The sequence below is a fragment of the Sardina pilchardus genome, chromosome 6 (genome assembly GCF_963854185.1).
Source record: "Sardina pilchardus chromosome 6, fSarPil1.1, whole genome shotgun sequence".
In the NCBI taxonomy this organism is placed as follows: domain Eukaryota; kingdom Metazoa; phylum Chordata; class Actinopteri; order Clupeiformes; family Clupeidae; genus Sardina; species Sardina pilchardus.
This window is the reverse complement of record NC_084999.1, coordinates 30,618,876-30,690,964: the sequence shown is the minus strand read 5'-3', so window position 1 is coordinate 30,690,964 and position 72,089 is coordinate 30,618,876. Positions and strand designations below refer to the sequence as shown.

Genomic DNA, 72,089 nt, shown 5'->3' with positions numbered 1-72,089 from the left:
TTAAGTTGTTTTACTGACGTGCGGGAACAACGAAGTGCAGTTGTCGAAATGCCGTTTACCTGCTGTGTTATAAAATTCAATAGAGTAACATGAAGCTTATCTTTTATAGTTTTCCAGCGTAGAAAAATAATAGTATACGTCATGTTTCAGAGGTGACAAAAAGGCGAGGAATGGCTTGGATAGCAGCACTAAGGAAGCGCGAGATTATAACTGTTTTTCACACAATTTTTTCACGCTTAGTTTTCATTATTATCATGCCAGATCATAGACCCAGACCCACTAGTTTACATGGGCTGGCATCAGGCGAGCCAAACCTACCCATAATTCTTTGTGTTTTGATGACTTTAGTCACATGTCTTAGCGATCTCTATAGAGCTCCCCAGTCCCGCCCCTCCTCCGAGAGAGGTGCTTGTCCGGAAGTAAAATTCTCATTCATTTCTCCCATTGACTTCTGGAAAAATTCGGATATAAAGAGTTTTAGACCATGCCTTAGGCTAACCAGCTACGATGTGACTCATAAGCATATAACTTATAATTTCGAGTGAAAAAATGAACAGAAAATGTAAAAAAAGCGAAAGGTACAAGACTGTGTACATATCTTAAATTCCGAGATAGAGAACTCAAATCCCAGGATGCTTTGCAAACGTACACACATTTCCAACATTTGCAGCCTAAAGATAGTTTAACATGGTTCCATATTAATCTGAGAAAAGAAGATGATTACTTCCTACCGTTTCCATTGAGTAAATTCAACCTTCAAGATGAGAAAACCGTTATTTTTCGGAAGACCACACATCGGTCCTGATCAGCCCTGCAGCCATTTTAAGTTTTGAAGTTCCAGCGAGACGAAGCTGGACGATAGGCGCGGGAAAAGCTGAGTACAGTTTGTTTGGCATTGCCATGGCAACGGCGATCTCTACCAATCAAAGGCTCTGCTTTCACCAGTTTTACACGTTAGGGTGTCGGGTAGTGTAGTACTCTCTCGTTAAATCGTGAATAAAGCATTGTTTTCTCAAAACAAGGTTGATGCCCCCATTAACTTTTGACATCTATATGAGCAGGTATAATCGCTTAGTCACATCGTAGCTGGTTTTAAGTCTACCATGGACGGTTACGATGTTATGGCTTATTCTCCAATTGTCAATGGAGAAATTGTATTGGATTTTTACTTCCGGACTAGGCTGTGGGCGGGACTGGGGAGCTCTATTGCACGATGGAAATAATTTGAGGGAATCTAGCAGCAGTCTTGTAAATAGTGACCCACAGTCTTTGCAAAATCCTAATCTGAGACTGGCCTGTGACTAAAAACTCAATGAATTGTCTTTAGATGTGAGAGGGTCTGAGACTGTAGTCTTTCAAAAATCTTTTCCAAATCTTTGCAAAGTCTGGCAATGTAAGGTAGGCTTTACCCCGCATTCACACTGTCTCCGTCCGTCAACGGATCACGGAGGTTGGATCTGCCGTATGTGTATTTGCATACACGTGATCTGATTGGCTGACGGATCCGTCGCTGCCTGAAAAGTTGAACATTTCTCAACTTTCTTGACGGAGGCAACGGAGCTGAAGCGACGGACGGACCCACAATGCATTTCGAGTCTGCCCCATGCAAAGTGAATGAGATCCGTTGACGGACGGAGACAGTGTGAATGCGGGGTCAGTCTGCTACTTAGTTATGTCCCACCTGCCACACTTGCATACAAGTTGGTCTGATCCACAATATGTTGGAGCAGCTCGTCAGTAAGAAAGAGCTCCAGGAAGTCAGCTGGCAGGTGGCTATCCAGCTCTGCAGTAGCCTTCCGGGGTCCAGGGGTTGCAGGGAAGGGGAAATGATAGCTTCAGCTATAGGCTGGCTTACATTGTACGATTTTGGTGTGTTTAACAGTCGGTGACTAAATTTCCAAAATCGAGTTGTACTGGAATCGCGGCACGCTCCCGTCAACTAAATTGCTTAGTGTAAGGTGCCAATCTTAGCGGTTTTAAGTCCGTCGGAGTCAGTCTTTTTCTAGTTTTGCCGTTACGACAATATCAAACATGTTTGATTTTATCGTAAGTCTTTTCAGTCGTGGCTCATGCAAATAGTGACGTGAACATTAAAAACAATTATGCAGTGCTGGAAAGTTTGATCAGATATGGGATGGCAGCCTGGTATGGCTCTCTCACAGTGCAGAGCAAAACTAAATTAGAGAAAGTAGTCAAGACCGCAATGAAAGTGGTAGGTAAACATCACTACCCCTCCCTTCAATTCATATTTGATAAAGTAGTAGTAAACCGGGCACACAGTATTCTTGATGATCCTTCCCATATTCTCTACTCTGAATATGAATTACTACCATCTGGGAGACGTTTTAGAGTCAGTGGATTCAAAAGCAACCGTTACAAGCTCTCTTTTATCCCAACCTCAATAAAACTATTAAATGAATTCATGAAACAAGAACAAAAACAAACGAACAAAAACAAACGCACTATACGTGCATAGTTCATTGTGCACCTGATTGTCATGCACCTAAAATATTATATTCCTGAGTATACAGTAGGGGCGTTCTATGAGTTTTTGGGAATGTGCAATACCAAGGGAAATGTGCAATATCAGTATAGGGAGATGTGCAATATTAAGATTAAAGTAGAAGAAGGGGCTGTGCAATATAATAGTAGTAAGAGTATAGGGAATGATGACAAATGAAGGTTTTTGCTGTGAACAATTCATTTATTCAGGCTCTGTATGCATATTTATTGTATTTTTAAGTATAGGGGGTTCTATGAATTTCAAAGGGAAATTGTGCAATGCCGAGGGAAATGTGCAATACCAATACCATATGTTGATAAGGTGCAATGCCTAGGAAAATGTGCAATATTAACCACTACAGAAAGATGTGCAATATCAATACTATGTGTTCTTGAGAATGTGCAATACCAAGGGATTTGTGCAATAGGCCTATATCAGGGCAAAAAGAGGGACTGTGCAATATAATGGAGAAAAGGGGAATTATAACAAGTGATAGTTTTATAATGCAAAGAGACGTTTTAAATGCTGATCATTTATTTATTATTGTGATGAACTCAAAATGTCTTGTATCTTTGAGGTCTTAGCATAGGGGTAGGCCCATCTATGAACTTTTTGGGAAATGTGCAATATCATTGGTTAGGAGTGTTTCTCTGTTAAGTTGGAGTTATTGATTACTATGTCTGATGTGCCCACTGTAACTCCACTCTGCTGTCTTTGTTGTCTGTGTGGTATGCGTGAATTGGTGTTTTGTTTTTATGACAAGCAGTTGTATGCAGCACTGTAAATGCCCAAGACAAATTTCCCTTCTGGGACAATAAAGTTCATCTTAATAGTGACCTCGCTCCAACACAAAACAGAAAGGGGCAAAATAGGCGACAGCTGTAGTTTATATGATTATTTGTTATTTCATTTCTTATAAATTATTAGTCTAATCATTCTACGAGACAGAACAGCTCTATATCTGTTAGGGATGTCAAACATGAAACAATGCTGCAGAAACGAGAAAAAATTTCTTTGATATGAGTAGGCTATCTGTTCCTGTTCATGATGACGTGTAGCCTAGTGCACGATGGAAATAATTTGAAAGAATCTAGTAGCAGTCTTGTAAAGTGATCCACAGTGTTTGCAAAATTCTAATCTGAGACTGGCCTGTGACTGGAAACTCAATGAATTGTCTTTAGATGTGAGAGGGTCTGAGACTGTAGTCTTTCAAAAATCTTTTCCAAATCTTTGCAAAGTCTGTCAATGTAAGGTAGGCTTAAAGTTCTACTAGGGAGACTCGTAGTGTATCTTTCTTACTCTACCCATTCATTCATGAATCATAGCCTTGTTTAAATTTTCGGGGAACACCCCCAATCTACAACATTCAATCAATCAGTGGTAGCCTATAGGAATTCAGCGGGTGTTTTAAAACTGTTCTCTCTAACACCAAGCACCAGCACAGGTTTTTCAGTGGCTAAGCCAACTGCAGTTCTAGCTGGCACTCCAGTCTCGCCAGCTTTCTCTCTGGCAACAGTTCTCCCCGCTCCTTCACTGGGCAGGCGCATCGTTTGTTTCCTCCACTGTCTCCATCTCTCCACAACTCAGGCAAAACATTCTCCAAGGTAAAGACATAAACCTTGCTTCCTTGCTGTTGCCATCTCCCACAATCGATCGTCAACTAGTCGACTGCGGTGACGTTTCAGTTTTGTTTTACATTCTGATCCAAAGCTTTTAAAAAACCTGCCCTTTTGCGATTTCGACTGCGACTGGACACCTACCTTGCCATGGCCGATTTTAACCAAAGGTACGGAGGTACACTTTTCTACCAATATCATAATGCATTTTCTGCAAAGTCCGCTTCTTACATTTCCCTTTATAATTCACGCCTGGACTGGTCTGTCGTCAACAATTGACTTTTAGTTAGGCATTTCAGCGGCCAGAGAATCGCTCAGCTGCAACATTTGCGGCTCCCACGGCCACACGGCAATTTTGTGTTCTCAAACTGCCTTCAACCAAATATCCGGTTGCTGTCCAAGGTTCTGACTCTGTAAGGTCTAGCATTGATCGACAAGGGCATCCTGTTACCTATTTTAACGGGTACGCCATCTGCAATAACTTTAATGAGGGTGTGTTCTCATTCTAACAGTTTGTTTTCCCTTGTATGTAGCCATTGCAAGGATCCACATCCAAAGTCTGTCTGTCCCCGTCGCTTGCGACCCCAAACAGGAGGAAAGGCTTCCTCCAAGAAATTCTAGCTTCTAATCCATCTACACCAATCAATGTCTCCACTCTGTCATTCTATCTCTCTGCCCATCCTGATCCTGTGTTTGTTGATTATCTGCTCACCGGTCTCTCTCAGGGGTTTAGGGTTGGTGTTCTGTCCCCCCTCTCAAACTTGATCATGGCTAAGAGCCTACAGTCGGCGTTAGCCGAACCCTCTATAGTGTCTGAACTTCTTTCTAAATAATTTAATGAAGTTTATGTTTTTGGCCCCTTCTCTTCGTAGCTACCAGCAAATACTCTGGCAAGAAAAGGCTGATTTTCTACATGTCTTCACCTCACCAAAATCTGGTCCAGCGTCAATGAAATGATTCCTCTTGAGCCCTTTTCTCTCCACTATGCCTCCATGGATAATGCTATTCATCTCATTAAAATCGCTAGTCAGGGCTCTATTCTCGCTAAAGCCGACATTACCGACGCATGCAAGGTTATGCCAATTCACCCCGCCAACTGGCCTCTGTTTGGCGTAAAATGGCACTGTGCTGGATCTTGTTAAATGTCTGTCATTTACCGTTCGTTTAGCACCTCCTAGAAAATGGTTACATGCTGCCACTCAGACATGCCACCACTACGACATGCTTCCATTTAGACATGCCTTTATTTCAACATGCTGCTATTTAGACATGCTCCTAATCCGACACATTTTAGTACCCCCTTTCCGACAGTCTAGAAATCCGATTTTTCAAAGTCAATTTAATGCCAACAACACCTTGAGATGAACTTTGTAACCTAACAAATGCATCAAAATGTATTTCCAAATAAAATACAAAATACACACCTTAAAAATGTATCAAAATAAGCTACACAACACTAGCCTGGCAAGCCAAACTACACAGAAATGTATAGTCTGGGGTCGGACCATTCACAGAGTTGAAGCCTGTGGGTGGGATGAACAGTTGTCTTTCAAACTGCCTCTGCACGTAATAGGCCAGCATTTGTGACCAATCGTAGCCGGTCGGCAAAACGGCAAATACATCCTTCTTTAAAACGAATGACTTGAGTGCTTCTTTCTGCTCAAACTTCAGAGAAAAGCCCAAGTCTAACTCTTCCAAAGCCGATTCAAACGAGCGCGCTTCGTTAGCCTCATCCATCTTTTGTTTTTGGCGACATTTATTTAGACTGTCACACTCAAGTGTGAACTTATCAAGAAAGAGGCAAATAAATGTTACACAGCTCTGCAACAGGTATAGGACAATGATAGACTTAGCAGCCTTAACGTTAACTTGGAAAATCAAGGAGAAACAGCAAATCAACAGTGAACAAAAACTAGCATGTAGAACGTTTAAAATCTAATTGTCGGAGTCAGCGCTGTTGTGTTTGAAAGTTAGAGCCGCCAAGACCCGCCTTACGTTGCTTACGTTGCGTCTGATTTGTTTATATTGCGTGATGCCTTCTATTGTTGGTGAGATTTAGGCACAAAGGACTGATGGATTGTTATTGCTGTCAGTCAATCAGAGCTCGAACTACGGCAAGGCAATGACCAAAGTTTATCATCATGAAAAAAGATATATAGTGCACTGAATGGGGAAATATTTTGAGTGAGAAATGACTTGGCAGCCCTGGTTGTGCGATACGGTCTCAAACCCAACTCGTCGAACGAGGACGCATGGTCCAGCCCCCTGGCTTCTTATCGGAAGCCGAAGGTGAGGGCTCAAGGACTCCGTACACAGATAGAGCGTTCTGATTGGCTCGGCTGAACTCGATCCTGGCGCAGGCTTGTCCTCAACGGTGCGACCCTAGACCATCCCGCCAGGCAAAAATATTTTTGGCCGCTAGGGTGCGTCTAGATTTCTAGGCTAACACAACACATCATCCAAAAAAATTTACTAATAAAATACTGTATTTTTGTATTTTCAAAATACTACAAAATACTTCTTTCTAAAAGGCTTTTTCGTCTATCCCTTATATGAAAGCAAGAGACTCCTTCCATAATCAGTCAACAGATTAGACATGCTGACAACTCATGTTAGACATCCCAAACTTCTGCCCTTACCCCGCGTACACACTGTCTCCGTCCGTCAACGGATCACGGAGGTTGGATCTGCCGTATGTGTATTTGCATACACGTGATCTGATTGGCTGACGGATCCGTCGTTGCCTGAAAAGTTGAACATTTCTCAACTTTCTTGACGGAGGCAACGGAGCTGAAGCGACGGACTGACCCACAATGCATTTCGAGTCCGCCCCATGCAAAGTGAATGAGATCTGTTGTGAATGCGGGGTAACTCTATTGTTGTAACAGATTGCCCACTATGAATCAGTGACAATAACTCAAAGACAATCAATCCAAATGGATGATTTATTTTGAAATTTAAACTACAGTAAGAAGCTCCAATCGAGGCCAGCCAGGTCTGGGGGGACTTTGATGAACAGGTGTCGGGGCTTGTGAGTCACATCAGTGCTCACACAGAAGCGACCCTCGAGATCCGGTCCTTCCTCCAGGAGGCCCTGATCCCTAGGTCCTGCAACCCCCTGATCTGGTGGAAGAACAGGGCACTGGTATTCCCACGGCTGACTCCACGGCTTGTCGCGACCTCTGTGCCATCTGAACGAGTGTTTAGCAAAATGGGGCAGATCATCTCAGAGAGGCGCAGCCGGCTCACTCGGTCAAAGGCACACAACTTCGTGTTCCAGAATGCCAACCTTGAGTAAGCCATCAGGATGCTCCTGCTCCAGATCGAGGTTCCTGGGTTCTCCTCTGTGGCTCAATCACTGTGGTCACAGAACAAAATGTTAACTTCTGTTTAAATTTAAAATGTTTATTAAATTTTTTTTTTTACTTGAAATCTATTTGATCTCAGAATTATTCCATACTAAAGGAGATGTTAATCTGTTTTGGAATAATGGCTTTGGGCAGAGTATTACATACTGTTACCAGAGTCTGGAATGGCATTCCTCAACATATTAGAGAATCCATCACACAATTCAAAAAACACTATAAACAATTACTCCTCAATACATACACCTGCAAACCACGACATTTAAACCACTGTCTTTGCTTAAGTCTGATGTCTATGTTTGCCTTCTGTTTGTATGTAAATGCTGATGTATGATGTGTCTTGTCCCTGTTACTCGTTATATGTGCTGCAGAACAGGAACCTGCTGTAAATCAGCTTTTCACTGAGTCAGGCCCGTTTTACACTGTAACTGTTACTTTTAATACTTTCCTGTATAATAAATATGAAATGAAATGAAATGAAATGGAAATAGGCCTAATGTAGCCTAAGGTTAAAGGAAAACTAAAATGTGTCGTATTGGCTTTGGTAAGTAGCCTAATCAAATTACACCACTATTACATTAATATGATAACTTATAACATTATCGAATTACATGTCCAAAGTAACCTTTCCATAGCCTACTGTAGCTGACGGCACAGAGACTTTTCACGGTCGGTTTTTTGTTGTTGTCGTTGTCATTTTGCTCTAGGCAAATGTTGCCGTCCGCCACAGCTGCTATGTGTGAATCCAATCGCGAAAATTCACAATCGCATCCAATCCAATCCAATCGCGAAAATTCACTATTTTATTCACAATTCGCTTGTGAATACAAGTGCGAAAAAGTAATAATCGAAGGGTATTTTTCATATATTATAAACTGTCAGGTATTGACTCACCCTTCAGGATTGTCAGCTGACGTCCGGGCTACAGCTGAGCTGCTGAACACCAAGCGCTCCTCAGCTGAAAGGAAAGAGTAGGGTCCGAGCTGATTGAGGCTGAGTTTCTGCTGACGACAGTCGCATGACGCTGTCGCATGCATGTAGGATTTCGTTCATTGCTCGCTAGCTCCCCACATTGGTTTGACTGACTCCTCTTCTCGTTCATTTATTAAATAAATTCGCGGATCTAGCCATAGTATATTAAACTTCTATATTTACATTTGATGTCAAGGTAAATACAATACATTAGTTGCCTAATAAGCTGTTGTGTTTTTTAAAAGTAGGCTACACATAACCAAGTTGCAGATGTATTTGACCTTAACTTTGTTGACCATTCGCATGATCGTTTGTGAATGAGGAGCTTATGATTCACGCTGAACTACGTTATACCGGAAATACCAAACGTACGAACGAACTGTAAGAACGAATCATCTTGGCAAACTGAACGATGCGAACTGTGTCATGGCCTCGAACGATAAAATCCATCACTAATAGGCAGTGATTAAGTCATCAACTTTTTTCTGAGAGATCGGAGCATTTCTGGGAGAACGCTCTGTAAACAACTTTGTCTGCTTGTGTGTTGTAGGTACCGATGGCCCTTTTCTTTCCACTGCTGAAATCCTGCTTGTGCTCAAACTCTGGAAGTACTTCACCATGCAACCTCTTCAGGTGAGTTTTGAAATTTGTAGTGGCTTGAACAGAACCAGATATGATGGTTTTCTTCTTTGTACATAATTTGCACTCAGCTTGAACTTGCCCTGATTCTGTTTGTTTCACAATTTGAAAATAAGTCCCATCTAATATCGCTGATCTCACTGTACACTGAGCAGTACTACTGCTTGGCGTAGGATTCTATTTTTTACCCATTTCACATGTAGTAAATCTCAATGGCAAAATGCATTGGAAATTGCTACCTTTGACCTTGAATAAAAGTATGTTCCACTAAATATAAATGGGTAGATTTTTAATATGTGATGCAGGAGGGTTTAAGGATCAATAAAAAGTATGAACCATTACTATTGCAATTAGTTACAGGTTTGGCCCTTTTTTGAGCTAGATTGACTGGCCTAATACGCAAAGTTAATAATTCCTGAAGCTTGATATTCAGAATCAGCATCCATAAATGCTTTATTTCTGTAAAACCATTAAATGCTGCACAGCTGTAAATGTGTCAAGAATACAGCATGGGCTTCCACCAGTTCAACTCCCTTACCTGATCTCCTCATTGTCTCCTCATTGTCTCCCATTCTATCACTCATTCTCACAAATTTCTCCTCACAGGTCCCTGCTACTGTACCTCCAATCACGTTCTGAACCTAAATCTGAGGGAGAGCAAATTTGTATGATTGTTTCTTACTTTAGCCTACATATTGTGTAGGCTACACACAGTCAACAGCAGAACATTATTTAGGTACATTTCTAAGAAAAAGCACATTAAAATGGCCAACAGTAGCCTATCAGCCAAAACCTACTAAAAGTGGCGGAGAAGGTTAGTCACCAGTGGTGCTGCAGCAGCTCAGACATTGATAAGTGCAAAACTCCTATGTAGGTATGCTACATGAAACAAACGGAAACAGTGTAACAACAATAACTTAACTAAAAACGTGAATGTTCACTGGCGAAATCAAAGAAAGTGAAACTAACACAACGAGTTAGTTAGCAGCTAACATTCAAAAGAGAAATAGCTAAAGCCTTCAAAAGAACACCTAACATTACACTGAATAGGAACATGCCGTACAAACAGGGCTGTACACTGCGAGCACAAATGCGAGGAAATATATATTTGTGCTACTTGAAAATATTAAATGGGAGCACAGGTGCGAGTACTGAATTCAACCCTTTTATTCGCATTTTGCTCCTAAAAATCCACACCAAGTGGATCAAAGTATAGGCTAGTACAATTTTCGCGCATCTGTATACAAATTTCATAGTTGACAACTCTAACGCTCCAGGCTTGAAACTCACGCTTCCAGCATCAACCTCGCTGTCTCTCACACACGCAAGAAATGTCACTCCAAAACCATTCTTCTTTTTCTTCAATCTGTTCGTTATCAGTTGGTGACTTTGTAGCGATTAGCCTACCGTTGAAACGGCAAACCATGATAAGAATGTTGACTATATAGCCTACAATTACCGTGTTCATTTCAAATATTATTATTATCACGGTTGATAAACACGGTGTGGAAACCGTGTTAGCTTCACCCCAGCCATTTGACATAGGCCTGGTTGACTTCTATGAGAGAAATCCGACTGATTCTGTTGTCTAAATGATGGATTTAACCACGATTTGGTGTAGGCTACACCTGCTTTAAAAAGGCGGAACATTTTCATTGCAAATGTGCGCATTATATAGCCACTCTGCGTCTTTGTATGGAGGTTACATTCACATTAATTCCATTCCACTAACGTTATGAGGAGAATACCGTAACATTTTATTTTGAGCTCTGGTTGTCACTCATTGGATATAACAGATATAGCCTACCAAACTCCAAGACGAGTCATGGTAGAGTAAGTTAAGCACCCAGCCAATTAAACATGACCAAGGAAAAAGTGACAACTCACGATGACATGCCATGGTAGGCTACCTAAATCATAGAAGTTAACGTTACTGGACAGTGGACACTCATCTTTTCTATTACACTAGAAATATTTGTCTTTACCTTTGTTCGTTTTTTGAACATTTAAGTTATTTAATGAAAACATGATGTATCCTTGAACTATGCTTGACACTTTTCCTAAAACCGAATGAAACCTAATTATGTTCACGTACATCTTAAAGTGACAGGCACTCAATTAGACCTACACACCACCCCTGTAATATCATTACAGTGTAATCAATATGAAGTATTCAGTTTACTGAATATTTTAAGCTATAAGTAATTATGCAGATCCTAAAATGCTATAAATTGATAACAAAATGTATACAAATTCTGAATTCAAAATATGAAATAGAAACAAGACAAGCCATTTTCTGTGTGTGTAGGGTTTGAGCAGAGACTATGATTGCCACTGCTGTGAATGATCTGTATCCTGCTTAAGGCAAGAAAATTTTCAAGGAAATTTCATAGTGCTCCTAAATTTCTTTCTGTGCTCCTAATCTTTTTCATTTAGGAGCACCTGTGCTCCTAGTGAAAAAGCTCAGCGTACAGCCCTGCGTACAAATATGATTCATGGCTGAGAATAAATGTGTTACTAAAATAAACTAGGTAAATTTGGTTGCTTACCTTACTTTGAAACAACTTCTGACAGGTCCGGACACGGTACGTTTTGTGTTGCGAGTGCAATCAATGTTCATGCCCATAGCACTGTGAAACAGCGCCAAACCTCCCCAGTGGCCGAGAGTGGCATCACAGGGGATTAACTATGCGAAGGGCTCACAAACAGAGATTTCGTGAGAAATGAAACATGCCGGAGATACGGGACAGAACCGCAAATGTATATGATTGGTCGGTAGAACGCTGGTTGTTCCCATTGGCTGGCAATCCGGAAGCTGTACCTTACGTTTGCTTTCAAGATGGCGGAGAATACAGGTATAGGTCAGGCATTTGTTATGATTTATATTAATGTGACCGTTTTGTTTAACTCTGAAACCCCAGAATTTGCTTAAGAGGTGTTTATGAATCGTGTGCACCAACACAATCGCTGGCATATCGCCAAACAAAACAAAACGACAACTAAGTTAACGACTCCACAGGTTAATATGTAGGCTAATACGGACTAGTAGGCTATTAGCTACGATATATTGATGAAAACTGTTATCGTACAAATACAAGCATTTCATTATTATGAGAGAGCATTAATCTTGATAATTTTTAAGAGGCCTACCAAATGGGTTATGTTTCTCAATTGCTTAGCAGGCGATTTATTTGTTATTGTCTGTTATCCTACATGTGAACCATTAACCTAACATGCACGGGCACTGCGTTGAAAAATGCTACTAGGTTTTAACTGGAAGGCTAATTAGGTTATTTGATTAGTGAGTTTAGATTAGCCTACTCAACACAATGAACAACGCCAGGGGACATCCATGAACCCTATGATCCCGACGGACGCAAAGTGCGTCAAAAAACACACCCATTCTTCTCTGTTACATTGCTCCGCGATTATTTGTCACAGCGAGATGAGACGAATACTGCACGAAAGAGCAGAACAGGGGCTTTCCAAGGAGACTAGACACTTGTCTGTATGATCAAGTATGAAAATAAAATAAAATCATGAAGTTAAATAAAAGTGTATCATATTTACAGTCTATTTATAGCTCTGCGTTCACCCAGGCATCCAGCACTCTCGCTTGAATTACTCACGCACCCGACACAACAAGCATATCAAATGAAAGAGGAGAAACAGAGCTTTCCATTGATACCAAAGGCATCGATCCTTTTGTGTTATGAAAACAGACGAAGTGACAAACAAATCATAATGTCATATAGCTTCGGCTACCATGACTCTCGTTTGATTTACTCATGAAACTGCTATCAGAACGATATGACACGCATGTCAGATGAAAGAGGATAGTTAGAGCTATCCACAGATACCAAATACAACCTTCTAGGCCATAAAACAGACGAAGTGACAGCAAAATAATAACTTCATTTAGCTCCATACCCCATGTTTTTGTGTGGCATAATAGCCTACCGGTATGTTCATAATCCAACGTTATCATGTGTTTCTCTATGGCAAGTCACGTTCATAATACGGTTTTGAGATCCTAGCAAACTCCTGTATGGTATCCAATTCAAGATTCATATTGCATCCATATTTGTTTGACAAATAAACACTTTTTTGGCTTTACTTTGTTCATTCCAATGCAGTAAAAAAATATTATAGAGAATCATCATCTGTGCACGTCATGTGCGCTACCACGCAAACAAGTCAGGTCAGATCAGCTAGTGTCACAAATATGGAGCGTAAAAAGTGTCAAAAAGTCATTTCTCATCACTAAACAGAAATGGCCATTTATTTCTGCAAGGCACACACCACATATTTCTGTAAAATGTCAAGCTGTCAGCTGTGGTGAGATCGTCAAAATGTAAGAATTTGTATAGTATGCTTTTTAAATTTGTATTTAAAAATCTAAATCAAATCAATGCAAGTATTTATACATGATATTGTGGCGGTTACATGTCGGCAGTCCGACATCCTGCCAGTCCGACATCCCTTTCGTCCGACATGCCGCTATTCAGACATGGTGTTATTCCGACATGCTGCCAATCCGACACATTTTAGTACCCCCATTCCGACAGTTTACAAATCCTATTTTTTTCCACGTCAATTTAACGGACCCTATGAGCCCGACGGACGCAAAGTGCGTCAAAAGACACACCCATTCTTCTCTGTTAGGCCTACATTGCTCCGCGATTATTAGTCACAGCGAGATGAGACCTATATTGCATGAAAGAGCTCAGAACCGGGGCTTTCCAACGAGACTAAACACGTGTCTGTACGATGAAGTAGGCTATGAAAATAAAAATAAAATCATGAATTTAAATGAAAGTATATCATATAGTCTATATTGCTCTGCGTTCACCCACGCAGCCACTGCTCTCGCTTGAATTACTCCGGGACCAGGCATCGCACAGACATAACACGCATATCAAATGAAAGAGGTGAAACAGAGCTTTCCATTGATACCAAACACATCGATCCTTTGGTATTATAGAAACAGACGAAGTGACAAACAAATACGAATCATATAGCTTCGGCTACCGCAACTTTCGTTTGATTTACTCGTGAAACCGTGGTTAAAAAGATACGGCTTGCATGTCAGATAAAAGAGGAGAGCTAGAGCTATCCACAGATACCAAAAACAACATTCTAGGCCATAAAACAGACGAAGTGACAGCAAAATAATAACTTAATTTAGCTCCACTTAGTCCGCGAATAATGAGACAGAGAAGAAAACTTGCCATGTCTAACTGCTTTCACTTCCCCGAGTCGTGCACGCAACAGACACATAACCATATCAAGAAGTCTTCACAACATTTTAAATGTGAATCTTTATTATTTTACACAATTGGATATAGTTATGACATTAATAGCCTATTAATGACCTCATATCGGAATGGCACGTTGTTTGAAAAAAAAGATAAATACCGCCACTGCGACCATGAAAAAAAAAAATGTCGGAGTGGTGGGACTTTCTCCCATAAAGCGACATGCCTCCACTACGACAATTGGACGTCAATGTCGGAGTGCTGGTATGTCGGAATGAACGGCGGTAGCCATTGTGGCAGATCTGGGTAGCCTAGACTGTGCTGAAAAAAACCCCAATATGTAACATGTGTGAATGGCACTTACAGTGACCAGGATAAATGCTTCTAACTAGAGGTAGTGAAAATGCCCTTAAAACAGCTTAGGGCTCATAGGGTTTATGGATATTGAATAGTAAACTCCTAACCTTAAATAATGACAAAAGGTCCTACAATAACTAATTTTTATTTACCATTGTATTGTCAAACTAGCTTTATAACTTTTAGTTTATTTTAATAAAATACACGGGAGAAAATAAGAGAAAAAATGGTGTCACTACTTAGAAGTATGAGCACGGTGAATCAGCTGATTAGCAATCACTGATTGATTCGCACCAGCTGAACATGACGTTGGGTGCGCGCGGTAGCTGGAAAGTTGAGGGTTGATTAGACCAAGCCGTGAGTGAGCAGGTAACACGTTACAAGCGAAGCACTGCTGTATTGTTGTAAACCTTGGATTACTGTGCAATCGTGAATCTGAAATACTGGAGAGGCAGCCGGTGAGCATTTTGTGGTTCTTCGTTTGCTGAGCTAGGAATTAGCGTTTGACCTGTTGTGATATTAACTATTGTTTGGTTACGGCTTCGTAAGTGCCTGCGGTGTTTGGTGTAAATGTTTGCTGCTTTGTTTAGCAAATGTGACGGGAAAGTCTCGTCATTGCTGTTGAAGTATTTGAAACTTTAAAGTATAGGCCTGAGCACGGATTGCTTTAAATTCATTCATTTGTTGATAATTGCATTATGTGGTAGTTGCAGTGAGTCATGTGGGCTATCTTAAAACTATATATTGCCAATGAGTGCAAGTTGGGCTACTAGCCTATTTGTAGCATATTCTCTTGGATTGTTAAATTTCTAAATTAATGTGTAAGCTTAATTCATATCTACAGTCCTATTTAAATTTAAACTGGTTTATAATGTCATTGCATTTTAAGTATATTTATTAACTGCAGTAAATTTATATGTAATGCGTATTTGCACACAGCATATTTGCACATGCATTTTGCACAAGAGCTTTGCATTTTGCACATATTTAAATCTGTTAGTAATTACTGTTTCTTTTCTATTCTTTTCTTTAAGGTTTTTTACCTAACTGATCTACCACTAACTGCCGACTGATCTAATTGATCTGTCCCCCCCAGCACACGACGTCATTTCAACGTTGATATTTGGGCTAAATCCCGTCGGTCCGTCATGGCCCTGATTTCAACCAAAATTAGACGTAGAATAATGGTCTTGTTTTGGCCGGCCCATTTTGGTCTAAGGAAAGACGTCTTTAGCACGTCCTTTTTCAGACCACATATCAACTAATTAAATCCTGATGTAAATTATCAGTTATAGTCTACCTAGGACTACATTATTGTTCCTGTCGACCATCTTTCCCCCCCGGGGATTGCCCAAATCCGCCGCGAACTCTACGGGCGCCCGGCGCCGCCATCTTGGCTGCCGTTAACTGCGTGTGTGACTTTTGTTTGTTTACTCATGGCAACAGTTGATATGGACGGACAACTCTGTTTTTAGCCTTCTCCCCTCTGAAAAAAAAATCAGAGGAAAAATTCAGATGGAAAAAAATCAGTCATTGAAATAATGAGTAATTAAAATTCTGATAAAAAAAAAAAATCACATAAATGTTCACGTAAAGGAGACAGGAGTGAACTCTGCGCATGTACAAGAGGAACGGAGGCGGGAAGCCGTAGCCGAGCCCATTTCGAACTTTGTTTGAAACACACAGTCAGTTGAAGCCGTTGAAGAACAGCGTGAAGATGGAACCTGCTACTGAGGTAAGTGAGTTTATGCCTATGATTTAGGAAGTAGAAATGTAACATTTTGATCGAGAGTCAGTTTTGCCAAAACGAGACGAATGCTCTGAACACCATCAACAGTGCTATCAGAGATGATTATGCGGACAGCGGAGTAATCGAGGATCTGTATGTTACCATGCTAACTTAACCTGTCCTGGGCTAGTTTTACTTGAGTGGAGAAATTCTTCTGTGTTAATTCACTCTACCGCTGATAATGTAGTCGGACTTGAAACCCGTTTGTAATTGCTGTTAGGTCCCGTTATCTCTATGAAAGGAAAGTATTTTCTGTCTGATCTATATTCAACACAATTTAGTTCCGTTTGTGGTAACGTAGGAAGTTAGGAACCTGATTGCAACACGCATGATTTCGTGGACCTGCTTAGAACGTTCACAAAGGTAGCGCGAAAATTTGAATTTTTTTCGCGGCTAGATCTACCCGTCCCGAAGAGTCCTTTGTAACCATGGATATCTCTCCACCGTCCTGCTAGATACACTAGACTAGAGTAGACAAGCAGCGCGCTGTTATCCACTTCATTTTTGTTGTAGCATTTTGGTAGCAACAACTTGTACTTGTTGCCAACAGGACTATTTTAAATACCAGAATCGCTATTAGGGCCACTCTCCCATTTATTGTTTATGGTTCATAGCAAGCAGTCATCATTACCAGACGTGGAGAACCTGTTGACCAGTTGTGCAGCATGTTAATAGTGTTATTGTTGTTGTTGTTATTATTATTATGAATAATAATGATAGTAATATCTATCTATTTATTGACTGTCATTTGGCACAGAGTAGTAACAGAGTGGTCAACATTGTCGAGGCTCAGATGCCCAGGTTGTGCAATATGTTGGTATTTTAAAGTGAAAGGTAGGGGAAACTAGTTGTGTGTTTATGTGATTGTATTGTAGCGCCGAAGCTATGTACCCCCTTGTTGGACTAATCCCCTGTGGTCCCTTGTGTCCCCTGGTTTCCTGGTCTGTGTGTGTGTCTCCCTCTTCCTCCTGTGTTATAGACTGTGTCAATAAGTTCTGATGGGTTTGTGTTTAATGATTATTTTTGGAAATTGGTTATGTAAGAAGTGAAACTTCCAGCGTGTTTTTACTAGACGCTGCTTTTGAGGTCTGGGATTCCTGTCATTTTTCTGTGTAACTGTTGCTTTTTCTAAAGCCTTTGCTCATTTGTCTTCTCAGCACATCAACTCTTAAGTGTGTCCCTGGAAGATCTACCATCAACTTCCAGAACTGCAACTGCTAGTACTGTCAGATGGTGAATGCTACTCAGGGTAAAAAAAAAAACTTTACGTAAAACCATTTTCATCTATTATTTCAAGTTCTGCCTCAAAATGTGTTTGAAGCCATTATTCTAAGCTAAAGTAACTGCTGGATGACTTTGAAGAATCTGAACAGTGTACGGTTCACTATGTACTGAATTTTATTATTTCTAAGTGTTGTAGCAAGCAAAGTTGTTTTATTCTAACTTTGCTTTTTTGTCTTTTTTTTTTTTGAAACAGCAAACACCATTGTTACACCACTTTGAAGGAGAGCCTGGTCATTTGGTCCCCTCAGCTTCTCCCTTTCTCAGTGATATGTTCATTGTGGCTGGGATAATTGTGGGGCACTCTTTCCTTCATGGAGGACCCTGCTTGTCTGGACTCTGTGATGTGGTTGTCCATACTGCTTCGTGGGAGCCCAGACACGGCTACAGTAAACCTGGAGGACTGTGCAGACCTGGACATTAGAGAAACAATCAGGCTTGTATGTTTACATAGAAAATACTAATGTTTGATGTTATGTTGTGTTTTTATTTTGTTTTGTTGTTGTTTGTGTGTTGCCCCCCAAAGACTGTGGGTCTTTGATTTTATAATGATTTTAGAAAAACTGAGGAGTCAACTGGTGGACCCACTATTATGATTCTATAAACTTTTAACACACTGTCTAACCATTATGTATCTCTTTCATGCTCTCCATCTTCAAGCTGGAGGTGGAATCAAACCTATCAGCTGAAGAAATGGGAAGGGTACAGAACGTGGCCTCTTCCTGGGACCTCCCTCCGCTAACCACAACCAACAGGGCCCTTAATGCTGTGAGTGAAATACATTTATATTTCCCTATGCTTTAGTGTGCTATACATTTTCCTTCCCCCCCCCGCATTTGGTAATTTAGTCAATCAGCAGACGCTTCTATCCAAAACAACCTAAAACTACACTTTGGAGGTGTGTTTTTTTTATGTCGGTCTGGTTTGACTTGATGTAGCCGTTTTAAGACGACTGCAGACGTGATTATTTCTGAGATTCTGATAAGTTTTCAACCATGACGTATGCACAATAAATTCCAGTTTTGAAAACATATCAGAATCTCAGAAATAATCACGTCGTGACGCCTTCTAAATGCGGCCGCGCTGTCAGCTGTTCATTCACGACAGCGGAAGAGAAAAGTACCTGTTAGCATGCTAAATTCGACATCCAAACGTAACGAGGAGACTCGCGCGAGCTAAACTGCTATTAATTCTGCTTAACATGCGGCGCAAATGTGTTCAAAACGGCTGCTGTACGGTCCTAAAATGTACACCGTACTGCTGCATTCAAGTTAACTCTGCTAACGTCTCACAACGTAGCCTACATTAGGGAGACTAAACTAAGTTATGCATTCGAGCTGTATCTCCAAGCGTTAGAATAGTGTCAACGAAGAGACTCTTGTGTGGGGGCGGATCTGTGGGGGAAATCAATGTGAATTGGAATTGTACATTGTAATTGATAACACCTGCGTGTTCAGGGCTGCCCGCGGTGAAGCCAGAGAGGGTTAGGAGACGCTAGCTAAGGCCGGGGATGTAGGAGTGAGGACTGATTGTCGCTTCCCAGTCAGGGGGTTTTCCTCGTAAGCTGCTGTGGAGGCAGCGTTGGATCGCGGGTACTTCACCGGCCAGCGGGCCGGTCAGCGGTTGAGACCACACAAGAGTCTCTTCGTTACACTATTCTAACGCTTAGAGATACGGCTCGAATGCATAACTTAGTTTAGTCTCCCTAATGTGGGCTACGTTGTGAGACGTTAGCAAAAGTTCACTTGAATGCCGCCGTTTTGAACACATTTGCGCCGCATGTTAAGCAGAATTAATAGCAGTTTAGCTCGCCGTATGTGGCAACAACAATCCTTCAACAATCGTTAATGTTTTGTTAAATGCACATGCAGAGGCAGTGGTTTCATTCGGGCAAAGAAAAAGCTGCGTGCGCGCAGCTCAATGAAAGTGATTCAATTGATAACATGATTTAAAAATAATTTCAATCGTACAACATAGAACATTATTTCGTGGCGGCCCGCCACAGATTACTCAATGTATGGGAAACACTGTTAATGAAAATGTTTCCTGTCATTTCAGCTGCGGTGAAAAAAGGAGCAACAAGGCTGACCGTGACATCGGGAGAGCTGAGGCAGATCATCTTAAACATGATGCACCTGGACGGTCCGGTGGCGGAGACTTCAAGAATTAAATAAAATTACAATGAAATGGATAACGTTTGTTTGACTGTTTGTTTACGCCTAGCTTGCTATTGTAATGTAGGCCTATTAGATTATGTATTTATCATCTAGATGGTTAAGTTGGTATATGAAAATGCTTAATGCACATTTTAAAAGCCTATAATAGGATAATATAGGCTTATTTTAACAGCAATAGTATGGGTAATGGTAAAGTTAGCAAGTGCTTAATGCACATTATTTAAAAGCCTATAATAGGATAATATAGGCTTATAAATTAATATATAACAGCAAAATTCTGGTTGAAAATAGGTCCATGGCAGCACCTAAACAAGACGTGGTTTCAACCAAATTTAAACGTTGAAAAGGCGTCTTTCCATAGACGTCTTTTCAACGACCATGAAAAGACGTCATCTAACCTTTCACTTTTAAACCAAACTGGGCCGTTGTTTCGACGACTTGACAAGACGTCTTTTCAACGACTTTTCAACGTGATTTTGCTGGGGGGGGTTACTGCTAATTGATCTGAGCTGCTATTTGAGCTATCTGCTTGAACTATTTGATCCGCTGCTGTTAAAACTGCTAAAGCTAAAAGGACTGAGCCACGCCTATTTGCCACTGCTATTTGCCACTGCAACCCAAGGATTCGTGCTCTTAACTTTAATAAAAGAGAAAAAAAAAGGCAAAAGGAAACAAAGTCGTCTTGTCAGATCTTTTGAGTGGAATCCAGTTACCCCAACCTCCATCAGATATCACATTCCTCTTTTCAAGTTGGGGAAATATTGCACAAGTAAAAAAAAAAAAAAATTAACCAAACAAAAACTGGGACAACTTGACAGTAAAAAACCGGGAGTCCAGGAACTGGAACCGGAAAGAAAACAGCCCAGACAACACAGTTCAGAGGCAGACCAGACCAGACGACCAAGGACACGTGGCAAACCACCACAACCAGATCGCTGGAGATGTCAAAGACCGCCGAAGAACTGAAGAAGGACCGGACCGTGGCGAAGAGAGCATTTTCCCGCCTAGCCAACTGCATGCTGAGGACCTATAAGGACAAGTCTGTGTCAGACCTGGAAAATGGATTCAGCGCCCCCATCAAAGCAGCAGAAAAGGTTTTTGAAGCCAACGATGATTTGGAAGCCAAACTCCTTGCAGATAAAGAGGATGAGCTAGACACTGATGAAGAGGTGTTATCCGGACATCATAAGGCTGACCTTGCGAAGACTGCTGGTGAGTGCGAGGAAACATTAAAAGAAATCAGAGCCCTTGTCCAACATGAACTGTGGTCCAACACTGGGGAACATGAGGTGTTCACAGCACTCAAAGTGGCAGAAGCAGAGTGTGGGCGCACAACTGCAGTGGACCTCAGCAGTAGGCTAGAGGCCTATGAATTCATGCTCAATCACCTTCAAAAACTGGCAAAAGCAGCAAAAGAATCCTTTGAGCGGTGGAGAAGATGGGCCCCATCTGAACAGAGGCAAGACATCCAAGACCGTTTGAAGGACATCGATCAGAAAATCCCTGTGTGCATATCCAGGAAAGCAGACTTCATCGGAGAGAAGCTGAAAGACGACCAACGTCGAGGCCCTGTCCCGCAAAACCCTGTCGTGCCTGCCATTAGGCTGAAGCCAACTTCCCTTCCTAAATTCTCTGGGAATAAGCGTGACTTCTACAGGTGGAGAAAGGACTGGGAGGCCCTGCAAAGACAAGGTGAACCCTCAGGCTCCAAGGAAGTAAAGAAATTCCAGCTGCTGGATAGCCTAGAGGAGAGGATCAGCCGGGACCTGAGACTAGGGGTGTCACGATACCAAAAAATCAGTAGTCGGTGCCAATACCAGTGAAATTACACGATTCTCGATGCCAAATTCGATACTATCGTTAAAAAAAGGATTTTCTAAAATCCCACGTACTTAGGCTAATGAATTTCTTTATTGAAATATTTGCAATATACTGAAATATAATTTCTATAACATACAGAGCATAACAGAATACAGTATCCAATTGCGAGCATATCACATAGGCTTAGCCTACACATAATTAATTAAATCACTTTTCTAATGGATTGTATAAAAACCAACAACTTGCATCGCCTTTTTATCGCTCTGCTTTCATATAATGTGAATGATTTTTTTTTTACAAGATGTCAAGTCTTTATTTGAAACACACACACATTCTACTATTTATACATTATATATGAAATTTCTGATCTTCATTAGCAGCAAACTTTATGCAGATTATAGACCACTATTCATATTACAACTCCACCTCTTAAATTCAGCTGTCTGGTTGAAGCCTCAACATTTTGTAAACAAAGTAGCAGGCTAAGCTTATCATACTGGTTGGACTGTTCAGTTTCCCCACATGTGTTTAAGTTTCAAGGTAAGCTACTTTTTCTCCTTGGGACAGAACCTTTTAAGTCTTGGAGTTGAAAAACATTGGTATTGAGATGGTCAGTCAACTTGAATGCAAGAGGTTTAATGTCTGCAGCATAGACTAGCTAATGATGCTAACCGGATTTTAAACAGTAATTTAGCTAGTCGTCTTCTTTGCGTCATTGCGTTCACGATTGTGAATGTTTTATTTGGATTAAATGTGCATGTCGTGGGCGGGTGTCCATTGAGCACGTACGAGAGCGGGCCAAGGAGAACAAGTTAACTTTTACTTTACTTTTACTGTTTGGTAAAGTTGCACGTAGGCCTATAATCTACAAAAGTTGCGGAAGAACTATGCTTCCACCCGGGCAGCGTCAGGTGCATCAGTACGACCATGCTTCCAGGAATGATCTGGTTGGTTTTCATGGAGACAGACGCTGTGTGCACGGAGGGGAGAGGCTGTGTGTGTGCATATGTGTGTGCATGAGAGACAGACGCGTGAGTGACAGAGAGGGAGAGCAGGGAAAGGAAATTCAGCTTAACGAATGTTGCGTGTTTTTCAATACCGTTAAAACATAGATAAATACATTTTAAAAAGTAACGAAACAATATGTGGCGGCCGGTGCTGAATCTGTGGCGCATCGCCACAAATGAGTCTATGTGTGGGAAACACTGTAGCCTATTGCCCCCATCAGTTCCGGAAGAGTCCAGCACCGATGCTTATGCTGGCGTCGGTGCCTACGGTGCTTCAAAAAAATAGGCATCGCCGGTGTTTTTTCATTTTAGAATCGAGAGGTATCGCAAGTATCGGTTCTCGTGACATCCCTACCTGAGACTCACAAGCTACCAAGAAGCCGATGATATCCTGCGCGTCCTGGAAAACCGCTTCGGAAATCGAACCGCCATTGCCATCGAGATCGTGGAGGAGATACAGAAAATACCAGCTGTTAAGAGCCACCAACCTCGGAGGATAGTGGAGCTAATTCAAACCGTTGAGAAGGCACTGAAGGACTTAAGCGACCTTGGAGACACGGGTGCAATTAAAAATCCACTGGTCACCAAGTCTATTGAAAGTAAGCTCCCTGACATCTTGAAAAAGGAGTGGCTCGTGTATGCAGCAAATGGTCAGAATGCTGTGGCCCCTGGGAACAGATTTGATAGCTTACTAGCTTTTCTTAAGGAGCATTTATGAGCAGCTTGAACACTTGAAGGAAGAGGAGCCAAAGAGGGAAATGAGGTCTGAACCAAGGCATGCAAGGACCAGGGCCACCAAGTCCAATGATGCAGCCGCCGGATGTGTCGTTTGTGGCGACGGAAAACATCGACGGAAGTTATACTTTTGTAAGCAGTTCCGGGCCCTGGAGCCAGCAGAGAAGAATGCAGCCGTCAAGAAGCTAGGGGCATGTGAGAGATGTCTTGAACTCCATGATGGCCAAAAATTCTGCAAACCAACTTACCTCTGCAAGCACCCCGACTGCAAGGATGGAAGCCGCCCTGAGCACCACTACTACCTGTGCCTCAATGCCACCGTGAGAAGTACTGTTCAGAGGAGAAGCGACCACCCCAAGACAGGAAGGAGGGGATACACCACTGACCAGGAGGGCTTCATCAGCAAGCTCCCTGCAGAACTGGCAAAGCAATGCCGAGAGGTGTTCTCCAACTCTACCTCAAAAACGCTCAGCACACTGACAACACCATCAAGCCTCCTCATGCAATACGGTCTGCGAGAGCTTCCAGTTATTATGATGCTCCTCAAAGTAACTGCTAATGACGCTGTAAAGTAGGCCAAATATACGACAATATATTTGCCCACTTTTATACGTGTTCTGTCTACGTCCGGCGCTTCGATGAGGTTGAATTGGACTGTAAAAATATCTGAGAAGTTAGATGGCAATTGTATTAGGAATTTCACCAAGAATCTGACTCCATAGATATATTGTACCTCTAATAAATTACCAAATAACTAATTTGTTTAACTATGGCAGAGAATGGAATGGCACACTAAACTTTTAGAGATATGCAAACTGAGCGAGGAGAATTAACCATTTATTAGGCCTTAAGCCTTAGGTAAGAGTAAAAGTATCAGTAATTGTCCTTGAACAAAGGAACAAAGGAGAAAATGAACTTAACCTCAAAACAAACAATAAACTTGGACTTAAACCTTAACAAGTTACCAAGTTACAATGCTACATACACCAGATAAAACAATATATCAAATAATGAAAATAACAAACCCCATAAAGAAATCAAAAGATAGAGAGAGAGAGAGAAAGGCAAGGCAGGGAGAGAGAGAGAGAGAGAGAGGGGCAGAGAGGTCAGTGTGACCTCTTGCCTAGACCAGAACAGAGCAGGAAGAGAAGAGAAGAGAGGGACCAGAGATCAGAGTGACCTCTTGCCCACAGCCGAGATAGAGAGAAGAGAGAGCCAAGAGAGAGAGTCACTGCAAGTGTTTCTCTTTTCATTCCTCCAGCCACCCCCAGCTCAGCAGGGCTTCTTTACCTGAAAGTGGGTGTGGCGTCTAAAACTCTATAGTGTATTTCTTAGTCTATAACTATGTACAAATACATTAGATTGCAATGAAACTGTGATTAGGCTGTTGCCCACATTACAAGTATTAATTCAAGACCAAACATGGATGTATTATCATTTGTCATGAAACAGATACATTTTGGTTTCCAACATGAGTTTTCCAGGGAAAAACTGGAGGTGTGTCCGCCTTGGCTCGAGCCTCCCTGGCCAAATGGTGGTCCACACAATGGGGTACTTTAAATGCAACCAAGTCACCTGAATACAAAGGAGTCTAGCTGTGAGGTCGTCTCCCCCGTTCTGAACTTTAGTGGATGGAAAATTACCAGCTTACAGTCGCCCGATTGACACTGTGAAGTCATTATCTCATAAGTGTCAAAAAATGAAAGCTGGCCATCCATATTCACATATTTGTCCATAGCGTCCAAAGGAATCTCTCAGAGTAGTTTTGACATTAGTTGACCGAGCTTCTCCGGTCTGAAACAAGTTCTCAGGATCAGGTGAGCATTGCTGCAGCGTGGAATATTCTTCTTTGTGTAAAAGCAATCTGGAGTTGAGCAGAATCGTGAGAGTATCGTCTGTCTGCTGTAACATTAGAATATCAACAGTCTTTTGCTTTTCGATGAGTTGGGCATGTGTATAGGGAAAAGACAGGAAAGAGAGAAAGAGCAAAACAAACAAACCAATATACAAATTTCAAAATAAATGGAATTAAACACATTCTGGTGTATCTCAAATTGAAAAAAATGTTTCATAAGATAAATCATCTTTGTCACTGGCATTATTTGCATACTGAATACAAATCTATCAAGAAAATCAAATCAAATAATCAAAGAATGTATATAAAATGATAGTGGTTGAAAGGAATGCAAATTAGTTCATCCCAGCAGTTACAATTCTTCAATTTAAATCATTAATCGAAATTTCACTTGTGTGTGACTGTGTGTATATGTGCTTTATCACTTCTTAACACTGTAAGAAGTCAATATTTTAGCTATAAGAATAATTGTACCACCAACATCTGTCTATGTGCTTTGAAGCAAAACATTTACCGAATCTATGCCCTTTTATATAAGCATACAACAAAGTCAGTATATAACATTTATCTTATACTTAAATGTGTAAATTATTTTTAGAGTGAGCATGAATGTTAGTACAACTGTCTACGTCCCCTTGGCAGAATTAATTTGGAAAAATGAAGTAAGCATGAGTCATCCCTGACTGTTAAGCTTCACAGCACAGAAGAGCTAGGCGAGCTCAACCCAGCACCCCGCCCTATAAGGCCACAATCAAGGAGGACAAACATGACAAGATTTATCAGATTTCATTAATGAGTTCAAAATTGAGTTAGTATCTCAAATGTCGGTACAATGTATTTGCTACGCAGTCAACTGCACATGGGCGTCCCCTTAGCAAACACATGGGTACAGGCATTCAAAATCCAACTCAATAGGGCTAAGTGTTAGTCAATCATCTGTAACATGCACACCTAAGGAATTATCTCTCTATCAGGGGCTTATCTGTAGTCATAAAAGATTTTACCTCATATCCATAACTCTTTGGCTCATGGACCGTTTAACGACAACAATTTGTTTATATCAGACTAGGCCTAGTTTTTCACGCAGAGGCTCTTTTGGCTTGGTGATAACAACACTGGTATAAGGCAGGGATTATTTCGTTTGGCTAGCCCTTAAAATGAGTACATATCAAAAAAATGTAAAGAATAAGCATACTACTGGCATTGGTAGGTGCTTTCAAGCAGAAACACTTAACGGTCTATCCCTCTACAGGGGCATACAACAAAGCCAGTACATATCGTATCATCTTCAAATTAAATAAACAAAAACTCATTGTCTGGATATGTGACTAACAAATTTCTCATCAGAGAAAACAACCTCGAGAGGGCACTGTTACAGGTTATCATTAGCTGGCTATGTATTAAAAGGTGTTAAGACCCGGCTGAACAGTCTAATTATCCGTGATGTCTCATTTTTAACTGCAGATTTGATCATAGTGAGAAGTTCATCTTGCAAACCGTTTTGTTGTTTGTGAGGCGGCTTGTTGTTTCGCTCGCGGCGCTTCAGGTAATATGGCGGAGGTTTCCCCAATCCGAGGGTCCAGCATTGTTGCTCGTCATGGCCCACTTTATGGCACGAATTGCAGAATCTGCTCGCTTTGGGTCCGCGTTTGTGGCCTTGTCGTTTCTTGCTTAGGTCTTGACTTTTGGTGTCCATGCGTTGGACGGCCGCCATTGCGTATTCATCAGGTCCAGGAGAGACAGACCTCCTGGTGTTTGGATTGTCTTGCAAAACAACAATGTCTGCAGGGACCTCATTAGAAACATCAGCATCTCTCACATCAGAACAAGATTGCAAAACATGATCAGAAACAGCATCGGTGTTCACAACATCTTTTGCATCAGTCATTTGCATTGAATTGCGAAGTGTTTCAAGTTCCTTCACTTTCTTTTGTAATAATAAAGACGCAAGGCCTTCCGCCATGTCCCCCTCATTGATCGTCCAGAAACGATATATTTCAAACTCGGTAGAGTGAATTGTGATCCCTCTACGTGCTAATTTGTCTAGTGTGAATTTTAATGTTGTTGTCCATGCAGATAATATCATCTTTTCAAGTTTTCCGTCCTTTATGAGGACCATAGCTGAGTGAGTTAGTTTTTCTGAATATTATGGTGAAATGTTAACATCAATAATGCGTGCGCTTTTGTCACACGTCTTCAAGAATGTTAAATTTACTCACCAAATTTCAGAGATCAAATCACTCACGATGACGATTCGCTGCTGTTGAGTAGAGACGTTTACATCTATTGTTTAAGGCGCGGACCGACGTAACTGGAATGCTTGTTTTAAAAAGCAGTTTCAGATCACAAAAGGGGTCACCAACTGTAAAGTAGGCCAAATATACGACAATATATTTGCCCACTTTTATACGTGTTCTGTCTACGTCCGGCGCTTCGATGAGGTTGAATTGGACTGTAAAAATATCTGAGAAGTTAGATGGCAATTGTATTAGGAATTTCACCAAGAATCTGACTCCATAGATATATTGTACCTCTAATAAATTACCAAATAACTAATTTGTTTAACTATGGCAGAGAATGGAATGGCACACTAAACTTTTAGAGATATGCAAACTGAGCGAGGAGAATTAACCATTTATTAGGCCTTAAGCCTTAGGTAAGAGTAAAAGTATCAGTAATTGTCCTTGAACAAAGGAACAAAGGAGAAAATGAACTTAACCTCAAAACAAACAATAAACTTGGACTTAAACCTTAACAAGTTACCAAGTTACAATGCTACATACACCAGATAAAACAATATATCAAATAATGAAAATAACAAACCCCATAAAGAAATCAAAAGATAGAGAGAGAGAGAGAAAGGCAAGGCAGGGAGAGAGAGAGAGAGAGAGAGGGGCAGAGAGGTCAGTGTGACCTCTTGCCTAGACCAGAACAGAGCAGGAAGAGAAGAGAAGAGAGGGACCAGAGATCAGAGTGACCTCTTGCCCACAGCCGAGATAGAGAGAAGAGAGAGCCAAGAGAGAGAGTCACTGCAAGTGTTTCTCTTTTCATTCCTCCAGCCACCCCCAGCTCAGCAGGGCTTCTTTACCTGAAAGTGGGTGTGGCGTCTAAAACTCTATAGTGTATTTCTTAGTCTATAACTATGTACAAATACATTAGATTGCAATGAAACTGTGATTAGGCTGTTGCCCACATTACAAGTATTAATTCAAGACCAAACATGGATGTATTATCATTTGTCATGAAACAGATACATTTTGGTTTCCAACATGAGTTTTCCAGGGAAAAACTGGAGGTGTGTCCGCCTTGGCTCGAGCCTCCCTGGCCAAATGGTGGTCCACACAATGGGGTACTTTAAATGCAACCAAGTCACCTGAATACAAAGGAGTCTAGCTGTGAGGTCGTCTCCCCCGTTCTGAACTTTAGTGGATGGAAAATTACCAGCTTACACGGGCAAAGGATTGGAACTCTGATTGACCTAGCATCGGACACGAATTACATCACGCACAAGGCGGCGGGGAGACTGAACCTTCGAGGTGAAGCGATGACCCTCGTCGTCCATGGTGTAGGAGGAATGAAGTTCCATGTGGAGACTAGGAGGTACCTGTTGAAGATTCGAGTGAAGACACCAAAGGGTGCCCTGCTTTCCCACCAGCTTGTCTGCTATGGACTTGACAGCATAGCAGACATCCATAAAGGTGTAACAGCATGCCAGCTGCAGCGGTTCTTCCCTGATGTTCCCATCGGAGAGCTTGAAAGGCCCAAGGAGATTGACCTTCTGATAAGCCATAGGGAGGGCAAGCTGGCACCACAGCGAATCAGAGTCGATGGAGACCTTGTGCTCTGGGACGGGCCTTTGGGAAAGACCGTTGGAGGCGCACATCCAGACCTGTTTGAAGATGTTGCAGTGTCAGCCCATACATCAAGCACGCACTTTGCCAGGTCAATGAGGACTGCTGCCACAAAGTATGAGGAATTCCCGGCCAGACTTCCCAAGCAACAGCCACCAATCGCCCAGTCCCACCTGAATATCCAAGAGTCCACAACTTTGACCTCATGCCGAGACTTCCTGGAGTGGTGGAAGTGGGATAGCATTGGTGCCGCCTGCCAGCCAAGATGTGGAGGCTGCCGGTGCGGAAGTTGCCAGCCAGGTGGCAAAGAAATGACCCTTGCTGAGGAGCGGGAACTGGAAGTGGTGAGAGGGGGGCTAACATACATCACTAGTGACGACCACAGCAAGGACCCATACTGGCATGCCAAGTACCCCTGGCTAGAAGACCCAGCTTCACTCCCGAACAACAGGGGAGCTGTTGAGGCAACATTCCTCAGAACAGAACGGCATCTTGCCAAGGAGCCCAAATGGAAAGCTGCCTACGCTTCCCAAGTGCACGATATGGTCTCCCGAGGAGCAGCAATCAAATTGTCCAAGGACATCATTTCTAGTTGGACCGGACCAGTTTGGTATATCAGCCACCTTATAGCACCAAATCCCCACTCCATCACAACCCCAGTGAGGCTTGTCTGGAATAGCAGCCAGAAGTTCAGAGGGGTGAGCTTGAACGACATGCTGATGAAGGGACCAGACGTCCTCAACCCCATCCGTGCTGTACTCCTGAGGTTTCGAAGTGGAGTTTTTGCTGCTCTAGGTGACATAAAGAAAATGTATAATTCTGTCTGGCTTGAAGACTGTGAAATGCACCTACACAGGTTCCTGTGGCGTGACTCTGAAGATGAGGAGCTGGGAGTGTATGCCATCACGAGGGTGAATATCGGGGACAAGCCAGCGGGATGCATTGCGCAGCTTGCTATGCGGGAGACCTCTAACCTTCCTCAGTTCATGCACCTGGAAGAAGAGCGACGGGTACTCCAACAAGACAGCTATGTCGATGACCTCCTGACCTCAGACAATGACTTCAGTCGGCTGAAAACTACTGCTGCCAACGTGGAACTCATTCTTCACGCTGGAGGGTTTCAGCTCAAGCCATGGGTGTTCTCGGGGCAAAGTGGGAGGAAAGCATCTCAGGGTGAGACAGATGACCGAGCAAAAGCCGAAGCTGGTATCTTGGTCCTTTCCAATCAGATGGGTGATGATGATAGCAAAGCGCTTGGCCTAGGCTACATCGTTGAAGAAGACCAGCTTCATGTCATGACTTCTATCAACTTCTCCAAAAGAAAGAAGAAGATGCGACTTGGTCAGAACCTCTTTCAAATGGAAGTAAGATCTCACACTCCAGATCCCCTAACGAGAAGAGAGTTGCTTAGTCAAGTGGCTGGTCTGTATGATCCTGGTGGCCTTGTGACTCCTGCAAAGCAGAAAGGAGCCATCCTGGTGCGCAGGGCATTCCAGGAAGCTAAGAGGAAAAGTTCTCCCGCCAAAGACACCAAGGATTCGTGCTCTGAACTTTAATAAAAGAGAAAAAAAAAAGGCAAAAGGAAACAAAGTCGTCTTGTCAGATCTTTTGAGTGGAATCCAGTTACCCCAACCTCCATCAGATATCACATTCCTTTATTCAAGTTGGGGAAATATTGCACAAGTAAAAAAAAAAAAAAATAAAAAAAAAAAATAAAATTAACCAAACAAAAACTGGGACAACTTGACAACCATAATGCAGGTTTGCAGGTTGCCCAGGTTGCCCAGGTTTTTTTTTAATAGAATATATACTTTTTTGATCCCGTGAGGGAAATTCAGTTCTCTGCATTTAACCCAATTTAACCGAATTAGTGAACACACAGCACACAGTGAACACACAGTGAGGTGAATCACACAACCCAGAGCAGTGAGCTGCCTGCCCAACCAGCGGCGCTCGGGGAGCAGTGAGGGGTTAGGTGCCTTGCTCAAGGGCACTTCAGCCATGGTGGACTGATTGGGGATCGAACCGGCAACCCTCCGGTTACAAGCCCGGTGCGCTAACCAGTACACCACGGCTGCCCGGTGACATTTTTGGTGAACTTTGATAGCTGCAATGAGAATGTCAACAGTGTGTGACACAGGTTGACATGCCTCAGGCCGAACTTCAAGCCGGTAGGACAATATGCAGAATACAGTCATGCGTAGATTTATGTTGTCCTAAGGTTGCAGGAAGGTGGGATATGTCCTAATGTATGTCAAATGACATCTAAAACTGATAAGCTTTCAGAAAACATGGGTTGGGTAGGTGGAATTGTTTTGCCTATGAGTTGGACCTCGAAACGTATTACATGTGTACCTCGTTAAGCAATTAGTAGAATAGAGTCATGCATAGATTTATGTTGTCCCAGGGTTGCAGGAAGGTGGGATATGTCCTAATGTATGTTAAATCACATGGACAACTATCCATGACTATCCAAGTGTACAGCAAACTATGCCCATTGATCACGCCTCTTGTGCAGTAGAAATAAACTGCTCACAAAAAGTAAGGAAACTTGACTTTGGCACATTATATCTCCCCTTTAGTAATACCAACCAGTAAAGTGTTTCATATCATTTTTATCGTTGATGTGTCACCTTTACAATGAGGTATAGCTTGTAAGCATAGGGCAATCATGGACTGAGCAACACAAGCAAACGTGTAAGTAGTGCCAACGAAAAATGTGCCAAAATGGCCTGTTATGCTGTTGGAATTCACCTTTGTTACTTCAAGCATTGACGATTGCACTCTCCCACAGAAATGAGGAAAACAAAACATGTTAGGCATACATTTGTTCATTTTATACTCAGTGTCAGGGTCCTCAGTAGCGTGTAGAGGATCCATATGCAGCCACAACAGCTTGGCACCTTCTTCTCATGCTGGTCACCAACCTGACTACATTCTGCTGTGGGATGGCATTCCATTCCTCGATAAGGATCTGTTGTAAGTCAGCCAACCTGGTTTTGTTGGTGACTCTGGCACGTACAGCATGCCCAAGCTGATCCCACAAGTGTTCACGGCAGGCCATTAGATCCTCTCCACTCCCAAATTCTGGAGGTACTCTCTGATGATCCCAGCTCTATGGGGGAGAGCGTTGTCATCCTGGAGGATGGCAATTGGTCCCATATTCTGGAGATATGGAATTGCCACTGGCTCCAGAATCTCATCCCGGTATCTCACTGCATGATGATTGCCTTTAATGATAACAAGGTCTGTCTTTCGAGTTAGGGAGATGTCACCCCACAGCAGAATGTAGCCAGGTTGGTGACCTGCATGAGAAGAAGGTGCCAAGCTGTTGTGGCTGCATATGGATCCTCTACACGCTACTGAGGACCCTGACACTGAGTGTAAAATGAACAAATGTATGCCTAACATGTTTTGTTTTCCTCATTTCTGTGGGAGAGTGCAATCGTCAATGCTTGAAGTAACAAAGGTGAATTCCAATAGCATAACAGGCCATTTTGGCACATTTTTCGTTGGCACTACTTACATGTTTGCTTGTGTTGCTCATTCCATGATTGCCCTATGCTTACAAACTATACCTCATTGTAAAGGTGACAAATCAACGATAAAAATTATATGAAACACTTTACTGGTTGGTATTACTAAAGGGGAGATATAATGGGCCAAAGTCAAGTTTCCTTACTTTTTGTGAGCGGTTTATATCGCAGACTCTTAAAAGATTGTGCTTAGTATGGTGATAGCCAGACTACTCTGTCCCCATAAAGGTAGGTATATTAAATGTTTGAAGCTATGAAAAGCAGTTAAAAAGCAGTCCCGTCATTCCCACCCAGTGGTACCCACACAATGCTCTCTTGGTCATGTTGTGAACAGGTTAAAAAAAAAATTGTGCAGTTATGCACTTTTCAGTCTGTGCGTATTCATGACGTCCAGTTACAACCTTCAAGCAGAATAACCCAAAAAAAACATAAGTTCATATAATAGTTAATTTCACAACTCACTTTGAGTTTAATGGATTTCAGAAGGATTGGATTCCATTTAAAATAAATCACACCTTTTACATAAAGCTTTATTTCTGAAATAAAGCGCTGTCGATCAATGAGATGGCATATGGGAAAATATATAAATATGGCCCTATGTAAGTAGTTGTGTGCCCCCATCTGGCATCATTCTTTTTATCCCTTTTAATTTTTTTACATTTTTAATATTTTTTAAAATATTTTGTAATTGTATGTATTTGGCATTTTGTTTCCCAAGTTCATTTTGTAGCAGTAGCTTGTCATGCCTTGATTATGTTTGTTTGCAGGTCCAGAATACATGAAGTCCTATTTCACCCCAGAGGTAGTGGAAAACCTCGTAAAACACCACATGGACAATAAACCGACCGCGATAGGTCCAGTGTCAGGTATTTATGTAATGGGTTCCATTCATTATTTATCTACGAGGTTATGTTATATTTTGGTAGATGTTACAATATCAAGCTTTTTTATTATTATTGTTGAGAACCGGAAGATGGGGCCCGCGGTCACAACAACTGTCAGTATGTAGACCCTATGATGGAGACCACTGTGTTGAGGGCTGCTCTGGGTGTCGTCACCAAGGACTACTGTAAGTAAGATGGTGTTTTTCTTTTCTTGACAGATGTTGATAAACATTTAACTAAATCATTATAAAATATATATAAATGCAGTCCATTTACAGGTTCCCATATCTTTTTTTTTTAGATTTTTTGATGAAAGCTGTTTTTATGAATTTAAATATCTTTTCCCCGGTTACATGCTGCCACTCAGACATGCCACCACTACGACATGCTTCCATTTAGACATCCCACACAGCAAAAGGACTCCGCGGCGGATCCGCCGCGGAGGTAGCGCGGCTTCCGGAACGGACCCGCGAAACGGACCCGTATCGGCGTCCACTTGCACTCAGCGACGGATCCGTTACGGGGGCGGATCGCGGACCCGGCTGGGCTCCGCGCTACATCCGCTCCGCATCCATCCCGGACCCGCAAATCCGCCACGGATCCGCGACGGACTCATAGAAAACCTCTGGACTGGGTCCGTTCTGGACCCGCCACGGACTCATAAAAAACACTCTGACCGGAGCCTGTTCGGACCCGCAAATCCGCCGCGGATCCGCAACGGACTCAAAATACCTCTGGCCCGGGTCCGTTTTGGACCCGTTCATATCATTTTCAAAATCCCAATAAAATAGCTTAAATTAATCTAAAACTATCATTATTCCTAGCCTAGACTTCTACACCAATATAGGCCTAGTTTAAATCTGCATTGCCTTGTATTCTTTAAACTAACACAATGGTCAATAGGTCTAACTTAAGTCAAGACATCAATTTACTGTACAGAATAATCACTTGGCTCAATGGAAACATGAAATTGACATTTACATTAATGGAAAGTTTAAGTCATAGCCTATTCTGTTTCTGTTAAGTAGCCTTGGCTATACTACTCTAAATTCTAACTACTCTAAACTAATTTAGTGCTTTATAGGCCTAGGTCGGTGCAGATATGAAACATTTTACCTATTAGCGGTAGGCTACAACTTCAATGAAATGCTGCGCTATATGCACAGCTAAAATATCAGAAAATGAATAACTGGTGAACGACAATTAGTTCCATAAAAAAGATTGTTTAATGTTTATTTCTCCTATTAATCCGTTTGGTGTGGATGGAGGCAGGACAGGTCTCCTCGTTGAACCACCTGATTTCGTGCTTAGTGACCACCGCGTCGTTGGCTGACCATGTTTCTGTGTTTTTCCTCACAGCACCTGTAATCAAATAGACAGACATGTTAATGTTAATAGTATGTAGCATCCAACACCAACTATGCTTACACAATATAATATATAATATATGAGATGGGTATTAAGGAGATTCAATTAAAAACAAACATGACTTATGAAGTTATACAGCTATTACATTTCATTAGAGAGCTTTTCAGAAGGTGGGTACAGCAGACAGAGGCACTTATGTATGTTGACATTTACCTTCACTTCATCCTGCACTGGTAACACCAGTTACAGAAGCATTTGGCTATTTTTTTTATTATTATTATTAATAACGACCAAAAGTCAAATAAATCAAATGTAAAACTGTATAGCTTACTTTACTTGAATGGCAGGACAGGATGAGAAAGCGTAGACCCCCAAACCAGACTGGAGCCACTTGTGAATAACCTGTAACGCAGATACATAAATGTACATTTCATTAGAGCTTTTGAGGTAGAGGGTGGGTTTTATTATAGCAGACAAAGGCATTTAAGCATGTTGACATTTACCTTCACTTCATCCTGAACTAGTAACACCAGGTACAGAGGCATATAGTTATTTTTATTATTAATGTTTAGACCAAAAGTCAAATAAATCAAATGTAAAACTGTATAGCTTACTTTACTTGGGTGGCAGGACAGGATGAGAAAGCATAGACCCCCAAACCAGACTAGGGCCACTTGTGAATGACCTGTAACGTAGATACATAAATGTACATTTTATTAGAGAGCTTTTGAGGTAGAGGGTGGGTTTTATTACAGCAGACAAAGGCATTTAAGCATGTTACATTTACCTTCACTTCATCCTGAACTAGTAACACCAGGTACAGAGGCATATGGTTATTTTTATTATTAATGTTTAGACCAAAAGTCAAATAAATCAAATGTAAAATTGTATAGCTTACTTTACTTGGGTGGCAGGTCAGGATGAGAAAGCGTAAACCCCCAAACCAGACTGGAGCCACTTGTGAATGACCTGTAACGTAGATACATAAATGTACATTTCATTAGAGAGCTTTTGAGGTAGAGGGTGGGTTTTATTACAGCAGACAAAGGCATTTAAGCATGTTACATTTACCTTCACTTCATCCTGAACTAGTGACACCAGTTACAGAGGCATATGGTTATTTTTATTATTAATGTGTAGACCAAAAGTCAAATAAATCAAATGTAAAACTGTAAAGCTTACTTTACTTGGGTGGCAGGACAGGACGAGAAAGCGTAGACCCCCAAACCAGACTGGAGCCACTTGTGAATGACCTGTAACGTAGATACATAAATGTACATTTCATTAGAGAGCTTTTGAGGTAGAGGGTGGGTTTTATTACAGCAGACAAAGGCATTTAAGCATGTTACATTTACCTTCACTTCATCCTGAACTAGTGACACCAGTTACAGAGACATATGGTTATTTTTTATTATTAATGTTTAGACCAAAAGTCAAATAAATCAAATGTAAAACTGTAAAGCTTACTTTACTTGGGTGGCAGGACAGGACGAGAAAGCGTAGACCCCCAAACCAGACTGTGGCCACTTGTGAATGACCTGTAACACAGATACATAAATATGCATTACTTTTATCATCAGAAAGAAATGGCCAAATATTTATCATAACCAATACTACACCCCATTAAAAATGCATTTTATTGGAACGTTCAATATCATTAAATGAACTCGTAGACGATAGTATTTCTACATGAAAACAAATACTGTAGCTTCGTGCATTTATATTTCTTAAAAGTTAGAGTAATCTCTACTATTCAATCTAAAAAGTCACCAGGAAACACGTCTGGAAACCGGACTTTTTAGATTGAAAAGTAGGCCTGTTTGCTGGTTTCTAACGTGTACAAAATATAAGCATGAGTCCCAAAGCTTTTTTGTTACTGCCAGCAGAGAATGTCGAGCTACGACGAATGTGTTTGAGCATACGGCAGCTGATTTGCTACCTTGCTAACGTCGTTCATAATATAAAACCATTAGCAGCTAACGTTATCCCGGAATGGTGAACAATGTGAAATCAGCCTCTCTCCCAGAAAGAAATGAGGTTTAAACACATCTGAAATGGCCTACGTTTTCATAAAGACTCCCGAGTCCAACATCTAAGCTTTCATAACGTTCACAAAAAAACTAGCAGAATCTAGACTCCCTGTAACTTTAACGCTATCGTTAGCTAACAAGCTAACGCAAGCCAACAAGCTAACGCTACCTAACGCAAGCCAACTTTTGTTGTTCACATGCAAACACTTAAAGTTAGCGTTAAACCAAATTAAACTTTACTCATTTTAAACTCAGTTCTGAGTTTAGCTTTAATTCAAAAGGTAACAAAGCTCAAGTTGGACAGGATTTAGCCCCGTCTAAAGTGGGCTAAATTAGCTTGCGCAAGCTAGACGTGTGTAAATATGAGCTATAGCTGCTATCTGCCGACCAGCAAATCTTCGGATAATATTAGCAGATAAAGCTAGATAAGTAGGTAACTTGTGTTATGGAAGTACTTTTTCAGTGGATAGACTAGGTAGCTGCATAAATAAAGCATATAGGAGCATACTTACAGTGAGCCTTCAGACGCCGCTGTTTTCGTCTTCCACTTCATCAACGAGAAATTTGAAAACCGAAGAAGCCGTTAGGAGTGGAAAGGGCGCGTTCGATGTGCGTATCCGCACGGAGTCCGCCGCAGACCCGCTGCACGAAGGCGCGCTGGCGGAGGCGGGTCGTGTCCCGTGCGCGCAGCCAAAACGGAGGTGACTGTGACGCGGATGTGGCGGCTTGAGGGCGGGTCCGTTTTGGAATCCTCTGCTGTGTGGGATGCCTCTATTTCGACATGCTGCCAATCCGACACATCTTAGTACCCCCATTCCGACAGTTTACAAATCCTATTTTTTTCCAAGTCAATTTAACGGAGCCCGACGGACGCAAAGTGCGTCAAAAACACACCCATTCTTCTCTGTTACATTGCTCCGCGATTAGTAATCACAGCGAGATGAGACCTATATTGCATGAAAAAACAGAACCGGGGCTTTCCAACGAGACTATACACCATCAAGTATGAAAATAAAATAAAATCATGAATTTAAATCAAAGTATATCATATTCACAGTCTATATTGCTCTGCGTTCAGAGCTACTGCTCTCGCTTGAATTACTCCGGGACCAGGCATCGCACAGACATGACACGCATATCAAATGAAAGAGGAGAAACAGAGCTTTCCATTGATACCAAACACATCGATCCTTTTGTGTTATAAAAACAGACGAAGTGACAAACAAATAATATAAGTGACAAACTAATAAGACTTGCCATGTCTCTTCACAATTAGCCTACATTGTAAATGTGAATCTTTATCATTTTACACAATTGGATATAGTTATGACATTAATAGCCTATTAATGACCTTATGTCGGAATGGCACGTTGCTTGAAAAAAAAGTTAAATACCGCCACTGCAACCATGAAAAAAAAAAAAAATGTCGGAGTGGTGGGACTTTTTCCCATAAAGAGACTATTTATTTATTTATTTATTTATTTATTTAAAAGGGACAATGCAGATCAATTAACATTCTTTGTTTACACTCAAAATGTAAATGTGCCAGAGTTAGCAATCCTCCACTACGACAATTGGACGTCAATGTCGGAGTGCTGGTATGTCGGAATAAACGGCGGATACCCTTTTCCCCCTTGACAGTAAAGAAGATGGTAAAATCTGTCCGGTACCTCCCCCAGAACAGACCTCCATGGTGGCCACAAGAGCTGCCATTTGTCTGGTAAACAGTTGAATAACTGTCAAATGTGCTGTAATAAAATTGCTGCTGTGACATTGGACAATTCCACGTAAAATGTTATGTAAATAAACGGTCATTTACTCCAATTTTGTCTGAGGGCAGGTGAATCTCTCCTGGTCCTGGGGCAGAAGTAGTATGGTTTTACTCGTGGGGAACTGTGGTTGGACAAAAGGGAGTCAACTGACTGCTCTGGTCTCAAGGCAGAAGTTGTATGTTGGATTTTCATTTTAGCTGTGTAGTCTCATCTGGTCCCAGGGCAGAGACGGTCATTTACTCCAATTTTGTCTGAGGGCAGGTGAATCTCTCCTGGTCCTGGGGCAGAAGTAGTATGGTTTTACTCGTGGGGAACTGTGGTTGGACAAAAGTGAGTCAACTGACTCCTCTGGTCTCAGGGCAGAAGTTGTCATGTTGGATTTTCATTTTAGCTGTGTAGTCTTCTCTGGTCCCAGGGCAGAGACGGTCATTTACTCCAATTTTGTCTGAGGGCAGGTGAATCTCTCCTGGTCCTGGGGCAGAAGTAGTATGGTTTTACTCGTGGGGAACTGTGGTTGGACAAAAGGGAGTCAACTGACTGCTCTGGTCTCAAGGCAGAAGTTGTATGTTGGATTTTCATTTTAGCTGTGTAGTCTCATCTGGTCCCAGGGCAGAGACGGTCATTTACTCCAATTTTGTCTGAGGGCAGGTGAATCTCTCCTGGTCCTGGGGCAGAAGTAGTATGGTTTTACTCGTGGGGAACTGTGGTTGGACAAAAGTGAGTCAACTGACTCCTCTGGTCTCAGGGCAGAAGTTGTCATGTTGGATTTTCATTTTAGCTGTGTAGTCTTCTCTGGTCCCAGGGCAGAGACGGTCATTTACTCCAATTTTGTCTGAGGGCAGGTGAATCTCTCCTGGTCCTGGGGCAGAAGTAGTATGGTTTTACTCGTGGGGAACTGTGGTTGGACAAAAGGAGTCAACTGACTCCTGGGCAGGGAATTTCAGGCCTGCGCGGGACCATTCTACGATTTTCAAACGCAATCTTGGTTTCTTGGTTTCTTGCTCCGCACTGCCTGGCTGCGCTAACAGAATTTTCATTTTCATCATTGCCCGCTCCAGTAAGAGAAAGGTAAGTAATTTTCTTCAAACTGCAGAATTGTATGTAAAACAATGTGTGATTGTTTTCTGCCCTCACTTAAAGTAGGCTATAGTGTTGGGCTAAGCTTGCCAACCATTTCCTGAAGCAAAACGTTGCAGTGGCTGTTTTCAGTGATTCTTATCACACTAAAGGTAGAAGAACAAGCTGCTAGGTAGGCCTAATAAAAAAAAAAACATGTGTAGCCTACACAAGCGTTAAATAAGCTAGTGAGTGAAGCTAATCATAGCGGCTGTCTCATCTGGTCCCAGGGCAGATATGTATCCTTTCCCACGATTTGAGTGATCTAATTAAGTTAAACCATGGAAGCGTGGCTTTTCTAAAACGTTTGCCACGTCAATCTAGCAAGATTTCATGAAACACGGGCACAGCAACGAACAATGTAACGATGTAATTCATAGATAATCATTCTCCCGCTAAGAAATCTATTCCCTCCATATTGAATGGTTGCCATGCAACAACGAGACGCAGCCGGCAGCCACTTTTGTGCTAGCAGCTAGTTGTGGTAGGGCATTAAACGAAATGCGGTCAAGGTGTGTGTTTATTGTGATATTTACAACGGCATCGAACGCGAATTAAGCAATAAGCTCCGAGAGGCCGTGGTTTTATACTGTTATTATGGTAGATGAATCTCGTCTGCTCCCAAGGCAGAGACCACTTTTCCCCTTGATTTTGTCTGAGGGCAGGTGAATCTTTCCTGCTCCTGGGGCAGAAGTAGTAGGCTATGTTTTTACTCGTGGGGACAAAAGGGAGTCAACTGCCTCCTCTGGTCTCAGGGCAGAAGTTGTTACGTTGGATTTTCATTGTAGCTGTGCAGTCTTCTCTGGTCCCAGGGCAGAGACTATCGTTTACCACAATTTTGTCTGAGGGCAGGTGAATCTCTCTTGGTCCTAGGGCAGATGTTGTATTTTTCTGCTCTTTGGACAATGTGGTTGGACAAAAGGGAGTCAACTGACTCCTCTGGTCTCAGGGCAGAAGTTGTCATGTTGGATTTTCATTTTAGCTGTGTAGTCTCATCTGGTCCCAGGGCAGAGACGGTCATTTACTCCAATTTTGTCTGAGGGCAGGTGAATCTCTCCTGGTCCTGGGGCAGAAGTAGTATAGTTTTACTCGTGGGGAACTGTGGTTGGACAAAAGTGAGTCAACTGACTCCTCTGGTCTCAGGGCAGAAGTTGTGTGTTGGATTTTCATTTTAGCTGTGTAGTCTTCTCTGGTCCCAGGGCAGAGACGGTCATTTACTCCAATTTTGTCTGAGGGCAGGTGAATCTCTCCTGGTCCTGGGGCAGAAGTAGTATGGTTTTACTCGTGGGGAACTGTGGTTGGACAAAAGGGAGTCAACTGACTGCTCTGGTCTCAAGGCAGAAGTTGTATGTTGGATTTTCATTTTAGCTGTGTAGTCTTATCTGGTCATGTTTTTTTTTATTTCAGAATGGAGACAAACTGGGCAAATGGAGTTAAAAAACGGTTGAAGAAGCCACGTGACTCCAGGGTCCAGCAAGATGTCATGGTGATTAGGGGGGATGCCAAGGAGTTCATGATGACTTATATCAAGGAAGTTGAGGAGAAAGAGCTGTGTTACTTCAGACCCCCAGTCTGCCCCCGGGAGAATTATTTTCACTATGGCTGTGACCGTGGGAACCAGTCTTCAGGAAAAAGCAAAGGGGAAGCTACAAAAACACGGGCCAATTATTGTAAGGCGTACATCTCTTTTAAAGTCATCGTTGACGCTGGAGTATCAGGTGCCATAATTCAGAAGATGCTGCAGCACACTGGTCATGATGAAGACTGTAAGGAGACAAATCGTATCCACCCACAGCTGCATTCCCTGGTCAAAATATGGCTTGAACAGGTTTGCTCCATTTCTGAAACCTTAATTAAAAGCCATGATTGGGCTCAAGAAAATGGACATGTGGACAAAAAAAATCGCCGGTATTTCTTGACCCCTGCTGACATTCGGCTTGTAAAAAAAAATCTCAGAGGTGTGGGTAGTGATTCTGTGAATGTGGACAATTTGGTATCCACAGAACTCAAAGAGAGCATCTGCTTTTACCAGCCACTTCAAAACGATCAACCGTTAGTTTTAGTTGTTCAAACAGCTTTCCAAAAGAAGCTTTTGGAGGACAACCCCCATCCAATGATTTTTATGGATGCTTCTTATACAGTGCCTATAGAAAGTCATCATACCCTTTTGAAATAGTTACTTTTTTTGTCTTACAGCCTGAAATCAAAACCCATTTTAAAAAAAATCTTTTCCAGTTTTATTAACAAATTTAGCTGTACAACATCAAAATAATGAAAAAAAAGTCAACAGTTCTGAAAATTAATAAAAAAATTAAAAACTAGAATAACAGGGTTGGAAAAGTCATCATACCCCTGACTTAATACTTTGTAAAGCTTCCTTTTGCTTTCATTACAGCCATCAATCTGTTTGGATGTCTCTATTATAGCTTTGCACACCTAGATAGGGGAATATTTGCCCAATTTTCCGTACAGAAATGTTAAAATTTAGTCAAATTCTGTAGGGAATGGCGATGGACTACTCTCTTCAAGTCAATCCACATGTTTTCTATAGGATTTAAGTCAGGGCTCTGACTTTGCCACTCAAGGATATTCACCATCCTATCCTTAAGCCACTGCTTTGTTCTTTTGGCAGTATGTTTAGGATTATTGTCGTGTTGGAAGGCGAATGACCTCCCCATCCTCAGCTGTTTAGGAGAGGGACGCAGGTTTTCCTCAAGAATTTTGGTGTACTTGGCAGCATCCATTTTCCCTTCTATCCTGACCAATTGCCCAGTTCCCGCTGAAAAGAAACATCCCCACAACATAATGTTGCCCCCACCATGCTTCACACTAGGTATGGTGTGTTTTGGGTGGTGTACTGTGTTGGTTTTCGCCAAACATTGCGCTTGGAGTTCAGTGCAAAAACACATCTGGAATATTCTGCTACCATGTGGAAAAACCTTATATGGTCAGATGAGACTAAGATCGAACTTTTTGGAGACTAAGATTGAAGTTTTTGGACTGAGCTCCAGGCGCTAACCAAACACAGTATACACACCCAAACACACCCAAAACACACCATACCTACTTTGAAGCATGGTGGGGGCAACATTATGTTTTGGGGATGTTTCTCTTCAGCGGGGACTGGGCAATTGGTCAGGATAGAAGGGAAAATGGATGCTGCCAAGTACACCAAAATTCTTGAGGAAAACCTGCGTCCCTCTCCTAAACAGCTGAGGATGGGGAGGTCATTCGCCTTCCAAAACGACAACAATCCTAAACATACTGCCAAAAGAACAAAGCAGTGGCTTAAGGATAGGATGGTGAATATCCTTGAGTGGCAAAGTCAGAGCCCTGACTTAAATCCTATAGAAAATATGTGGATTGACTTGAAGAGAGCAGTCCATCGCCATTCCCTACAGAATTTGACGAAATTTTAACATTTCTGCACGGAAAATTGGGCAAATATTCCCCTATCTAGGTGTGCAAAGCTATAATAGAGACATATCCAAACAGATTGATAGCTGTAATGAAAGCAAAAGGAAGCTTTACAAAGTATTAAGTCAGGGGTATGATGACTTTTCCAACCCTGTTATTCTAGTTTTTAATTTTTTATTAATTTTCAGAACTGTTGACTTTTTTTTCATTATTTTGATGTTGTACAGCTACATTTGTAAATAAAACTGGAAAAGATTTTTTTAAAAAATGGGTTTTGATTTCAGGCTGTAAGACAAAAAAAGCAACTATTTCAAAAGGGTATGATAACTTTCTATAGGCACTGTAAAGGCATAACAGCCTACGGGTATGCATTCTATGCACTGTTGTTAATAAACAAAGCTGGAAGAGGTGTGCCATTCGCCTATTTCATTCTGAGCAAAGAGACCACTGCAACTGTTAGCCTCTGCCTACAGAAGCTTCAGTCAACCAACCCGAGCTTCTATCCAAGGTCAGACAAATGTTTGCATACATGTTTGAATAGTTGACAAGTGTAAGTTGTTTTCTAAATGCAAATGTGAATGTAACCATATATTCTTTATAATATGCTTTTGAGTGATGCGACGACTTCTCTTAATTTTCTTTCTTTTTTAATGTTACAGGTCAGTGATGATGGACCGTGACTTGAGAGTGTTAAATGCCATCAAAAGTGTCTTCCCAAATGCTAAGCCTCTCCTCTGTTGGTTCCACGTGCTTCAGGTAAGTTGATGATTATACAATATCACTGTTTGTGAAATATAAATCTATGATTTTGTACAATTGACATTGACATAGAATAACAGGAAATGTCAGATGTGCAGGTAGAGTACTACAGTATGTAAGGATGTTTGGGACTGTATGACAAATACAGTGGAATCGGTGAAAAGAAGGAGGCAGTGAAAAAAAGGCCTTGATTTAGGAAAAATAAGGTGTAGATGTCCTGCAGGAAGAGTTACAGTGATGTTTAGCAATCTTTAAAAGAGCTGAAAAGAGAAGTATCCTTGTGAAAGGGTTGTTCAACCAGGAAAAGGGAGGCAAGCTGAGAACCTGAGAAAGTTGAAAACCATTTGAGGAAGACTCCTGACATGCCACCCGTAGGGGAAACGGAAAGGTAGATGGGTGTTGCGCTACCTAGGTGGAAAGAATTAGAGGCTGTGGTGAGGAAGACATGGCTTCATCAGCTTCAGAGCCTAATTGGATTCAATATTGTGTATAAGAATGCCACAGGTGTAGCCTGACCAGCCAGACCCACATCAAGATGTAGGGTCTGGGAACTCACCGTAAGCAGGGCTCAATCGGAGGAGTGGGATAAACAGTTGTCTTTCAAATTCCTTCTTCGCAATAGGATAACGCTAAACGAATCATCGTCTTGTTTTCAAGTAGCAGGATGCCTAACCTTCCCTCTCCACGCAATAGGATAACGCTAAACGAATCTTCTTGTTTTCAAATAGCAGGATGCGTTACCGTCGCAACTTTTGTCACCATTATGTTAAGCCTGCCCACCGACTCTATGCAATCTGTGATGGGCCCGTCCGTTTCTCGGTTTCTCAGCTCCTAAGCTCAATGGAGAGTAGCTAGACTGCCTCGCCAGCCAAATTACATTTGATGCAGCTAGGGGCGTCTAGATTTCTAGGCTACCACAGGTGTTCTTTGGTTTCTGTAGAGATTATTTAAGGTTGTCTGGCAGAAGCAGTGTGCATTCCAGCAGTGTGGTGCAGGGCATGGAATATCAATTCCAAAAGAAAAAGAGACTTGTGTGGTATGTGGAAAAGAATGGGCTAATACATCAGAATCAGAATCAGTTTTAATTGGCACATACTTACACATACAAGGAATTTGACTTCAGTAGTTAAAACTCTCAGTACATTTAACAAGTAGACAGGTAGAAGTGCAAATAGACATAGCAACATTCAAACAACAGTAATATAGACACAGATGGTACAATAGACAACAACCACATAGGCACATAGACATCACACAATATCCAAAGGCATAGTATCAGAACAATACACATGAGGCGGTGTGTAAATAAAGTGCAGAAGTAAAGTGCAAATGTATGCATGTAATGAGTACAAGATGCATGTGGGTTAATATGTGTGTAATGTGAGGGATAAGTGGTGAATGACCAATGTCCAGTTAACTGCAGTTCAGTATAGTGATGGCAGAGGGAAAGGAGATGTTCTTGTGTCTGGTTGTTTTTATGCGCAGGGATCTGTAGTGCCTGCCAGAGGGGAGGAGGGTAAAGAGGGAGTATGCAGGGTGTGTGGGGTCTTTGAGGATGTTCTCTGCCCGCTTCCTGGTCCTACCAGTGTACAAGTCCTGGAGGGAGGGCAGGGGGGCACCAGTGATTTTTTCGGCCCTCTTAATTATGCGCTGTAATCTGCGTTTGTCCTGTTTTGTGGCGGCCCCAAACCAAACGGTGATGGATGTGCAGAGTATGGATTCAATGACAGCTTTGTAGAAGATGGCCAGCAGCTCTTGTGGCAGGTCATGCTTCCGCAGCTGCCGTAGAAAGTACTGTACATCCTCTGCTGAGCCTTTTTAAGGACGGCGTTGATGTTGGACTCCCACTTCAGGTCCTGGGAAATGATGGAGCTAACTTAACTGCCAGGCAGAAGATCTTTTACAAAGCAGTCTACTATACAGTCATCAACAAAAATGATCTATATGTCTGTTTCAACATCATACAGTTACTCATAGCATTGGAGTAATTGATGACAAGCTTGAATCTGCATGGCTGGCAAAGTTGAGGTGACTTAAGTAGTCTAATAGATCATTTGTATTAAATTAATTTAATCTTGTAACTATGTTTAATTGCAGTCGTCCAATGTGTGGCCCTCCACTTACTCTTACTTTGCCAAAGTAAGTGGGGTACCTCTTTATGGAAAGGGCATACTGTACTTCGGCTGCCAATAGATAACCTGGTAGAAGAATTCAAGTGTGCTACAGTAAGGTCAGGACAGAGTTATTGTTAACAGGCAGTACAGATAGGATATTTAGTGGGCTGACCCCTGTGGAGAGATGATCAAGAATGCCCAGTTTGTAAGTATTAGTCAATTAGGCTTAATTTCCCCCCCAAAGGTGCTCTTCCTTACATGCACAAGTATCTTGTGTTATTTGTAAAAATTACATTTAAAATCCTCAATGAAGAACTTTCTAGGAAAAAATTGGGATATAGGAGTTATATTGCAACTCAATAACATAACAATAACAAACTCCCTTGTGGCCATGTAATGAAAACTACAACTGCCTTGTGACTGACACAACATGTGTGTTGTATCAATTTATGCTGTTATAGGCTGTCAACCGGTGGCTTGTGAAGAAAGATGGAGGTCATTTGAACCCTGAAGAAAGAAATGTGGTCATTCATGCGATGGCATTATTGAAAGCATGCCTGACGGTAAGGCCTACTAGATTTATATTCTTAACATTCATAACCCCTGTGCAAGTTGTCCTTGTCATTTTTATATTTGCATATAAAAACTCACAGATTAAATATGTTTCCCCTCAGGAGGAAGAATTTGCCAGTGTCTGTCAAGCAATGCATTGAAATCGACACCTTTTTGGGTAGTCCCCACGTATCAAGTTACCTGAAGACCAATTGGTTTAGTTATGCAGAGCTATGGGTGAACTTTGGAAGAAAGTTCTATCACTGTACCAGTGAGACCAACAACAAGGCTGAAAGGTATTTACCAGAGAGGGTCGAAGCAGAGGGAGAAGAATAAATGTCCATTAATGTTCTGTGTTCTATTTTAGCAAGGGGGAAATGCAGACCCCTCATTTCAATACAAATGGGCCAGTTTTAGTTGTGGCATTGGCCTGATAAGCCTATTAAACATGTAAAGTATAAAGCCCGCCGAGGTGTCACGTTATCGGGAAATAGTGGACGAGGTTGAAGCTTAGAACAGCTGTTTGCTTCCGCCAAGTCCATTACTTCCCAATAACGGGACACCTCGAAGGATGTTATTCCGCTTATCAACCGATTACAACTCACTTGTATAGACAATAAGTAGGCCTAAGCATTTGAAACATAAAAGAAGCATGCGGTTCACTTTTAATAGGAGCTAACTACCTGCTAAGTTGCTGTACTAGTTCTCTTCGGTTATTGACCACAGTGAGATTGATGAGAACAGCTGATTCGATTGTTGCTTGCTAGTTCAACTGTAGTTTTCTATGGTCACTATAGTTACCATTCAAAATGCATTGATGTAGAACCAAAGGTACTTAAATACCCAAGATGAAGCAGCTCAGGCATTTACAATGGGATGGAATTGTACACACTTCCTGTCTCCTAAATATGCGTGTCATAATGCTTCGACAGAACATTCCATTTGTTTATACTTGATGCCCTTGTGGCACAGAAAGGGTTATTGTGTGGTTATTTTTTAGTCTATGGTGGTTATGCTACATAAGAGATACATTATACCCACCATTGTATTCAGGAGAAAGAGCTTGTTAACATGGTATAAAATGTCTTTAATAAGGTTGAGGAGAACACATATTTTTTTTTTTAAATGTAACCCCTACAAACCAATTTATCAAGATTAATCTAATTTCCCCCCAATTTCTGTTGTAAATACAGAAAAACCTAGAGTGTATTTGAGACTCACAATGTTGTCATCTACTCAGTGAAAAAAAACCCCCAATCAATTCATCACCTTTGATCAGAAGTTATAATCAATTCACTCATAACTTAAGTTGCAGTAACTACTAGAATTTTTAAAGGGTAGAATGTTTTCATGTTTTTGACATTTGCCCCAAAAATACAGATAATGGTCATGGTCAAGATGTTTTACCATCTAAATCTTTAACTAAATATGGGGGCTAAATCAAAAGTGTGGAGGACAGGCAAAAGCTGATGTACAGAACAGCTGATGGTGACTGGTTCTCCGTGTGCTACATTCTACTATGAAAACATGACAGACACTGGAACAGGTATTGGGTTTGCAAAAGGAAAACTATGTTTTTCATTTTATTTAGAAATGACTCAAACAACTTCATATTTGCAGTCGGGTGCTTCCACCCCATGTAGTTGCACGTAGGCTAGGCCTACTTGTCTCCAGCCATCTGTGGGGGAAAAAACAAGTCTGAGTGAATAGGTTGTTTAGCTTTATTATACATCACTTCCACATACTCTTAATCACAACCAACCATAACTCTTTTCACTAAGTATTGTTGGCTACTTGAGGACTCACAGCTTGGAGAGGTAATATCAGCTCACTACTTACAGTAGACCTACTGTATTCCCTTGACTAAACTTTACCAGATGTCAAGCAAACATTTATTAATTCACATATAATATAAGTAAGGAGATATGAACACATCTAAACAGCATACATTACACACACATACACACGTGGATTTTACTGCAGTTGCGTTAAGAAAAAATCATGCATTCACGACAACAGCAGTCAATAAATAAAATCACCATTGGTGAACAAGTCTTCAGTTAGCCTAAGCCTATGTTGTTGTCAGCCAAACAAGCTAAGCAAGCAACTTAGCTGCAAACTGTATATTGTGCGTTCAATGGAATAAAAGGCTATTTGACAATGAAATACATTTTACGTGTAGGCCTACTTGACATAAAGTTAGGAGTCATGCACGGGGATGAATTGTATTCAGACGACGCCACAGGGACATAAAATGCAAGCAGCCTTTTCTGGTGCTAACCAAAATTACAGCTAGTTCCTCCAACATTTAGGCTACGTGACAAACAACATCGTTCAAAATAGAAGAAATCTTTTAAGTGCCAGTCCTACACACAGATGTAATTACAGGCAAAAATAACTTTTACAAACGATTTTGGTGTAATAATATGGACAGCAAGTAGCCTAATAATAACGTAAAATTACTTATATTTACCTTAGTTGATCCAGCAGTTTCTCCATCAGACGTGAAGATGTTGTAGCACCGCATTATGTAATAACACCGCATTATGTAATAATGTAATAAATGTGCACGCCATTATGTAATAATTGCCGCATTTTGAAATATCTGCCGCATTATGTAATAAATTTCTTGAACGCAATATGTAATACATTTTGCTGCATTATGTAATAAGTTATTACATATTGCGGTTGTTACTACATAATGCGGGGGTTGCGGTTTTTTTTTTTTGCCAAATGTAACAATTGGTGCATTATGTAGTAACCAACCAAAATTGACATTTTCGTTGATTAAAAACAGCATGATAATGTGTATTTTACTCAAAAATGCTAAGTAAGAGGACAGTATGTCAACTATTGCTCAGCTTACATTGTAACAATCCACCTTTTAACTTTGGTTGTGCTCATTTAAACGCACAAGGGGTTCTTTTCAATTAATATTTGCAGTCATATTAGTCATGAGATCAAGTTTGGAGGTTAAGTGCTTCTGATAGTTAACCAATTTATTGTCAACTGGATGATGAATGACAGCAATTCTGTAGGCAAGATGGGTGTGCTATGCATTCTGTTTTCTGTTGTCAGATATTATTATATTATTGGCTAAGTTAGAGCTATGACATAGCCAACCATAAGCTAAGCTAACACATTATCATAAAAGGTTAAGGTTTTCTTTTCAAGTTCATTGAGGACACAGTATCTCAGTCTAAATCCTGCTTAGTTTGTAGTACAACAAAACAAAATTAATAATAATAAATATAGCCGCAAGCGGTGATGGCGGGCCAGGACATTTCGGAATCTATAAAAGAATTACGTACTTGTTGGTGGGCATGTGCATTAGCAACACACATGCCCACCAAATTTGGTTAATTTTCATCAATGTATGTGTCAACCACAACAGACAACAGGCTAGGTGGCGTTATAGAGTCCCTAAGCCACACCCTAGGCCAGAGCTCTGTCTCTGACTAAGGCTTAGTTCACACTGGCAGTCGAAATCCGATTTTTTGCTTATCTGGATTGTATATAGCTTGAATTTTGGGTAGTCTGAACTGCACAAAACCTCATGAAATGCGATTTTTACAATGCTGATTCGCACCACATAAGAAGGTGGTTTCAATATCACTAACTATCAGATATGACTCAATCTGAACAGTCGAACCACTTGAATAGGATTTCAACGTATCCCTTTCGTCATTTGCACTGCAACAAACAATTGCAAAGTAATTCTGAGGGATGGAAGTGATTAATTGATTGATTCAGCGCGTGCGCCAGGCCATGAGAACAGTCAGTCAGAAAGATCAGATTCTGATCGGATCTGCAAGACATCGGATTTCGACTGCCAGTGTGAACTAAGCCTAACTGCAGCAATAACACACAAGCCTACCTAATTGTCGTGAATTAATGTGTCAACCATAATAGACAATGTGCTAGGTGGCGCTATAGAGTCCCTAAGCCACACCCTAGGCCAGAGCTCTATCCCTGGCTAGCTGTAGCAATAACACACATGCCCACCAATTGTGGCTCATTTTCGTAAATGTATCAACCACAACAGACAATGCGCTAGGTGGCGATATAGAGTCCCTAAGCCACACCCTAGGCCAGAGCTCTGTTTCTGACTAGCGGCAGCAATAACACACAAGCTCACCAAATTTGATTGATTTTCGTGAATGTATATGTCAACCACAACAGGTAACACATTAGGTGGCGCTAGAGAGTCCCTAAGCCACACCCTCGGCCAGAGCTCTGTCTCTGAATAGCTATAGCAAAACACATGCCCACCAAATTTGGTTCATTTTCGTGAATGTATGTGTCAACCACAACAGACAATGCGCTAGGTGGCGCTATAGAGTCCCTAAGCCACACCCGAGGCCGGAGTTCTGTCTTTGACTAGCGGCAGCAATAAAACACAAGCCCACCAAATTTGGTTGATTTTGTGAATGTATGTGTCAACCACAACAGACAACACGCTAGGTGGCGTTATAGAGTCCCTAAGCCACACCCTAGGCTAGAGCTCTGTCTCTGACTAGCGATAGCAATAACACATGTGCCCACCAAATTTGGTTCATTTTCGTGAATGTATGTGTCAACCACAACAGATAACGTGCTGATAGGTGGCGCTATAGAGTCCCGAAGCCACACCTTAGGCCAGAGCTCTGTCTCTGACTAGCAGAAGCAATTCCACATATAGCTGCCAGGTTACATCCAATTTAAAACCTTTTTTCTGCCTATAACACCAACTTCCTGTTTGTTAATAAGACGCCATAATTCTAAATTTCGCCATTTCAATATACTTCGAAAATTAAAAAATCTGGTCGCAATTCCTCTTGAGAAACCACTCAAGATCATTTTAGAGCATATATGACATGATTTTGATAAACCGTCTAGGAGAGTGTTTCAAAATATGTGATGTGCAAAAATCATAATCATAACTCAAATTCTTCTTCAAAGATTCACTATTAAGTTTAAATGTAACATTGAATTTAATAGAACACACATATCCACCAAATCTGGGCCATTTCCGTGAATGTATGTGTCTACCACAACAGACAACACGTTAGGTGGCGCTATAGAGTCCCTGAGCCACATCCTTGGCCAGAGCTCTGTCACTTAGTAGTGTTACCAATTCCACACATAGCTGCCAAATTTAAAAAGTTTCAGAGCATGCCAAGTTGGTGAAAAAAAGGCAAAACGTGGCCCGGAAGAAATTTAATCTGAGCAAAAACAATGAGGCCTTGCACCTACGGTGCAGCTGCTTCAGCGGCCGCACCTCGGTGCTCGGGCCCTAATAATTTACATTTAAACATTGCCATACATTAGCAGGCCTTGCCTAGCCAGTAATAGACACCATGAATCCCAATCAGTACCTTGCAGGAGGAGCAATATCAAGTAGTGGCTTAGGCTAAGTGCCTGAACAGCATAAATCAAATGGAATTCTGATAGGCAGTTCCCTCTATATACTGATAGTTTGGCTATATGTGTGTGAAATGTGAGTCATGGCCTGTTTTACTGTAGGTAAAGAACATTGTTAAAATTCACTCATTATTCTGCAGTTCCATTGTGTGATCAGTGTGTTAGGCTGTATGTTGCAGCTGAATTGTTTTTCATTTAGTTGCTTAAATACTTAATTGCATCGTTAAATTAATACTTATTTGTAAGCATTAATTTTGAGTAAAATACACATTATTAAGCTGTTTTTATTCAATGAAAATGTCAATTTCGGTTGGTTATTACATAATGCACCGATTGTTACATTTGGCAACAAAAAAAAAACGCAACACCCGCATTATGTAGTAACAACCGCAATATGTAATAACTGATTACATAATGCAGCAAACTGTATTACATATTGCGTTCAAGAAGTTAATTACATAATGCGGCAGATTATTACACAATGCGGCAATTATTACATAATGGCGTGCACATTTATTACATTATTACACAATGCGGTGTTATTACATAATGCGGTGCTACAGATGTCCCCCTGTTTCTTTTTTTTTCAATTTTTTTTTTTTTTTATTGGAAAACAAATATGAATACAGACATGTAACATGAAGACACAATAACTACACGCCAGGGGTTTACATAAAACATAAAACATAACAAGGTACACAAAGTAGAAACATTTACAGCATAATCTTAAATTTTGCACACAAATTTACAGTTTTGACTGCCTTTTTGTTCAGTGAGGCAGAAATGTTGTTAACATAAATTTCCAGATCCTTAAAAAAATAAGTAAAAGAAGGCTTAATTTTCATTACTTTGCACTTATGTATGTGGAATTTGGCAAGAATAATAATTAAATTACAAAGAAAGTATTTCTCCTCCAGCTCTTTACTATAAGTGGTAAAACCAAATAAAACATCCTGCAAACGTAACTGAAAAGCTTCATAAATATGGTCAATTACAAAACGACAAATCTTACGCCAAAAGTCTCTTGAAGAGTCACAAAACCAAAATAGATGAATGAGTGATTCTGGGTGTGTATCACAAAAAGTACAATTAGTGTTAATATCTTTTCTGAATTTAACTAAAAAGGATTTAACTGGGTAACACCGATGAATGATTTTAAAGGAAACTTCCTTTACTTTATTGACTAGTAGATATCTGTTGGGTAGAGTCCAAGTCTTGGCCCAACATACATCGTTGGCATATCCACTCCAAACTGAGATTGCACAAGGTACTGAAATAAAGTCCTTTAGAAATAGATTGCGCACACTCAGGTTATTATTACAGGTAGTGGACACAAAGCATATTTTACCAACATATGTATGAAGAGGATCAAGCTGAGGAGTCACATAAGAACCTCCTTTCAGGAGCATGATCACTCCCAATGGAATTGCATCAAAAACAATGGCAAATTGTTTAGGAGTTACAGGTATTTTTACACTCTGAATAAATTCTTGGTAGCTGAAAAGGTTACCCTGCTCATTAAGAAGTTGATTTACCAAAAAAATTCCATTCCTAAACCAGTTATCAAAAAAAATGGATTTCTTTTTATAACATATATCCCTATTATTCCAAATAAAGTAAGTGTTTGGAGAAAAATTGTGCTTGTAAATAAGAGACCATGACAAAAGAGCTTGCTTGTGAAAATTTGAAAGAGAAACAGGAAGCCTGTCAATATTGTAATTACAAAGCAAGATGAACTTTAAACCACCCAATTGAGAAAACACATGACTAGAGATAAAGTTCCATTTGGAAGCAGGTTCCTTTAAGTGGTTTTTAATCCAGCTAACTTTAAAAGTGTTATTTAGTGTATTAAAGTCAATGAAGTTGAGGCCACCTTTGTTGTAGTCGTTCATCATAACAGATTTTTTGACGACATGTGTTTTGTTTTTCCACATAAAATTCAAGAGAAACTGGTCAATATGTTTACACATTTTTGTATCCACACCCAACGCTATTGCAGCATATGTCAATCTGGATATGCCCTCAGCTTTTGAAAGTAAAGTCCTACCTTTCAAAGATAGATCTCTTTGTAGCCACATGTTAAGCCTTTTTTTGGTCTTATCAATTATAGGGTTAAAGTTAGCACTACACCTGAGATTCTGATCCTTAGTTATAACTATGCCCAAGTAGGTAATTTGATCCTTCACTGGTATATTGGAAATAGAAACTGTATTACAGCCCTTCACTGCCATTAGTTCACATTTGTTCACATTCAGATGAAGACCTGACGCTAAAGAAAAAACCTGAATAATGTCTAATGCAACAGATACCTGAGATGAATCATTTAAAAAGAGTGTGGTGTCATCCGCCAGTTGACTTATAATGACCTCTCTGTCTAGCACAGACATTCCCTTTAGACCACTGTTCTTAATATGAATAGCCAATAATTGGGTACATAACAAAAATAAGTAAGGGGAAATGGGGCAGCCTTGTCGAATGCCACGTTTTAATTCAAACCTGGAGGATGAGCCATACTTTAATTTAATCGAACTATTACCATGACTATATAGAGTTCTTATAGTTCTACAAAAAAAGTCACCAAAACCAAATTTGTTAAGTGTTTTAAAAATAAATTTGTGCTCAATTGAATCAAAAGCTTTGTAGAAGTCCAAAAAAAGAATAAAACTGTCATTCTGAACGTAATCAGGATAGTCAATTATATCTAGTACTAAGCGAATGTTATTTGAAATTTGTCTATTTTCCATAAAACCCGACTGAGTCTCATCTATGATCTCATGCAAGATGGATTTTAACTTTTTGGCAAACACAGTGGCTAAAATCTTGTAATCATTATTTAGTAGGCTACTTGGGCACCAGTTGTCAATCATCTGATGGTCTTTTTTAGGTTTTGGCAATAGAGTTATTAAACCCTGTGTCAAAGTTGTTGGAAGGGTGCCCTCAGAAACACTTTCTTTGAAGACTTCTAACAAAAAGGGAGCCAATTCTTTGGAGAAGGCCTTATAAAATTCAGAGGTGATACCGTCCACACCAGGTGATTTATTAACTTTTAGGCTTTTTATTGCATCTATGATCTCCTGAACAGCAATGGGACAGTCACAAAGGTCCTTATCAGTCTTGCTTATTGGGTTAACAACTAATGAATTCAGGAATGAGTTGGTACTATCTTCACAATATTGAGAACTGTATACATTTCTATAGAAGTTAGAGCAAAAGTTTGCTATCTTTTTTGCATCATCGCAGACTGCATCCCCTATTTTAAGTTGATGTATAGTGTTGTAAACAGATTGAGATTTTTCTAACCTAAAAAAATAAGCCGAATTTTGTTCCCTTCCTCTAACCAGCGCCTTCTGGACCTAACAAAAGCCCCATCAGCTTTGGCTTTATATAGATTATCAATTTTACCTTGATAATCAAACAATGTCTCTTTGTCTTCGGGGGTAAGTTTATCGGGACATATAGAGGATAAAGTTGTAATTTTCGCTATTATATTTTCCTCTTCAATTCTTTTTGCTTTAGCTAGAGAACTACAATAACTTCTGAAAAACTGCCCAACCTCAAATTTAAACAGCTCCCATTTAATCCATGCCTATTTTCTACTACAGCTTCATTCCAAAAGACCTGGATAAGTTCCTTAACCTTTGCCTTAACACATGTGTGACTTAGAACAGAGCTATTCATTTTCCAATATGAGCTTCTTGGGCAATTTGAACTTGGGAAAAGAGAAATATGAATCCTAATGGCCTTATGATCAGTGAGAGGGGTCGGGAGAATCTCTGTTTTTGTGCTGCTTTTGAGATTACTACAGTAGATATTAACCAAAAATCAATTCGTGATTGTCTAGATTTGGACGCATTACTCCATGTAAACATTATGTCAACGGGAAAATGTTCTCGCCATATATCTATTAGATCAAACCTTTGCATTAGAGATCTTAGTGTTGCACTGGTATTGGTCTGAGAACCTGACGGCCATCTGTCAACTGTGTTATCCAGAGCAATATTAAAGTCACCGCCTAAAAGCAGATGAGCACTAGGAAACTTAGACAGCCAGTGAAGTATCCTACTTTCCACATCAGTAAGAAGATTTTTGTTATCATTTACTGTGTTGTAACCATATATGTTGATTATTATGAAAAAAACGTTTTGAATGTTAATGACTGTGCATACATAGTGACCATCTTTATCTGTATCTGTGTGCAGTATACTTGGTGTGAATTTATGTTTAAGGGTACAAACACCTGCAGATCGTGTGGATGCATGCGAAAAGTATGCTTCATTGCCCCACTGTGATTTCCAAAAACTTACATCATCACTTACAGAATGTGTTTCCTGAAAAAAACAAAAGTCTGTGTTGCATTGTTTTGCAAATAAAAATAATGACTTGCGCTTCAAATTGTCTCTTAAACCCCTGGCGTTGAGAGAGACTATAGACAAAGAAATAGTATTGAATTCAGAACAAAGAAATAAACAGGTAAGTACAGCTTCAAATTAGAACTAGTAATTTGGTGATATGCCCTGAGAACAGCATCGTATAACCTTTTTTTTTTAGTAAAAAACATAATATGGCCTAGGCCTACATATAGGCCCAAAAAACTTTTCATGTGTGAACAGTTAACTTTCAGACAATGAGGTATCACCTGTTGGGGAAAGCGTCATGGCAAAATACTTCCAGGCAAAGGAATTTCCTTTTTATCAATGAAGGCACGGCCACCTACAAAGTAGGCTTTTTTTCCCATTCTTCCGAGCTCTGTCCACGAATGGCCACAGCGCTTTCCTCGACTCCCTGTCAGCTTTGCAGAGATCCTCCGCGAAGCGCATGCCGTTGTCTTGAAGGTAGGCACACCCCTTGGCTGCAGCCCATACTGAGGCTCTCGCCACTCGTGAGGAGAACTGCAGAATGATGCTCCGACGGCCATTCGCCGCCTTCTCTCCGATGCGATGCACGGAATCAATGACCTGAGGGAGATGCCCGCTTTCCTCCGGTGCCACCTCCTGGCAGATACGGATAACTTCTTGACGTACATTTTTGTCTTCCACTTGTTCGGATACCCCATGCAGCTTCAAATTCCACCGTCGTGAGTACCTTTCCAGCTCTGTGATACGTGACTCCAGCATACCAACACGTTCCTTCTCTCCCTCAAACGCAACATCTAGTTGGTGAACTTTGTTTTTCACTTCACCCATTTGCTGGCCAATCGCTTCCACGTCTCCCCTCAGGCTAGTTATGTGAGCAGTGTTATCTTCAACTATTTTCTTCAACTCGTCCGATCTCGTGTTTATCAGCTGTGACAGAGTGCCAACTATATCCTCAGCAGCCATTTCATTTTTACCCCTTTTAACTGGAGGTTTCTCCGGCATTAAAGGCAGAGAGGGAAAGTCTTCACTCGCCAGTGCAATCGCGCCCTTGCCATTAGCATAGTTGTGGAAATCATCAATATCAAGGAGAATGTTAGCATCATTCTCCGATTTGCGCTGAGTTTTTCTCTTCCCACTGGCATTTGACATAATGACCGGAAATTTCTTTTAATCAAGTAAAAAAGTTCGTTTCACATGAAGACGGTCTCTATATTGGACAGACGGAATTCAGTCAATAAAACAGGTTCTTACATATTAAATTAACATTCTTCGATAGCTGTTCTCGTGGATGCAACCAATTACAGCGCCATCTTGGAGCCAACCTGTCCCCCTGTTTCTCTTCCAGCTGAAGCAAACGTTATGTCAACTCTTGATTTATTTCACGTAGGCTAGTTAAATAGATTCGCGCCATAAATTCCTTAACCGATATATCACCGTAAAGCTTATGATGTGGCGTTTATGGGGAAGTTCTGATAAACAAAATCGGATGAAGTATGGCGGAGATATTAGACTGAACGTAAAGGGTGCTGGGCTCCAGAAATTAGAATGGGCCGAACCTGCATCTGATCGCGTGCCAGTGGATTACAGAAACAGCCAGACAAGTGGCAAACACAGTGGCGGTTCTAGACTCAATTACTCCCCGGGCGAGATCCCCCCCCGAGCGCCCCCCCCCCCCCAACAAAAAAAAACACTTTTTTTTCAAACAGTCATTTTTTTTATTGAGACATTTTAAATGTCATTTTTAAAAGCAACAGGCAACTCTGTACAAACAAGATATGGCAAACAATGAGATGTCATTTGGCAATGCTGTAAGCAGTCTTTTGCAAATGAGGCAATTCTGCACAAAACCGTATTAGAACTTAAATAAATACACAATAGACCTATATACATAAAAGTGGCAAATATAACTTACAAATATAAAAGCAGGACTTCCGGTATGACGTCGTGGGGGTGAGACACGCATTACAGAGCTCCCAGTGAACTTGGGAAATTATATTGCTTTAACATCGTCCTGGTTTTAAATATTTGTTTCTGTGGGATCATACATTTACGAGATAACGTTTACTACCCTTTGTGTGAACTGAAATGAGTGGCAAATCGAAATCTTCGCAACAAACACGACAGGCTAGTGTTGCTAGCAAACTTGCAACTATGGCGGAGGGCAAGGCTAGTGGCTTGGTGGAAGATAACGTATCCATGCCTCAACTTGTGACCGAACTTGCTAAGCAGAGGTCTGTTCTCACAGATGACATCTCCAAGTTAATTCAAGACTCCTTAAAACCTCTCCAGACTGTTGTGGATGCTATACGTGACACCGTCAACTCGTTTCAAGGCAGACTAACTTCCACAGAGGCGATAGCTGGAGAAAACTTCGAGCGCTTAAACACTGCTGAAGCTACTATAAACACGCTGAAAATAGCTAATCAAGAATTGTTGGATCGGGTGGATGATCTCGAAAACAGATCACGCAGGGCTAACCTGCGAATCGTGAACATTCCGGAGGGCAGCGAGAATGGCAAAGATCCTGTTAAGTTCATGGAAGAGCTACTTGGGGAGTGTTTGGGGTCGAGTGTTTTCACTGAGCCACCTGAACTGGAAAGAGCTCATAGATCCTTGGCTTCTAAACCAGCTCACGGGAAGCCTGCTAGAGCATTTGTGGTGTGTTTTCGAAGGTTTCAACAAAAAGAAGCAGCACTGCGTTGGGCAAGGAATCACGTGATTAAATTCCACGATGCTACACTCCGGTTCTATCCTGATCTGAGTGCTATCTTGGCGAAAAAACGCAGTGCTTTCAACGGAGTTAAACAAGCGTTGTATGAGAAGGGAGTGAAGTTTCGCCTGATCTATCCAGCCCGTCTGAGAGTGTTCTTGGGGGAGGAGACGCTTAACTTCGAGTCGCCTGAGGAGGTTCAGGAATTCTACAACAAGCGCATTCGGTCCATTGAGTGAACGGAGGTGGTGGACTTTATGCGAATTCAGAGGAATCGACCTGGACCACATGACAATTAAGTATTTTGTTATTTGAGAGAAAAAAAAAAAACAGTGGCTTTAATAACTTGGTAAAAAAGTATGTCACTTTCATAGAGATGTGAATTAAATAATAGATGTTGGGATCTTTGTAGATACAGTAGCCTAGTATTGAGGGATGTTTACCGGTAAGACATTTTTAGCGAGCCTGCAGTTTATCCCTTTTGGGGATTTAGACATAGGCAGTTCACGCGCTATGGGTTTCAGTTTATGTTTTTGTTGTTTGTGGGGGAGGGTTAAGGGTATGGGGATGTGCGTCATGGGTTGTCATTGTGAATCAGTTTTGTTAAATACTTATGGCCTATCAGTGTTAAGTTTGTTATGAGTAATAGTAGGCTTAATCAAAACTTGGGTGAAGCTGTCAGGTTTATAAGCTGGAATGTAAAGGGGATGAATGGACCTGTGAAACGAGCAAGAATATTTGCACATTTAAAATTTTTAAAATGTGAAATTGCTTTTTTGCAAGAAACCCACTTATTGGTGAAAGATCATCTTAGATTAAGGAAAGCATGGGTGGGTCAAATATTTCATTCGAAATTTATTCATAAATCTAGGGGGGTGGCTATCTTGATACATAAAAAAGTTCCTTTCAGCCCAACAAAGATAATAGAGGATTCACAAGGGAGATATGTCATTGTATTAGGGTCTTTATATTTTAAGCCTGTCATATTGGTGAACATATATGCTCCTAATTTTGATGATGAGAGGTTTATGGAAAAAGTTCTAACATCTATACCAAGTCTCAATTCCCATTCTCTTATTTTTGGAGGAGATCTAAATTGTTCAATTACTCCGTCCTTGGATCGTTCCAATCCAAAATCTACTTCTCCCTCCAAAATGGCTAAGAGACTGTCAATGTTCATGGATCAGGTGGGCTGTGCTGATCCATGGCGTTTCCGTTTCCCATTGAGCAAGGCCTATTCTTATTTTTCTCATGTACACCATACGTACAGTAGAATTGATTATTTCTTCATTGATAGTGCATTGCTGCCTTTGGTTAAAACAATTGAATATTCCTCTATAATTGAATCTGATCACGCTCCAGTACTTTTAGAACTTTGTTTATCACACAAAAGTGTGGAGTACACTCCATGGAGATTGGATGCTTCTTTATTGAAAGAGAAGGGATTTTGCCAAATGATTTCATCAGCCATAGATGATTTTCTTGTTTTTAACAGAGGTGATGTGTCTCCTACTATTTTGTGGGAGACCCTCAAAGCTGTTGTTAGGGGGAATATTATCTCATATACATCCATGCTAAATAAAAGTAGACGTCTAGAGCAAGAACGTTTGATCAAAGCCATAGGGGTGATAGATAGCCAATATTCAGCTAATCCATGCCCAGAACTTTACAAAGAAAAAGTAGAACTTCAGGCTAAGTATGAGTTGTTGGCTTCGGGAAAAACTGAAAAGATGTTGTTGAGATCACGGGGCATTATGTATGAACATGGGGAAAAGTCTGGTCGTCTTTTGGCCCACCAGTTAAAGAGCAGATCATCTGAACAACATATCTCATGTATTATGAAAGACAATGGGGAACTTACAGTTGATCCTATAGAAATTAATGATACATTTCAGGCATTTTATTCAAATTTATATTCATCTGAAGCTCCTGAAGACGATACAGTTATGTTTAATTTTTTCAGCAATTTAGATATGCCCACTATTAATCCAGTCAGTAGAGCAGAATTAGAATTTCCTGTTTCGCACACGGAAATTGCGGATGCAATTAGGACCATGCAGAACGGAAAGGCGCCGGGCCCTGATGGGTACCCAGTTGAATTTTTCAAGAAATTCTCAGGGCAACTAATTCCACTCTTACTTGAAATGTATAGCGACTCTAAAGCTAATGGTTCTCTGCCTAGGACATTGACTGAAGCTTCCATAAGTTTATTGTTAAAACCAGGAAAAGACAGAAAGGAATGTGGGTCATATCGCCCTATTTCCCTACTTAATTGTGATATTAAAATATTGGCAAAAGCACTTGCACGCCGCTTGGAAAAAGTTATGCCAGAGGTGATCTCCCTGGACCAAACAGGTTTTATGACGGGACGGCATTCTTTTTCAAATGTGCGTAGCCTCCTAAATGTCTTGTATTCACCGGCATCCAGTACAGTGGCTGAAGTGGTCATTTCTTTGGACGCAGAAAAAGCGTTTGATAGGGTTGAGTGGGGTTTTTTGTTTGAGTGTTTGAATAGATTTGGTTTTGGCCCTAATTTTAGATCATGGATTGAGCTTTTATATTTCAGTCCAAAGGCATCAGTAGTCACCAACAGAAATCATTCTGAATATTTTTCTTTGACGAGGGGAACACGTCAGGGATCACCATTAAGTCCACTTTTGTTTGCTTTAGTTATTGAACCGCTTTCTATTGCGCTTAAGTCAAAGCCAGAAATATGTGGAATTCATAGATGGGGATTGACCCATAAATTATCTTTATATGCAGATGACTTGTTGTTATATTTATCTGACCCTGTGCATTGTATTCCACATGTGTTGAATATATTGCAAACATTTAGTATTTTCTCTGGTTATAAATTGAACTTAACTAAAAGTGAGTGTTTTCCTATAAATGTCTTGGCCCGGTCTCTTCAAGACTCTGATTTGCCTTTTTGCATGTCTAGAGATGGGTTTAAGTATTTAGGTATTCACTTGACTCAAACTTTTCCTGAACTATACCAAAAAAACTTTGCTTCATTAGTAGATAGATTAAAGTCTGATTTTCAGAGATGGAATGCCATTAATTTGTCACTGGTTGGTAGGATCAACTGTATTAAGATGAATGTTCTCCCTAGATTTCTTTATCTTTTTCAGTGCCTTCCCATTTATCTGCCCAAATCATTTTTTCAATCTATTGATAGGTATATTACTTCATTTATTTGGGCTGGGAAAGCTCCTAGAATTCAAAAGAAATTCCTTCAAAGACACCGTTCTGATGGAGGTTTAGGTTTGCCAAATTTACAATTTTACTGTTGGGCGGCAAACTGCCAGAAAATACTTTATTGGTGTCAGTCATCAGATATGGTTTGGTGTGAAGCTGAGAACAATTCTTGTTTATCAACATCACTTCCAGCCTTAGTGACTTCTAGAATACCTCTGGCTATTTCAAGACATACCTCAAATCCAACGGTCGTTAATACGTTACGTATTTGGCAACAATTTAGAAAATATGTGGGTTTCTCTAATTTTTCCATTCTAGCCCCAATTTGTCATAATCACTCATTTATTCCGGCTAAAATAGATGCGACTTTCTTGGAATGGAGTAGGCGGGGCCTTGTCAGATTTAAAGATTTTTATAAGGATGGTGTTTTTGCAAGTTTTAATGACATATGTGAAAAATTTAATCTCTCCCGCTCAAACCATTTTAGATATCTACAGATTCGCCACTTTATCCAGGGTAATACTACAGATTTTCCAAACGAACCAGATCCATCTGTTTTGGAGGATGTTTTGGAAGTGTCTTCTAACTTAAAGGGCCTTATTTCTAGAATTTACATACTCATCAGTTCTCATGGTGATAATACTCTGGATAAGATTAGATCAAAATGGGATGATGAATTGGGGGAGACAATCTCAGATAGTATATGGGAGGAGGCGGTGCGTAGGGTCAATGGGACTACATCCTGTGCTCGTCTAAGCTTAATCCAGTTCAAAGTTTTACATAGGATGCATTTTTCTAAAGCTAGATTGGCAAAAATATTTACAGGCATGGATGATAATTGTAGCAGGTGTCATAGTGCCCCAGCAACTTTGACCCATATGTTCTGGTCATGCTCATGTTTAGATCAGTTCTGGTCAGGGGTCTACAACATTTTGTCTGAAGTTATAGAAATAGACTGTGAGCCCAATGTTTATACTTCAATTTTTGGGACAGTGCCAAGCAACCTTATAGGGTTGGCGAGGTATAAAGATATATTAGCCTTTTCAACTCTGATTGCCAGGCGGCAAATTCTTTTACATTGGAAATCCCAATATCCACCAAAGGTTTCTGTATGGTTGACGGATCTTATGATGTACCTGAAACTGGAAAAGATAAAATATGCACTTAGAGGATCCACTGATCTTTTTTATGGTATCTGGAACCCACTGATAACATATTTTGAAAAACTTCAGTCCCTTCCTGAGATTCCCTAATGACATGCAAAGCACTAAGTTGATTTGTTGGCCAAGGCCTGAGTCTGCCATATTTTTTTTTTATTTTTTTTTTTACTGATTTTATTGTTGGATTGTGTATATTTTATTATTTGATTTGGTATAAGATGGCAATAAGTGTACATGTGACTTACTACTGTCTTTTGTTTGACTGATATACTGAGACGCACAGATGTTCGGATGAGGGTGGAGGGGGGGGGGGGTTCTATTGAAAAAGTAAAACAAATGTATTTCTTGTATGTAATTTGGTTATCTCTGGTGAATAAAAAGAGATTAAAAAAAAAAAAAAAAAAATATAAAAGCAGAACAATAATATTAAATATTAAATAAAATCAAATTTGAAAATATTCACTATAGACATAAAGTGTCAAATATATAGGCTCACAATAACATTGCAAAAGATTGTCAGCTGAGAGTGCTGTAAGCAATGAGACAATTATGCACAAACAGTATTAGAACTTACATAAATAGAATAGAATAGAATGTATACTTTTTTGATCCCTAGAGGGAAATTCAGTTCTCTGCATTTAACCCAATTTAACCGAATTAGTGAACACACACAGCACACAGTGAACAGTGAGGTGAATCACACACTAACCCAGAGCAGTGAGCTGCCAGCCCAACCCTCCGGTTACAAGCCCGAAGCCCTAACCAGTTGGCCACGGCTGCCCATAAATATACTGTACAATAGTCAAACATAACATGCAATCAAATATAAAAAAAAATAAAACAAGAGTAGAACAATAATATAAAATCTTGAATAAAATCACTTCAAATTTGAAAACACACACACACATCTAAGAACTAAGAACACATTAAGAACAGAAAACAAAAACTAAAAGCTGACCTTTCTGGCCTTCCTTGACGCAAAGTCATCAATAATGTCGTCATATGAAATCTGTTCCCCCAGTGAATGGTTCACACTGATGACAGCAAGGCCGGTGAGCCGTTCCTGAGACATAGTTGACCTCAGATATGACTTTACTAACTTCAACTTGGAAAAGCTCCTCTCTGCTTGAGCCACAGTGACTGGCAGAGTAAGAGCTATCCTCAGTGCAGTCCAAAAGTTGGGATAGATCTCTGAGAGATCATTTTCCTGCATAAAAGTGATGATGGCAAGGAGGGTCATGCTGCTTGATGGCAGGTCAGGGAAGCTCTTTATTTCTTTAACAAGCTCACCACTGTCCAAATCAGAGTGCCCTTGAAAATGCAGTGTGGTCCCAAGTGCCTCGCATTGCTCTGCCAGCTCCTCGCCTGTGAGAGTTGGGAAATTGGTCAAAACTCCGAATTTGTTTCCCACATTTTCCAATGTGGAAAACCTCTCCTGGATGGCTGACATGGCTGCATCGACAACAACATTGAAGAATTCCACCTCCAACTTTTTGAGAGCATCACTCAGAGGCTCATCATGTGACTCATATGAGAACTGGCGCTTGGTGGACCTCAGCCTTTTCTGTTTCAAAACAGCCTCCACATTCATTTCCTCACACATGTCTTTGGCTGCCATCTGTGCGGTCACAAAGCCACTTGCCCTGTAGCTCTGGAGACCTTGCTCTGTCTTCTTCAAAAGACCCAAAACTAGGTCCACATGCATATTTGGGGACTGCATTAGTTTGCTGACATGCTGTATTGCAGTCAGCATGTCATACCAAACAACTGTGCAAATGCAGAAGCGGTATGACCCCACCTCCTCAGACAAAGACTGGGCCTCAGTTCTTATGACAGGGTCTTTGGTGCTGTCTCTCACTTCCATTAAAGCCTCTCTCACGGCGGCTCCTTGGTACCTCATGGGCTCAACACTCTTGACCTTGCTCTCCCACCTTGTGTCTGTCCACATCTTCGAAGTTATGCTCACATGACTTTTCAGTATGGCCCATCTTTGGGTGGATGCTGAGAACAATGTGTACAGTTTTTGCAGGACACCAAAGTAGCTTATAGCATCAACAGATGCTTTAGCAGCATCACACACAACTAAATTCAATGTATGTGCCCCACATGGCACAAACAGAGCTCGGGGATTCTTTTCTAAGAGCCTGGCTTGAACTCCCTTATTTTTCCCTTTCATGTTGGCCCCGTTGTCATATGACTGTCCTCTGCAGTCTTCAAAAGGAATTCCCAACTCTTCAAGTCTTGACAGGATCATGGATGCCAAGTGCAGGCCTGTGGACTCCTCTGCCTCCAAAAATCCCATAAAATGTTCCCTGATATGGGGCTTTTCCATCAGTGACACCACACGAATGACTACTGACAACTGTTCGGTGTGGCTTATATCAGGGGTGCAGTCCAGAATTATTGAAAAAAACCTTGCCTGCTTAATGTCATCCACTATAGCAGATATGATTTTGCTGCTCAACAAATCAATCAGCTCGTTCTGTACATGATGGCCCAGGTAGCTGTTGTGACTTGCTGCTCCTCTTTCAACACGGTCAAGGTGACCTTTCATAATGGAATCAAATCTGGCCATAAGTTCGACCTCTTTGAGAAAATTCCCATTTGATGGTGTGAACAATGTTTCTGTGTGTCCCCTTAGAGCCAAATTTCGAACTGCTAGTGACTGCACAATAGCAATGAGACGTGTCAGCACTGCTCTCCATCTCTTCCTCTCAGTCTCCAGAAGTGCCATCTCCTGCTTATCAATCGTTTTCCCACTTCTTAACCTCACTGCCAATTCCTTCCATGCTTTCATGCAATTGAGATGTTCTGGACTGTTTTCATGTGATGTGAGATACGAACCTGCATGTTTCCAATCGGACAATCCTGAACTTATTAAATGAATGTTCCTCTTGGAAAACAATTTGCAGCAGAAGCAAAAGAGGCTATTGTTCTCCATGGAAAATATCAGCCAACTCCTTGCCATCTTTTCACCACTAACTAATGTCTTCTTAAAATAGTGGTGGTGGCAACTTCTCCCATCACTTCCACTCCTTTGGAAAACAAAATCAGGTGGCAACTTACAGGGTCCTCTGCAAACCAGTTCAGTCCGAATCCTGTCCGTCAGAAGTGTAGGCCATTTAGCAGGGTCAGTTGACAGAGGCTCCTCAGCAGTGGGGCATTCAGCTCCAGGCATTTCTATCAGACAGCATATTGTCACATTACTCAAAGCACATAGCACATAGCAGAAGAACATAACTCATAGCCCTACTAAGAAATTATCAAAAATGTTATAACTACATTAAATTACTTGTTCTTGCAGCCTAGGCATACCCCCTCCCGAGACAGAGACAGAGACAGAGACAGAGACAGAGACAGAGACCACCTCAGAAGAGGCCTGTGCAGCTGATGAGGTTGATGGCTCCTCCTCATCCTGTGAAACAGGGGCTGTGGGTGGCTCATCTTGAGCAGTGGCAGAGGATGCTCCAAAGTATTTTAGAAGTGCCCCTGAAATTGCAATTGAAATTGTCATTAAAAGACTTCAGGCTACAATTTAGCTCTTAAACAAAACAAAACATTCATTGATAGCAAATTTCATAAACATGCCCTTCGGCCTATACATGCTAAATGTCTGCTGTCATATTAAACTAGGGAGGGACAATTAGTTATTTGGTTACTGCCTCGAATAGGCTACTATGCTTTGCACACGTTTAGTTATGACTGAATGATTGTTGTGATTAAACTGCTGTCACGGATTTGTTGCAAATGCCAAGTGTTCGTCTTTGAAACTACCTTGTTACATGAAAATTGCGTTGTCTAAACAGCAACGTTAACCAAAATGATGGAAATAAGTAGGCTAATCAGAACTTTTGAGGTCTTGACCGTTTTGTTGCAAAGCATAATCCATCTCATGGTGAAATGAGTTGTTGTGTTTGTTAAAACCGAATGATTATTTTATAGGCTAAGCATGTATCATTGCAAGCTAACAAACGTAAAAGTTATACTAGGCTAGGCCCTATCAATTAACATTAACGTTAGCCCTTCACTCATGACGTGATACTGTTATTATAGGACATTACATACCTTTATCCTTTACTCGTTTCTCCTCTTCTACTTTTCTTTTTTTTCGGAACTGGGCACCTGATGGCTTTGACCGCTTTCTGTCCATCTGTGTTTGGCACTCGACAGTCGACAACAATCCACAAATTCCCATGATCCCCCAATTCATGGGTTTCATCAGGTCCATGTCACAGGTGTAGGCTATTAGCCTAATCAAGCACCATGCAGTCTGCATTCATCATCTAGGTGCTTGATTTGATACACCTGGTGGGTGACCTCTTAATCGTTTTGTCACCTACTTTTATTAGCCATTTCACACAGTTAATTAAATGTGCAGGAATCATAGGTCTGCATTCATAACATTATGAGATGTGCGTTGTTTAGAAGAAAGTCAAGGTGTGACTGATTTTAGCCCACTAATAGACTGTTGTAGGCTACTATAGCCTACAGTGGATCCCCATCCCCCTTTCCCGTTTCATTAAGGAGACCCAGAGGTGAACTGTCCCCCGCAAACCCCTCCCTTCGCCCTTTCCTCTGCACGGTGCAGCGCAGTAGGCTACCTTCTGAGCAACGGGGGCGCCAATTCCCTAATTCCTCACACAAGTGATGGATAATAGAAAATCGTTTTGCGAGGTTTATTGTTATTATTCTTTTTTTTTTTTTTTTTTTAAGCGCTCGTGCCGCCCTGGGCGACCGCCCGGTTCGCCCGTACCTAAAACCGCCACTGGGCAAACAAAGTCGTTTTTCTCCATAATTGCTTATTTAAAAAAATACCATGTCGGTGTCAGAATGTGAAAAACATATGTGATTTACAGAAAATGCATTAACATTTTCAATATCAAACTGTATAAATTAAGGCTGGGGCAAAATCCAAGAAAAAAAAGATTTCTTCCATAGGGTTACATTGTAAAAAATCTCCCCCAAGTCTCCTAAAAAGGCGTGGCGCGTTCGAACCCTACGTCATAGGGGAACAGGAAGAAGCCTCCTGTGAATTGTCTCGCTTTTTCAACCGTCTCTGGTAGAACGGTGATTTAATTTGTTTTGCCAGATCTACTTGAAAATAATGGACACCCTGTCAGCCAATCAGAAAACAGCATTCCATTTCACCGGGTGATAATAGGGGGGAAAGCATGATGAAGCGGTCTGTAAATGTTTGTATGGCAGTTATCAACATTGTGTTCTGCTGGGTTTAAATTTGAATGGCTTTCTGTTTTAAAGGTTCTTCTTGACTCTTAAATACCAGTTTCTTCGAGGTCAGGCAAACAGAAGAGTTGACCAACTTCTCCTCTTGCTGTGTGGCGATGTGGAAAAGTATTACAGGTTAGTAATCTCTAACTGTGTTCACAGCAAGAGCTACCAAAGCTGCAAAATCGCTTTTGTCACTGGTAAAATGCAGCTGCTAAATAATAATTCTGTCGCTTTGGTCGCTCAAGTTGCTCATGACGTTCTTTTGGCAGTTTGTCACTGGCCTACACGGTCTTATCTGAGGCAAAGTCTGCTATTTTACTTTACTTACATTTGTGTCCTAACTGCAGCTACATGGATGACCTCACTGAAGCAGGACGACTGACACCATCCACCCCTGCTGCTCACCAGGCTGCTGCGGTGCTGTTTGAAAATGGCGTGGGCGCAGATTTGGAGATAGAAGCTGGGCAGTGTTCTGTGCCGTCACAGACAACCAACACAATGTACAAAGTAGACTTGCTACATTTTACATGTGAGTGCACCTATTTCCAGATGGGAAACATGTGCAAACATCTTCTCCTGTTGAAACTTGAGGTAGATAGCAGAGGTATGGACATAGAAAAAATCAGAAATGACAAAGCACTAGAAATGATTAGCCTGAATCTTTATCAGCAAACAGAAGAGGAAATAACAATTTTTAATACTGATGGGGCTATAAGTATTGTGAATAGGCAAACTCCAAATTTGTGCACATGCATTGCCAATAGCTTTGGAGAAAGATGTGTTTGCACACATGTCGTACATGCCCTTGAACCTCCAGTAATTTGCACAGATCCTGAAGAAAATGCACACATGTCTGAAGCCTCCAATGGTAACCCTTCCATACAGTTAATGTTATCAGACCTACTGGAGTGGAGCAAGTCTGACACATTTGTACAGACCCCGGAATTGTACAATACAATCCAAAAAGCACACAGACTGGCTATGGGAAAATTCACCACTGTGACCAAGAAAAGGAAAATTACCCCTCTGCATGATTACCGCAAAAAAATAAAGAAAGCTAGACAGCAGGCAGCAGTTATCCAGAACTTTAAAAAGAAAAGATGCGCAAGAACAACTTAATTCTATTATTCATGAAAGCACCTGTCCTGATGAGTTGATGAATTCTTAAGTTGATTTAATTCTTAAGTTCTTCAGTGTATTGTCACTTCAAGTATTGACCCCCAAGAAAAACTCACAATTGCAAATAAAGTCAAATGTTTTGCAAATTTATTGCTTTGAGCTTTTTTTTTTTGTTAACACAACTTTTATTTTTCAGCTTCGGACAAGCACGCGTCCATCAGCGCAAATGCTCCTCTGAGTAATTCTGGCCCAAGGCCATGTGTGGCAATGCTGTATGTGCCCCAGTTGGCCTCCATTGCATTTTGCATTTTTTTAAGCATTTCTCTGCAAAAGTGTTGAAAAGGAGATGTTATTGACATTTAACACAGTGGTAAGGGTACTGCAATACATTGCATAGGTAGATCAAAGACTTTAATCTTGCATACTGGCATTGGTAACAATGAACAAAGATCAATGAACCTGCAATGTTTTGCCTTGACTCGGTCCTCCATATTGTCCTCAACACAGGCCTGTCCAACTGCTTTGACTGGGAGGTATTTTGTTCCTATGTAGTTAATGTCCTCAGCAAGTGCCAGACATTCTTCTATAAATACACAGTTCAAAAGTGTATCAGACAAAGATTGCAATATTTTGCCATACCTATTTGACAGTTGTGGCGAGGCAGAAAATAACTTAATGTCACCATTGAAGATTTTGCGATACTCTGTATGGTTCACTGATGCAAAATACATGTACTGTCCATTGCATTTGCAAAGGGATTTATTTCAGTGGATACCATGCCATCTAGAAGACTAAAGAGTTAAAGGTGCACTATGAGATCCTTTTTGACGTCACTTCTGTTAACGTTCCATAAACACCAAAACAAAACAAACGCAAGGGGCGCAGGATTTTAGAATGTTCGTTGTGGAGTCGGAATAAATTGTTGCAAATCCGACATCAGCGTTCTATGCTTCCCCCTTCTGTCGGACTGACTGTCAGCTGAGTTATAGCAAAGTCTTTTTCAAGCAAGTGTCTCTGGTTATAGCCAGCAGTGGCGCCTGCAGGCGTACGGCCGTACGCACTGTGCGTACCTTGAGACTACTCATCAAGGAAAGAAAATTACCCTTGTGCGTGTGTATTCACATCAAATTGGCCTACCATAACTTCCCAACTATGCACAGTATCCCATTAGCCGCATGCCATGCCATCAGGCTATTTACAATTTTCTATATGAAGTTTGTCAACACGTTATCAAAATTAACTTAATGCAGAGCTACTGTATATCCACGCGCACATATTTCATTTGAGCAGGAGAGATTACGCACGCAGGCGCGCAAGTAGGCTACTTGTTGTTTTCTTTTACTCGGCTATCTATTATGGTTATCAGAACACAATGTGACGCTAAATCACTAACTCAAATACTCATCGTGGATATCGCAAGTTCTTTTAAACAACGAAAAGAGAAAGAATGGAAGATGGAGGCAGGAAAGCTAGAGGAGATTCCAGATGGGCAATAACAAGCTAGGTAGACAATTTGTGTGCTTGTCGGAACGTTAGACTAGCATTACAACACTCTTTAACATCAGATGTAATGCTTGAACAAAACTAAACGTAACTTAGCTGTAACTTAGCTGTGTAACGTTGTCCAAATGAGTATTGTGTAAGGGATAATGAACGACGCGCCGTGAAGTGGTAATAAGGACCCGACGCCGCAGGCGGAGGGGACTATACACTTCGATAAGTGCATTATTTTCCTATAAACGCACGGCGCGGAGTTGATTATCCCGCTTATACCACTGCTACTATCACTTTCAAATTCATAATTGTGTTATTGCATGTGGATGTTATAGCCTACTATGTAGGCTACTTTTTTGCTGACCAATGCACAAATCTAAAACCGAGGAACGGACAAATATTGTACAATATCAGCAAAATATCAGCATTAATTCCTGCAGGCGCCCCTGATAGCCAGCCTCTGTAACTTGCTAACTTTAAGACCGTTAATTTGGATAACAACGATGCATTCATTCTTCATGTCACGGGCAGACATTTTTTGGGGGGGTGTGAGGTCTCTGTTTTAACGATTTCCCCCCTTTTAATCCCCCATAAATACCAGTGGCTTAGGTCTAGTGAGGGAAATTAGCTTTATTTGTTATTAAAAT

The 72,089-nt window shown here is 41.0% G+C and overlaps 4 long non-coding RNA genes across 4 annotated transcripts; 2 read left to right on the top strand and 2 right to left on the bottom strand.

The window, feature by feature from the left end:
• Positions 1-7,045: 7,045 nt before the first annotated feature.
• Positions 7,046-8,514, bottom strand: LOC134083188 (uncharacterized). Its single transcript, XR_009939717.1, has 2 exons — positions 8,379-8,514; positions 7,046-7,477 (listed from the first exon to the last, which is right to left on the bottom strand). It is a non-coding gene; the product is annotated as an uncharacterized LOC134083188 (long non-coding RNA).
• A 7,318-nt stretch (positions 8,515-15,832) lies between these two features.
• Positions 15,833-19,991, top strand: LOC134083181 (uncharacterized). The gene is made up of 5 exons (XR_009939709.1): positions 15,833-16,445; positions 17,657-17,748; positions 17,977-18,220; positions 18,441-18,548; positions 19,839-19,991. It is a non-coding gene; the product is annotated as an uncharacterized LOC134083181 (long non-coding RNA).
• A 14,902-nt stretch (positions 19,992-34,893) lies between these two features.
• LOC134083184 (uncharacterized) lies at positions 34,894-37,723 on the bottom strand. Its single transcript, XR_009939712.1, has 6 exons — positions 37,557-37,723; positions 36,482-36,552; positions 36,197-36,267; positions 35,629-35,699; positions 35,346-35,416; positions 34,894-35,008 (listed from the first exon to the last, which is right to left on the bottom strand). It is a non-coding gene; the product is annotated as an uncharacterized LOC134083184 (long non-coding RNA).
• Positions 37,724-46,681: 8,958 nt separating this feature from the next.
• Positions 46,682-70,004, top strand: LOC134083190 (uncharacterized). The gene is made up of 4 exons (XR_009939719.1): positions 46,682-46,785; positions 46,897-47,070; positions 68,860-68,961; positions 69,177-70,004. It is a non-coding gene; the product is annotated as an uncharacterized LOC134083190 (long non-coding RNA).
• Positions 70,005-72,089: the final 2,085 nt, after the last annotated feature.